The 60,948-nt window shown below is 57.7% G+C and overlaps 1 protein-coding gene across 6 annotated transcripts; it reads left to right on the top strand.

Moving 5' to 3' along the window:
- The first annotated feature begins 945 nt into the window (after positions 1-945).
- PLXNA1 (plexin A1) lies at positions 946-51,990 on the top strand. 6 transcript variants are annotated; one of them, XM_036419931.2, is made up of 32 exons: positions 948-1,181; positions 6,614-7,871; positions 9,762-9,944; positions 20,715-20,855; positions 21,284-21,384; positions 21,666-21,789; positions 21,898-22,051; positions 22,377-22,476; positions 23,851-23,965; positions 25,417-25,617; positions 27,255-27,351; positions 27,421-27,614; positions 27,725-27,876; positions 27,959-28,079; positions 28,417-28,553; positions 29,715-29,882; positions 30,461-30,554; positions 30,757-30,996; positions 31,084-31,227; positions 31,544-31,778; positions 34,287-34,429; positions 35,809-36,065; positions 36,410-36,476; positions 42,703-42,849; positions 42,962-43,121; positions 43,953-44,056; positions 44,527-44,623; positions 44,976-45,166; positions 45,285-45,454; positions 46,608-46,820; positions 46,900-47,050; positions 48,749-51,990. In XM_036419931.2, the coding sequence occupies exons 2-32, from the start codon at positions 6,636-6,638 to the stop codon at positions 48,842-48,844; spliced, it is 5,733 nt and encodes a 1,910-aa protein (XP_036275824.1). In that variant the 5' UTR covers positions 948-1,181; positions 6,614-6,635; the 3' UTR covers positions 48,845-51,990. The 6 variants fall into 6 exon arrangements, 5 of the variants coding, with proteins under 5 accessions (XP_036275829.1, XP_036275827.1, XP_036275824.1 ...); XM_036419933.2 differs by having other exon boundaries at positions 953-1,049; XM_036419932.2 differs by lacking the exon at positions 948-1,181 and adding an exon at positions 3,577-4,075.
- Positions 51,991-60,948: the final 8,958 nt, after the last annotated feature.

Below are 60,948 nucleotides of genomic sequence, written 5' to 3'. Positions count from 1 at the left end.
GGGAGAGGGATGAGGTGCAAGGGACCCTGTGGCCAATCAAAGTCCTTGCCCCAAAGGGGCTGTAGCTGCTTTCTGTGGAGATGACAGCGAGATTCTCACCAAGCATGAGCACGGAGGTAGTCTGCTGCTGTCATCCACCAGCTCGCCTTCCCACCGTGAAGCTCTCGGGCCCTATGGGTTCTGTTAGATTCACTCCTGCGCCTCTCCTCGCCTTTCCCTAGGCATTGTGCTAGGAGGCCTCCCCAGGACCCACATTTGGGCGGTTTTCAGAACGTGCAGGCCGCAGGGTGAGCCTAGTCATCGGCTAATGCAGCCTGCCCCCATGCTGGGCAGCCCGCGGGAGGGGAAGCGGAGGGAGGGGGGGAGAGGTGCGGTCCGGGATAGCCCGGATTCCTGTCTGTTCCCCCAAGCCCCACCTCAGGACCCTGGCACTAAACTTTCCTCCAGGGTCGCCACCCCATCAGTGAATGCGCAGCTGGGAGGGGTGGGCGGGTCTTGTGGACCGGCCGACTGAGGGCTCCGTTTTGCTCACGGGAGAGAGAATCCATCCCACCTAAGAGGTGCGATCGCGGAGGCCCAGAGCCAGGACACATGGAGCCTCATGACCCTGGACAGGGCTCTTTCCCTCCTCTGGCCTTGGTTTACCCTTCCGGAAACGAAGGCTGTGCTCCCACCCCAGTCCCACGGAAGCCGGGCCCTGTCCCCGGAGAGGCGGACTCGGGACAGCCCACACCCGGGAGCTAGCCGGGACGTCCTGCGCGGCGGCCCCCGCACGGAGCCATTTAAGGCCAGCAGCTGCATCGCCGGGAGAAAGCGCGCAGTGGGCCCGGGAGGGCGCGCGGCGCGGGGCAGAGCGCCCCCTGGAGGCCGCGCGTGGCCCCGCCCCCGTGCCGGCCCCGCCCCCGCCAGCCCCGTCCCGGCCTCGGGCCGCGCAGGCGCATCGCGCGGCGCTCCGCGGGCGGCGAGATCGAGGCTGGTCTGCAGCCGCGCGGCGCTCGGCGCCCCATTCATGCTGGGCAGCGGCGGCGCGGCCACGCAGCGGAGCCGGGGTGCGGCGGCGGCGGCGGCCTGGGGCTGGGCGGCCTGCGCGGCTGGGGCGGCCCCGCGGAGGGGCAGGCGGCGGCGGCGCGGGCGGCGGGGCGCGGCGATGGCCCGTGGCGGGGCGTGCCCCGGGGCAGCTGGTGAGTAGGAGCGCAACTTTCCCCTCGGCGCGGGGGGCGCGGGGTCTCGGCCGGGGCTCCCCGGGTGGGAGACGCCCTCGGGCCGCGGCGGCGGCGGCCTCCGCTGGGCAGCGGCGTGCGCCCGGGCGGGCGGGCGGGCGGGCAGGGGGTGTGCGTGGGGAACTGCGGCGCGCGCGTCCGCGTGTCCCTGCGGCTGCGGCCCGCCGCCCGCGTGTGTCCGGGCGCGGCCGCGGCGCCGGCGCTGGGCGCGTCGGGTCCCCGCTGGCCCGGAGTCGGACCCGGCCCAAGGCCTCGCGCCGCTGGCCTCTCCCCCGGCCGGGCCCGGCCCGCGGGGCTCTGGGAGGCAGCGCTGTGTGCGGGCGGGCGCCGGGGCTGGGGCCGTGCCGCCCTCTCCTCAAAGGCAGGAAAGAAAGTTTGCGGCGGCCCCGCGGGGAGGGCCCTTGTGGGTGCCCAGGCCGCGCCCGGGGCTGGACCGCGGTCGGTCGGACCTCGGGCCGCCGGCAGGGCCGGGCCGGGCCGGGCTAGGCAGGCCCCGGCAGGGCCGCGGGAGCCGGAGGAGGGCGTGCGGGGCTGCGCCCCCAGTTGGCCCTCAGGGCCCCGGGGTGGAAGCTGGAACCGTTTCCTCTGGACCCACGACCCCCCCACCCCTCTCCCCGTTGCTCTCCCTGGCCTGGGGCGCCGGGAGATGGGTGCTATGTCCGTCCGCCCAAGGCCCGCAGGCAGGGCCGCGCACCCCGGCTGGGAGGGGGCAGCCGCCCCGCTGGCTCGGGCCTCCTAGGACTCCCCCTCTCGGGGCCTCTCCAGGGTCAGCCCGCTTCCCTCGGAGGCTTCCGATCGCTTCCTGAAGGGTCCGGGCCTGGCCAGAGAGCACCGTGGCTGGGGCAGCGTGGCCGATCGCCGGCTGCCTCTGGGAAGGGGAGCGGGGCTCCAGGGAGTCCCCTGCCTGCCTGCTGTGAGATCCGAAGTGCAGCCGGGGAAGGGGGCTGAGAGGGGCTCCAGTGACTGCTTAGAGCCCCGAGGAGCTGCCATTCCTCTTTTGTGGGGTGCTGGGGCCACGCCCCTTGAAAGAAAGGGGTGTGTGTGTGTTGGGGGTGATGTGGACAATGCCTTTGCTCCCTGAGCCTTAGCTCGGGCACCTTCTCCTGCGTGCTGGGGCCGGTTTTCTGGGTCTGCGCAGGAAAAGGGGGCAGGGCTCAGCCTTTGCTCCTCGCCCCTGTGGAGCACCCTCAGTACCCTCGGCCCCCTGTGGGTTTTGGGGTGTGCAGGAGAGACCAGGTGTTGCACCAGGCAGCCAAGACTCTGCCCAGTCCCAAGGCTAGAGGCAGCCCATTCTGCTTCAGGGCCAGGCTGCAATGCTAGTCAGCCAGGGAGGGAGGCACAGAGAGGCTCAGCAAGGGCATTTCAGGCAGGTGACGGCATGGACAGAGGTTTCACAAGCCCCTGTGTGTGGAGGTGTGTGCTTGGGAGCGGCGGACAAGTGAGATGCCGTGGACAAAGCAGATAACCCTTCTCTGGCCTCCTGTGGCCCCGAGGTCATTGCCTCTGCGTTTGGGTCTGCCAGGAGGAGAGGGTACCACCCCCAGGGGAGGCCAAGTGGTGGGCACTTTTTCTGAGAAGCAGGACTCCAGTGCCCTGTCCAGATCGCTGTAGGTCTTGGCTCCTGAGGGCTGGTCTGTTGGGAGAGCAGGGCATCTCGGGACCACCTCCTGGGGTCCCTGTTAGGGGAGGTGGGGTGGCAGGCAGCTCTTTGTCCTGGTTGGTAATGGTGAACCACCGGGTAAGATGGCAGTATCGTCTCAGTCCCCTCCCTGCTCCAAACTGTCCAAGCCCCAGAAGGACCAAAGCCAGGGATGTGGGGCTGGGGCTCTCCCGCTGTGAAGAAGGTTCTGAGTGAGTGAGGGTCTTTGTTTCTCAGGGTGAGGAAGAGTGGTGGAGGGGAGAGGGACAGGGGGCATTGCTCTCTGTTGCATAGCTGAGCCTGTCCTGCCCAGGAGTGGAGCATGCTGTGCCAGGCCTGCCTGCTTCTGTCCTGGCCTCACTCTCCCTTGCTCACCCCCAGTTGGCACACCCTATACCAGTTCAGCATCTTCCTCCCGTCTGGCGCTGACTGGGCCCCAGGAAACTGCATCCATTCCCGCTGCCCCCTCCAGGAGGATCCACCCCAGGCCTTTGCTCTTGCTGTCCAACACCCAGGACACCTCCTCCCCGACCAGCTCCCCCTGTGCCTGGTCCTAGAGCCCGTGAATAGGCTCCACGGGGAGCTTCCCTAGGCCACAGTGGCTGGTTCTGCTCCCTCCCAGCAGCAGGGCACAGCACCTGTGGTGCTCCCTTCCCCTGGCCTAGCATGGTCCTCCCCAGCACCCAGGCAGCTTCGGAATGAATGCTTTTTTTTTTTTTTTTTTTTTTTTCCCCCTGGGCAGACCAGAGGTATGTGGGAGTCCCAGCAAGTCTGCTGGCTATCCAGATCTCTGTAGGAGCGTGGGAATCCATCCCTGTCCTGCCTGGACTAGCTGGGTGACCTTGGTCTAGCTGAGCCCTGGACACGCTATCTCTAAGATAGGAGAAGTGACCCAGACATGTTTGCTGGCTCTTATATGAGATGGTGGTCATGAGGGACCCAGCCCTGGGTCCTGGATCCCCTTTTCCTGGCTGGCAGCCCCATCCCATTGGCCTGTGCCTTCTCTTCCCTTCTGGGCGGTCTCTGTTGTGGGAGAAGAGGGGGATGAGCCCATGGGGTGTGGGCCCAGGGTTTGGATGGTGGCTTCTTCAGCTGAGTCTCTCCTGTTTAATATAAAAAGTAGGGCCCGTAATTGCATTAAGATGTGTATAATTATCCCGGAGGAGGGGAGAGCCCAGCCCCTGGTAATTGCAGGTCTGCTTTGAACTGATAAACGGTGAGTGATTCATGTTTTCTTTGGAGTTCACATGCACTCAGCTTTTAGCCCAGGCCTCGCTGCCACTGTGAGAAACTCCTCTCCGGTCTGCCTTGGGCTTCTGAGCTGGGGGCAGGGTGCAGAGAGATGGGGACTCCTCTCCTGGCTGCCAGCAGAGGTCCCTGGTGACTGTAGTTCTTGGGGCTATGTCTGGGCAGAGATCCTCAAGGAGAGGCAGCTGACATCCTGCTAGGAGGGTCCTGCAAGGCAGCACAGCCTGGTTTTCTTGCTAGTGGGATCCTAGCTAATGCCTCTCACTTCCTGAGCCTCAGGTTCCCTGTGGGCATTCACTGGGCAGAGGATATGAGGTGAGGGAGCCAGTCCTGCTCTGTCCAGGACCTATTCATTCATTCATTCATTCATTCATAAGTATTGGCTTCTGGGGTCAGCTTTGGGGATACCGTGGCAAATCACAGAGCTAGGCCTTGCTCACAGGGAACTGTCATTCTAGTTGGGAGAGTGTCTAGGAACAGTAAGTAACAAAGCCATTAGCAAGCCTTGTGCTGCAAGTTCAAACTGGGTGATTGGTTGTGAGGAAGCAGTTGCTTCCTTTAGCTAGCAGGTTAGGGGAGGCAGCTGAAACAGCAGGCGTGTGGGAGCAGGGGAGGGGACAGCAAGTCTAAGGGCCCAGGGGAAGGCAGACACGGAGGTCTCTGGGCCTTGTCTGGCCTTCAGCTGCCCTGTGCCCAGCTCCCAACATGGTCTTGACAGAGGGTCCTTTGGGCCTCAGCTTCCCAATCTGTAACATGGGGCTGTCAGCCTATGTTAGAGGCATCCTCTGGGAGCAAAGGATGTATGCAGCTCTCGCCAGCACCTGCCTGCAATTGGTGATCAGCATCTCTGCCTTCATTCTCCAGATGGGAGTTGGGTGAGAGGTCCCAGCACATCTGGCCGAGCCAGGGTGGGGCCCTTGCTGGCACGGAGAGGGTGTTCTGCTGGTGGCACCTTGTGGGGGTTTCCTGACCTTCCCCTTCTACCCCTGAGAAAGAAACTGTTGTCATTCCCAGTTTACAAATGGAAAAATGGGGCTGCATGGTTACAGCCACAGAGTCTGGACTTATACTAGCACCTACTGTAAACTTCTGGGCTGGGGGAAGATGAGGCTTTTCCAGAGGAAGGGGGGGTGCCATAGCAGAATTGGGGACGGGGCTGGTGACCTTAAATGTGGTTCAGAAACGGCCTGGGCCCCTCTGCTCATGTCCACCTACAGCCCAGTCTCCGGCGGAGCAGAGGGGCCACGTGCGATGGTCCTCCATGTGGGAGAGGGTGGGCAGGTTAGGGGAGGCTTAGGGGGGGGTGTGACCTGGGGATGGAGGTGAGGATCATGGTCTGCCTGGGCCTGTTATGAGAGTGGGTGGTGCTGGGAGCTGATGAGGTAGGGGAGGAGAGGTGGGTGGAGGTGAGCCTATGGCTGGCCGGGCTGGGGTCTGGGTTGGGGTAGAAAGGCTGAAGGTTGGGGGGAGAGAGCCACTGCTGAGAGGTAAGGTTCAGGGAGCCTCTGTTCTCTCTTATCTTTGAAGGAATTTCTCTTTACTTGGAGTTGGGTTAAGGGTTTTGAAGGGGAGCTAAGAGGCAGTTCACTAGGTCACCTAGGAAGGGTTAGGTGGGGGGCACCTGGGAAGGAGGGTTAGGTGGGGGGCACCTGGGAAGGGTTAGGTGGAGGGCATCTAGGAAGGGTTAGGTGAGGGCATCTGGGAAGGGTTAGGTGGGGGGCACCTGGGAAGAGTTAGGTGGGGGGGCACCTAGGAAGGGTTAGGTGGGGGCATCTAGAAGGGTTAGGTGGGGGGCACCTGTTGGCTGGGGGTGCGGATGGTAGATGAGAGGTGCACACAGCTTGGTTTCTGGATCAATCTTCAGAGTACAGGGGCTTGAGGTCCAGTAAGGGTCTGGCCCCAGAGCCAGGGTGACCCAGGTTGCCCTCTGCCCTCACTGAGAATTCTGCATGTATGTCCTTGTCTGCTGTGGGGTAGTGCCTGCAAGTAGGATTGTCCAGGGCCTGCCAGGGAGCACTTGTCCCCGGAGCCTTGACTAGAGGCTGTCACCCACCCTGGGAGCTTGGAGTTTGGGGGACCTGCCCCTAGGACATGGGGAGGCTCTGAGTCAGGAGGTGATGGCTCCCAGTCTAGACCCCCAAACCCTTCTCACCTGCCTCCTGGTTCCTGGGTCCACTTTCTTCCACCTGCTGGCAGTGGCAGGCCTAGGCATTCATGGTGCATGTCTGTAGCCAGACAGGAGTCCTGTGCTATATGTTGGGTCACAGGCTTGGTCTTGATGACTCCTGGTGCTCCCCTTGCATTTTCAGGGTTTTAGGCCAGGAAGGTGACCTCTCTGCACCTCTGGCTTCTCCAGGGTTAGATCGCGCCTGTGGAGATGGAGGATGGGATGCCCCAGCCTAGACAGGCACACCAGAGAGCACAGCAGCTGGTGTGTGGGCGTGTCTGCCCTGTAGAGGTAAGGTCTTACCCACACTCACACCTTCTCTCGCTGTTCTCCCCGCAGGGCTGAGGCTCCTGGCCCCGTGATGCACATCCCTGCAGGACTGGAGCACCGAGGCCTGAGGCCCAGGCCTGCCATGCCACTGCTACGTCTGAGCCCGCGGGTGCTCCTGATGCTCTTGCTGCTGCTGGGGGTCATTCGGGCCGTGGCGGGCGCCACTAGGGCTGGCGGGGGCCGTCAGCCTGTCTTCCGGACCTTCTCGGCCAGCGACTGGGGCCTCACCCACCTGGTGGTCCACGAGCAGACCGGCGAGGTGTACGTGGGCGCGGTGAACCGCATCTACAAGCTGTCGGGGAACCTGACGCTGCTGCGGGCCCACGTGACAGGACCCGTGGAGGACAACGAGAAGTGCTACCCACCGCCCAGCGTGCAGTCATGCCCGCACGGCCTGGGCAGCACCAACAACGTCAACAAGCTGCTGCTTTTGGACTATGCTGCGAACCGCCTGCTAGCCTGTGGCAGCGCCTCCCAGGGCATCTGCCAGTTCCTGCGGCTGGACGACCTCTTCAAGCTGGGCGAACCGCACCACCGCAAGGAGCACTACCTGTCGAGCGTGCGTGAGGCGGGCAGCATGGCGGGTGTGCTCATTGCCGGGCCGCCGGGCCAGGCCCAGGCCAAGCTGTTTGTGGGCACGCCCATCGACGGCAAGTCCGAGTACTTCCCCACGCTGTCCAGCCGCCGGCTCATGGCCAACGAGGAGGACGCGGACATGTTCAGCTTTGTGTACCAGGATGAGTTCGTGTCGTCGCAGCTCAAGATCCCTTCAGACACGCTGTCCAAGTTCCCGGCCTTCGACATCTACTACGTGTACAGCTTCCGCAGTGAGCAGTTTGTGTACTACCTCACGCTGCAGCTGGACACACAGCTGACCTCGCCCGATGCCGCCGGCGAGCACTTCTTCACTTCCAAGATCGTGCGGCTGTGTGTGGATGACCCAAAGTTCTACTCGTACGTCGAGTTCCCCATCGGCTGCGAGCAGGCGGGGGTGGAGTACCGCCTGGTGCAGGACGCGTACCTGAGCCGGCCTGGCAGCGCCCTGGCTCGCCAGCTAGGCCTGGCTGACAACGAGGATGTGCTGTTCACCGTGTTTGCTCAGGGCCAGAAGAACCGCGTGAAGCCGCCCAAGGAGTCGGTGCTGTGCCTGTTCACGCTCAGGGCCATCAAGGAGAAGATCAAGGAGCGCATCCAGTCTTGCTACCGTGGTGAGGGCAAGCTCTCTCTGCCCTGGCTGCTCAACAAGGAGCTGGGCTGCATCAACTCGGTGAGTGGGCACACTCTGCCCCCTTAGGGTGGCCGCTCCCGCCCTGCCAGCCTCACAAACTGGACAGCCTTGGCTCCGTGGTGCGACCCCATTCTCCTCTGAATAGCAATGTGCCACTTGCCCTGTGCCAGGTGCTGCCGCTTGCTCATTGTTTCCCAGAGGGTAGTGGTCGGCCTCAGAGCTTGCTTGCAGCTCTAGGCTGTCCTCTTTTAGGAGGGGGGTGTGTGTGTGTGGGGGGGGGTGGCGGGGGGCACAGGACATGTCCTTCAGTCCACAAGTCCCTGTTGAACAGAGTACTGACTAGTGCCTGGCACTGTTCTGGGTGCTTGCTGGCCCCTTCTAGTCTCTCTTTTACAGATGAGATCTGTGAGGCTCAGGATTTGAAGCACCAGACAGCATATCCCCTCATAGTACCCTGTCAAGAGCTCTGCTCACCCTTGCCCTGGGTGCCTGGCCATGTGGGATTTGATGACACCAGCACTGACATTGGGGCCGCCTGAGCACATGAAGACTGGGAGCTCAGTAGCTGGCAGCCACAGCTCCTGTCTCTAGGTCCTGACGGGGCCGGCCTGGGACCAGCTGCTTTTGGGGGGCATCTCGTGTGCCCAGGTCGTAGCAACAACTTACTTTTCCAGAGGAAGACACCAGGCTTAGAGCGGAACTTGTTCAGGGTTGCAAGTGAAAGAGCCGGGAATTCACCCAGTTTGGGGACTTCCACAGCCAGGCCTCAGCCCCACTGTTGCTGCCTGGGATTTGCTGGGTGGCCCAGAGAAAGCCTAGCCCCACTCTGGCCTCAGTTTTCCCATATCTGTAATGGGAGTGGCACTTGTTTGTCTCTAGGGCAGGTGGGATGGTGAGGGCCCCCTTCTCATGTCCAGGGCAGTGGGGTCCTCGTGACAGGGCCACCCTCCACATCAAGGCTCTGGGTACACTAGGCAGATGCATCATTCATTCTCCTCTTGGCCTTTCAAGGAAGGCACTCTGTCTCCATTGTACAGATGGAGAAACAGACTTGGAGGGGCAGTGCCTGCTGAGGTCACACTGTGATTTTCATTCCTTGTGCCCATGGCCAGGTCCGCCCCTTTCCTGGGCATTGCTCCCACTTCCTCACATCCCCTCCACGACCCCAGCCCAGTCCTGACCTTGCCTCTCCTCCTGCCCATCTCCTTCTAGCTCCCAGCCCTGGTGGCCCTCTCCCCCTACAAACCTCAGACTCTGAGCCTGCTACCAGGGGACCAGCTATCCCCTTTTGTCCACCTAGAACCTGCCTCCTTCACTCTGCCCTCCTCCCTCTTGCCTTGGAACAGCTCACACATTCCCTGTCCTCTGGTCTTCTCTGTAATTTCACACTCAGTCACCTCCTCAGCTGGGCCCCTCCCCTTGCCTTTTGAGTTGACCCTTGTCTCCTCTCTTGAATAAAACCCTACAAGACAGTATCTGGTCCACAGTCCCCTCCAAGGCTGCCCCCTGTCTCTGTGTGGCTATCACTGGGGTAGTGGGCCTGGTTCCTGGTTGACTATTCCCTGACCTTCCCCGAGCTACCTCCTCCTCCATGCCTCCTGATCCAGCATGGGTGTGGGTCCTGTGCGTAGTAGTAAGGTCTTACCCACAGGAGGATGGTGGGATGTGAGAAATGAGTCTAGCTCTGGGCCTGCTGGGCTTCAAGGAGCCTTGGTTTCTCCATCTGTCGAATTGGTTCCCACTCTCAGATCTGTGTGGGGGTGCCCTGGGCCACATCGCTTCTGTATGGCCGTGTGCTTGCCTAGGAGGACCCTCCGTGAGTCCCTTCAGTTAGTAGAGCTGGCTGGTCCTGGCTTTGAGGCCCCACTGAGAGAGAAGGTGTTTGGGGCAAACTGAGCAACCTAAAGACTCACCTCTCTTCTTCCACAGCCCCTACAGATTGACGATGACTTCTGTGGGCAGGACTTCAACCAGCCACTGGGAGGCACGGTCACTATAGAGGGCACACCCCTGTTTGTGGACAAGGAGGATGGCCTGACCGCCGTGGCTGCCTATGACTACCGGGGCCACACCGTGGTATTCACTGGCACTCGAAGTGGCCGCATTCGAAAGGTCAGGCCTGGGAGTGGAGGTGGGGTGGGATAATGGGGAGGATGGAGCTGGGGGGAGGAGACAGCATTGCTCTGTGACCTGGAGGCCAGATCCAATGTATGAAGCGGTGGGGGTGCCGCCCCTGTGTTAGGCTGACAACCATGGGGACTCAGACAAGGGGTTAAGTATGGGCCAGGGTGCCTCAGTGGGCTCCTGCCTGCCTTCCCTTGCTCCTCCTGTGGGTCAGTGTTGCATTTGATACTGTAAAGGCTTTGGCTGGACGGATCAGGGATTTTGAGAGGCCTAGCCATCCCACCATCCTCCTGGGGCCTGAGATGCTGGCCCTGCTTGCTGGGATAACTTGGGAAGTCTGTGTGTATGGGTGGTGGGGGCAGGCACATCTTCCTGGGCCCCCTCCCCTCCTGGGGATCCAGTGTCTGCTGAGGTCACCCGGTGCTGTGTGGGAGCCCCACTCCCCCACCCTTTAAGGAGGCAGGAAGGCCAAGGGCAGGGTAAGGCCTTCCTGCCATTGGCTAGGTGAGTGGAGTGTGGTGGCTCACTGCAGAGTGACAGGGACCAGCTCCAGGACCATCCCCTGGGCTTCTCAGGACGAGAATGGCGGTACTGTGGGGCAGGGCCTGTCTGGTGTTTCTAGGTTTCCTCTTTAACAGCAAGTGTTGGGCTGAGCTGAGCTGTTATGGACCTGGGCTGGGAGGGCTTCCTTAGGCTGACTTGTTGGGACCCCGATAGGGCTGGCCTGCTGTGGAGGAAGTTACCAGGGCATGTAGGATGGGGTGCCTGGGAGCCCAGAGGGGCGGAGTCTGGCGAATGAAATAATAGCTGTCCCGTGGCCTCCTGCTGACACAGCTCCCTGCTGTGCACATGGCTGGGGGCTGGGCTTGCCCATGCTCTCAGCTCCCATGTGGGGTATGGAGGAGAGGTCTCCCCAGGTCTGCATGGTGGGAATCATGTTCCATTCCTCACAGACTCTGTGACCTCAGAGAAGGGACACCCCCACCCCAGCTTTGGGCTGCTGACTGAAGACCACCCTGGGGTGCTGAGGGTCTCTGCTCACAGTGACTGTGAGGCTAAGTGCCTGCCCAACTAGCGAGTGGGGGGCCAGTGCAGACCCTGCCACCTTCTGTGTAAGCCCCTGTGTCCTCGTGTTGAGGGTACTGCCTGTAGCCTGAGTGAGGGGCCCTTAGCCTTCCCAGGGGTGAGGCCCCCACTCAGCATTCACTCCTTCCTGCCCCAGGGAGGGCACACAGGCCTAGGGGAGCAGGGGAGAGGGCCATCAGAGCTTCTGTGGGGTGTGTTGCACAGGTTGTGCCAGGAAGGGGCCAGAGAACCTCCCCCTGAGGTGGGTGCATGGATGCTGGGAGAGTCCCTTGGAGACATTCCACATGGTGTCCCAGAGCCTGTTACCCAGCAGGAAGGCAGGCTCCCAGGGCTGGGAATGCTTCTCTCAGTCTTTTGATGGCTGGTGGCTGGCAGGCAGCTGGCTGAGGTGCTGTCTATGCCCACAGACCACCCTGCAAGTCTGGGAGAACAGGTTGGTCCAACCCTATTCTGCCCGCCACCCTCCCTCCCCCCCAATACATATACTCCTCACTCTCTGTGCCCCAGGGCCTCTTCTGGGTGGGATCTGGGTGGGAGCTTTTGAGTCCATTTAGTCCTGTTCTCCTGCCTCTCTGGCCACTCCCACAGAGGAGAAACTGAGACCCAGCATGTGGACTGTGGAGTTGGACTTGGGCCCGTTAATGAGAAGGGGCTTAATTGGGCATTGGGAAGCCACAGCCAGAAGTCCCCTTCTTCCTTTCCTGCCCCCCCCACCACTCCCCTATACCTGTTTCCCAGAGCCCCAGGGGTACTGGCTCTTCACCCATGGACTCATCAGCTGGGCACCACACACTGCCCAGGAATGGACAGTGCCCTTTCTGTATGTGGGGTCAGTCATGTCCAGACTGTCTGCCCAGTGGTGACAGTCTGCATGTTTGGGGATCCTATTGCATTGATTTTGAGGCTCTCAGAAGTGTGCCCCTGCCTCACTCCTAGACTTACTACCTGCTCCCCTTCCATCCCAATATACCTGCCCCAGGAGAGGGCGACTCAGTAGGCTGTTGCATTGCTGTCCCAGTCTTGTACAAATGGCTGAGCGTGGTGTGCTCTCGGCTCTCCCCCTCACCAGCTGTGTGACCTGGAGCTGGGCAGCCCAGCTCCTCTGAGCCATGGTTTCCTGGGTGCAGCCTGAGGACGAGGAGAGCATGTGCAGGCCGGCCAAGAGCATGGTGTGCTCCCACTCTCACTTGGGACATGCAGTGAGTGCCCGTGTGCTGGCGTCTCAGAGTCCTCACAGCAACCCTATCATCCTGTTGACAGATGAGGAAACTGAGGCATGTAGGTGGAAGTTGCGGGCATCCAGGGTTATTGGTTCCAGGGTCCCAGCTGTGACTTCAGCCTCTCTACCTTTTGTATGGGTCCCTGGAGGACAGAAAATGGGGGCCCCTACTTTAGTGATCCTGTCCTGCTCTGAGTGAGCCTAAGGTGGCCCCTCTCCCAGGGACATCTCTTCTCTCCACCCCTCTCCCCTTCCTTGCTCCTGCCCTGAGCCGCCAGCCTCCAGGGCTCTTTCCACAGTCCATGGCATCAGCTTAGGACCAGGCTGAGCTCCAGCTCCTGTGGCCCAGCCTTCCTCTGTCTGCCCCAGCCTCATAGAAACTGGCTCAGATCCCACCCCAGGGCACACCTACAGGTGAAGGACAGGAGCATAGGGTGGTGGGCTAGGGAGAAAGAGTGCCCCCCTTTGCTCCTCACCTCGGGTTCCAGTCCCACTCTGAGACCTCCCCTGTGTTCCCATGCTGAGCCTCTAGCCTTGACCCACGGCAAGGAATGCCTGCTCCCTGGCACATGCCTCCTGGGCTAGGGGCCAGCAAGCATCAGCAGAATTCACTCTCCTGCCTCAGCCCATGGGGGTGGCTATGGTCCAAGGGCTAGGGCCGAGGCAGGGAGGGCTATCAGATGCCTTCTGTTTAGCCCAGCTCAGTGCTGTGCCACCTTCCTGCCCAGCTGCCCAGCTACCCAGCCACCTCTCCTCTAGGCCTTAGTGAGGGCTGGGCCCTTCCTGCCCTGGAGGTGGGACCTCAGGCCTTGGCCCTACTGTGTGAGTGCAGTGGGCACTGCCTTACTGCCCTCTGTTCTCACCTCATGCTGGGGCCTGGGGTCCCCACCCGCTGCTAACTCAGGGGCAGCACATTCTATGCTGGACACACCTCTGCCTTCCCCAGCCCTGGTCCTTCTTGGGCTCTTTTTAAAATTTTAATCCTCACCTAAGGATACGTTTTTATTTATTTTAGAAAGAGGAAGGGAGAGGGGAAGAGAAACATCGATTGGTTGCCTTCCATGCATGCCCCAACTGGGGATTGAACCCAAAACCTAGGTATATACCCTGGCTGGGAATTAAATTAGCAACCTTTTGGTACATGGGATGATGCTCCAGCCAACTGAGCCACCTGGTCAGGGCCTTCCTGGGTTTTAAGAAGCGACTGGAAAGCTCCAGGGATGTGGTTGGCACCTAGGATAGATTCTTACAAATGTTGTATAAAATTGTAGCTGATTAATTTGATACCTGCAAACTTCAGCTGGTCAAGGCTTACTGGGATGCCCCCTAGCTCCCCTCCTTTTCTCTGGAGGCCCTGCCTGCCACCTGCTACCCCCATTTAGGCAGCCTCCCCTCCTGGGCTGACATGCCCCCAAAGCCCCAGCCCTGCATATAGCCCCTCCCACCTTCACCCCTCCTGTGGCCTCTGGGGACCTCCTTGGCCTTGTAGGAGTTCCCAAGGTAGATCCTGGTTTGAGTTCTTCATAGTCACCTCAGTACCTGCACCCTGCCCCCTCCCCGGCCTGGTGGCCTTTTCTGACTCTCCCTTTCTGCCAAGCCCTGTGGGCCTGGTGAGGGGTGCCCTGGGGCCAGCCCTGCACAGGCCCTATCAAGACTTGGGTGAGGAATTCAGTTCTACCCTCAGTGCAGCCTTGCCCACTCTGGTGGCTGTGGGCCCTATCTTCCCAAATCTGTATTTTGTGTGAGATCTCTTGATGGTTAAGTTTTGGCAACTAATACACGTTTTTAGAAAGTGCCATAGATCAACTCAAGAGTGCTGTGAGCCACAGTTTGTAGCTGGGGGATATGGGCCATGGCATTGTGGGCACCAGGGTACTATGGGTAAGCCTTGGAGTGGGGCCCAAGTGACGGCTGTCCAGGTGGGCGCTATGGCTGCTCCTGTCCAGAGTGAAGCCCCCTTCTCTCAGGTTCTGTTTCCTTCTCTCCACACTGGGCAGGCCCTGCCTCCCCTGGCTGTTGGGTGGCCCATGGGCATGTTGATATTCTTTCCTCGGTGGTGATCCCTGTATGAAGGAGAGACCGAGGGCTGTGGCTGTAACACTCATCCCCCAGAGCCTGGGCCAGGCTGGCTGGGCTGCCATTCCTATGCATATAGCCTCACATCTGGAGCTGCCTGTTCTCACCTTGCCCTCGGGCATCACTGCTTTGCCTGTGGTTACTGCTCTGGGTCTAGACTGCTGGGGGCAAAGACACCTCTTACTGGGCTTGGAGAGCTGGGACAGGGACACCTCTTACCCTCCCAAGGCTTTCACATCTCTAAAACTTCCCCGTAAATTCCTTTCTCCATTCCCCTGGCCCCAACCCTCCGAGAGGATTCTGAAATTCAGAGAGTCAGAAATCCTGAAAGTCAAGTGGCGCATTCAAGATCTACGTGGAGTGATGGGTAGCAAGTTCCTGCTGCTGGGGTGGCCAGTATGGATCTCTTCTCAGAATCTTTGTGCAGGTCCTCCCTGCCCTGGGCTGCGAACCTGTTTGGTGCATCCATCAGGAACCCCTGTTCCCCAAAGCCCAGGTCTGTGCAGGAGGCAGTTTGGGGAGCTTTGTGAGGTTGGGAGCAGGGGTGAACAGGGATGCTGGCCCCCAGAGAGATGTTGGGCAGGACCAGGCCCCAGCGCTGTTTGTGAGACTCGACCTTGCTGTGTGGATAGCCAGAGCGGCTCTGTGTTGTGGTAGCGGCATGTGCTCCGCACATATGTACATGATGTTCTACTGTGAGGGCGTGGTGGTGTGTTCCTCGTGGGTCTATGACAGAGTGCTGTTTCACAAGTTTCTGTGACTGCAGAGCCGTGTTTCTGTTAGGCTTCTCCCTGGGAGTTGGGCTGCCAGATCTGCTGTGGTTTTTACATCCTGAACCTCCAGGTGTTTTTCAAGACTAGGTGGGGATGTGTGGCAGAGCCTGTGAGGGTGGTTGGTCAGCATGCACTCATTCTCATGCCAGTTTACTGGTCCTGGTGGTGGTCATTCACCTGGGGATTGCTGGCAGGGAGTGGATCGGTCCTGGTTGCCAGCTTCCTTGTCTTAGCTGTTGTGCCTGTGGGCCCCACAGGTGTGCTGCCTCTGTCCACCAAGGACAGTAGTCACTAGAATCTTTGGGTGGCATCTCATTGTGCCCCGTGTCCAGATACCTGTGTGCTCTGTGGATGTGTGCGTGTGACCATCTCTTTGTGGCTCCCCTGGTGCAGCTGGCCACGGTGTGCTGAGCCAGAAGGGCACAAGGACCTCTCGTCCATCCTATGGGTCTGTCTGATGCCATCCCAGCTCCTTGTCCCAGAGCCCATGCCACACGAGCATTGCTTCTGCTTCCCATCAGGTGGTGGCCAGTGGAGTTGCCCACAGATGTGCATGGAGGGTGCTATATGGCCCAACACTCCAGGCCCTCCTCTTGGTGGGGTCTGGCTAATCAAGCCTCAGTCCTGGCAGGGGCACCTAGGTACCTTTGATAAGTATGACTCTTGCAGATGCTGGCTAGCATTGGCCTCCCTGTGCTCATTCCTTAGCATGTCCAAGGCCTGCCTGGGGGCAGCGTCATGATGGCTCAAGGTTACTGCCCACAATGTGCAGTCTCCCCCCACCCTCCCACCCATGGTAGACTGGGCCCTGCCCTCCAGGACATGTCCTCTTGGGGGTCAGAGTGTGGGATCCCTGGCAGCACAGGGAGATGGGTACAGAGGCTGGAATAGTCCAGGTGGTTGGGAGCCTGCTAGGAGGGGTGTTTGGAGGGAGATAACAGCATGGCCAAAACTCAGGGTGCCTTAGTGCATGCTGCGAACTGAGGGGCCTGAGGAAAAAGAGGTGTCAGGTGATGCCTCAGGCAACTCTTATTCTATATGTGGTAGCCAATTCACTGGTGATCCTGCAGTGATCAGCGTCGAGGGGGCAGGAAGATAACCCTCAGGATTCTGAGATGTTGGAGTGCTGGCCTAGGTGGAGGCAGGTAACCAGAGGATTGTGCTGGCTACAAGAAAGTGGAAAGGGCTTGTGTCTACTTGCTTGTGCTGGGGACCCAGCAGGTGGGGTAGGGTGGGTAATATGGATAAATGGGAGGGTGGGCAACAAATGCCTTTGGAGTTTGAGATGACCTTGGGCCAGTCACTGCTGCCTGCCACAGCATCCTTGGTTGCACCAGGTGTTAAATTTCAGGCTGCAGGTGGGCACCCTGGCCACATCCCAGCTGAGGACAGTCCCAGATAGAAGGCTGTGTTATCTGCACTGCCTCCTGGCCTAGCTTTGTGCAGCCTCCACAGCAGCTGCAGATTCTCTGGAAGAGCTTTGCACCTCCGCCCTATGGCAGGGTTGAGCCTTAGGAGCCCAGTCTCCAGGCAGCTTCCAGCCGCCTGGCCTCCCCAACTTTTGGAACCTTAACCTTTTCTCTTAACCCTGTTAGAGGTGGTTGTCTGCTGGCAGGTGAGATTGAGGGTCATGGAGGACCACTGCTTGTGTTGATTGGTCCCTGTTCCTCTCCGTCTGTGAATTGGGAGGTGGGAAAGATAAGATTCCTGGGATTCTCTCCCACATACACTCCTGCCAGGTGTGTCTGGCCCATTTACAGCCATCGGGTCTCTTTCAAATCATGTTTTAATTATTCAGTTACTGCCAAGAGGAAATTGCTAGTCGCTTTTCCAGTATCAAATTCTTCCTAGTCTTTCTGAGAATGTTCCCAGGAAGGAGCCTGGAACCTTACCCCAACCAGAGGAGGAGGGAATCCCATGACAGCACATGAGGGGGAAGAATGGTCCAAGAGCTTGTGTCTATCAGGACCGTAGCCATTTGGCCCTGATCGGGAAGGAGAGGGAAGACAAGCTCTGCTTCTTGAGGAATCATCCAGGAGAGCGTGACAGAGGCTCCCCCTCCTTGCACAGCCCCGCCTCCGGCCACCCTGCCTCCCAGGGGGCTGGGAACAGGCTTGGCAGCTGCATCTCAGGAGGAGGAGGATGCCTGTGAGGTCCCAGCCCTGTGTGCTGGCTGCGTCCCCTGTCTTCTGATTTCCTCCCACTCATGGTCCTGTTCTTCTACCCCCAACCCCCATCTGGAGACCAGGAATCAGCTGAGTCAGTGCACCCTCACTTCACAGACATAAGGGCTGCATCTTGGGGTGGGCATAGCAGAGAACTCTCTTCCTTCTTTTGGACTAAGCTGGGCAGTCCCCTGCCTCCGGGCAGCTAGGGCGCGTGCCGATCTTGGCAAGCAGCCTGAGCAGCCCAGAAATCCACCCAGTGCCCCCGCCTGCCCTCAGCCTGGAGAATGGGCCCTTTGTTGGTTTCAGGCTGGACAGACAGCTGACCTGGTCGGGCTGTCAGCTGCCTGCCTGCAGCAGTTGGCCAGGGCCATGCAGTGATAAGTGCAGGGGAAGCCAACTGGGCCAGCCTGTGTCTGGGGCCTCCAGGGCCAGGGGCCACCCGCCTGCCCCTAGCTGCCTCCCCTTGGCCCTGGACAGGGCTCCATCTGCAGGGACCTGAGAGTGAAAAGGTGAACCTGTTCCCTGGCCCATCTGAGGGGAGGGCAGATGATGTCCCAATGGTGTTGGTATTAGGTGCTCAGCCCATGATCAGTGCCTTGCCTGGCCCTGGCTACAAGAGGTGTCTGGGATAGCCCTTTGCCTCAGTTCAGAATCCAGGGGACTCCCCAGTTCAGAGGGACAGGGAAGACTGAGGGGGAAGTGGACAGGCTGGGAAGCTCAGGCAGAGGCTGGAGCTATGCCCCTCTGAGACAGAGCTGTGGGTGGGTGGGTAGGTGGGTAACTGAGCCAGGTGCAGCCTGGGATGTGCTCAGGGAAGCTGGACAGCGCTGCTAAAGCCATCTGGGTAGGTAGATGGAGGGCTCCTTTCTCAGCAAGGGCGGGGAAGGGCACCAAGGCAGAGGGACCTCTATGGCAGAGCTGGATTTGGGCTCTGAGTTTTTCGTGGTGGGAGATAGAAGGGAGGGCGGTCGCAGCCAGTCCTGGGCGTTCTGGTGGTCTCTCGGGAAAGGTTTGCCAAGCACAGAGGTAACAGCTGGAGGTAGGGGGGAAATGCCAGGGGACTCCGGAAGTCCAAGCTCTCGCAGGCCCAGCTGTCCCAGGGTGGGCCACCTCCAAGTAGGTGGCCCTAGAGTGGACAGCTGTGGGTGTGGGTGTGGTGTTGGCATGTGCACTGCTGGTGGCATGTTCCCCGATGTCCTGCCAGAGGTCTGGCCCTTGCCTGCCCTGCATGCGCATTCTCCCTGGAATGCACTCCTGGTGGCACACTGCACCTATCCTCCCACTTTTGGGGCAGACGCTGTGTCGGGCAGGTGGACAGACAGATGATGTGTTTGCTCCGTCGCAGCTGTTGGGTGCCACCTGTCAGAGTTGGCATGCTGCCGGCCCAGGGGCGGGGGCATTCCAGAACCCATGCCTGGCCTGCCTCCCCTCTCCCACCTTCTCCAGGACCCCTCGGAGGAGGCCCAGCTCGCCCCCTACCATGACTCAGAGCTCATGTGCCCCCCTGGATGTGACAGCCATGCCACAGCCCACACCCTCATCCCTGAGAGGGAAGGTGGGGTTCAAGGGTATCCCCTGTCAATGACCAGGGGGCAGGTGTTTCCCAGTGAGAGACTTGACTGGGGTATTGGAGGGAGAGGCCGTAAGCTTGGCACCGAGAGATGGGGTCGGGCTTGGACTTCTGAGTGCTGCTAGAGGCATCTTCAGGGATGGGGGCAGGGGAGTGCCAGGCCTTGGGGAGAAATCCAGAGTCCTGATTCTAGTCACTTGGACAGCTCAGGGTCTCCACTGGGGCCCTGTCTTGCCCTCCTGTATTGCTCCCTGGCTGCTGTCCAGGCTGGCTCTGTCTGGCTGCTAAGGTTTGGTGATTGTCATGGGGCCTACCTTTTGGCCCCGTTTGGCACACTGGCTTGTCCCTCACTTAATCCTCAGAAAAGCTTTGGTTGTCATTCCCCTTTGACAGGGAGGGAAACTGAGGCTGAGAGAGGTTCACCACCCTACCAGGGTCACACATAGGGTGGTATCTGATCCAGGGCTTTGGCCCAAGCAGTGTGTGTCCAGAGACAGGACTCGGCTTCTTGGGCCCTCTGATGTCTCTTCTGGGCCCAGCCAGCTCAAAGAGCTGTGAGTAGTGTCTGCCTGCAGGCCACCCACCCAAACAGGGCAGGAGGCTTGTGGGAGTAGGCTGGATGTAGGTTAGGGTCCTGTCTAGTGTCCACAAATGGGGGCTCTGAGGATGAAGGTCCCCTCACTTGGTATCTTCCTCCCAGAAGCCGGGCTGGAGCCTTTTGGGCAGTTACAGACCCACCCAGGTTCATCACCCCCTGCCCAGCACTGGGCCCTGCTCTTCCTGGTCTGGTTTGACTTAAGCCTGCCTGCTTGGCTGGGAGGCTGCTGAGAAGAGGGGGGTGGCTCCGGGCTCTCAGGAATGCGGCCTTCCCAGTCTCTCACAGCCAGCAGCCTCTGGCCCGGAGACACAGCGCCACACCCTGGCTGGCTACCCTTGCCCAGCCCCTGTCGAAGCTTTTCTCTGCCCCGAAGTCCACCCCAGTCAGTCAGGCCCACCCTGTTCCATCAGTGTGGAGGTGCAAACAGGGACTGAGCCGCGGCCCCAGCCCTGCGCCTGAGGTGGAGGTGGAGAGGTGGGCCCTGGTACAGCCAAAGCTGGGAGGGGCCTGCGCAGAGCCAGAAGCCCTGTGCCCTGGGAGCCTGCCCAGACCAGCTGAGCTGGGCTGACGCTGCCCCATGAGCCCCATCTCTGGAAGGCCCCCGGGGTGTCTCTGTTAATTAAATACATTTGTTTGGTAAAAGCAACTAAAAATACTTGTAGTATTGCAAGCTGCAGAGAAGAGTCGGCTAATTAATGCCTGGTTTGTTTGGTATCTGAAATACAGCTTCCTCTGAGGGTGAGCCCCAACGCCAGGATGCCCTGGGGCACAGCCCCTCACACTCAAGCAGTCTCCTCACCCTGGAGGCTTCAGGGGTCTCACTTCTTAGCCTTCTCAGCTGTACGGGACCTCCCATGCTCCCTGCAGGCCCTCTTTTCCTCCCTCCCAAATAGCCTCTCCTCCGGGAGGTCCAGTCTGTCCCAGGGAAGATGGTGTGTTTTCAGGGGTTACCTGCCACCTTTGCATTGGATATGGATGTGCAGCTCCGTGCTAAGTGAGGGGTGAGGGCTGTGGTTCTCTCCAATCCCCAAAGACCTCCACCCTGGGCTGTGGTCTCTGTTGACTGAAGAAGAGTCTAGGCTGGGACAGCTCACCGGTATTTAAAATGTCCTGCGCATACCGCTTGGGTTGAGGTGGGGCCTCAGCCTTGTTCTTGTAGGGCTTTGGGGGATGGCTAGGGGAGGGACTTGGGACCCCCACTTTATGTGGGTGTAGGACTGGGGCACAAAGACATCGGCACAGCTTCTCTCAGGCCTTCAATGCCACAGATCCTGGTGGACCTGGCCAACCCTGGCAGCCGGCCGGCCCTGGCCTACGAGAATGTGGTGGCCCAAGAAGGTAGCCCCATCCTTCGTGACCTGGTCCTCAGCCCTGACCGCCAGTACCTCTACGCCATGACGGAAAAGCAGGTGGGTGCTACACTGATGGATGCATGTGGGTGGCGTATCCTAGGGGCTGTGCATGGCCCCCAAGAGGGGCAGGTGGGGGGCAACTTCCTCTGTGCTTAAGATGTGGGTCAACAAGCCATGGATCCCCTGGATCCTCAGAGTCCAGACAGATGGGAGAGTAACTCTGGCTGGAGCAGTCGGTTCTCTGGATGACTCACCTGTTCCACTTGCTCACTCTCTGGCCATCACCATCCTTGGCTCTCAGGAGAGAGGGCTAACTCAGCCAAGGCTGTGTCCCCCAGAATAGTCCTAGCTGGAGGAACTCCCAAGATGGGGGTGTCCTGGATTATGGGGTCAGAGGGGCACCTGGTAGTTCTGAGGAGGTGAAGCTGGTAAGTGGTCCCTGGGGTGGACCTGATGGAGCCTGACACAGAGTCCCCTCCTGCCAGGTGACACGAGTGCCTGTGGAGAGCTGTGTGCAGTATACATCATGTGAGCTGTGCCTGGGCTCCCGGGATCCCCACTGCGGCTGGTGTGTCCTGCATAGCATGTGAGTCTGGATGGAGTAGGGTAGGCAGGAGGGCCCTGGGAGGGCCCCAGATGGCCTTGCTGTGCAGCTCAGGTGGTCACAGCTCACCTCCGAGCTCCTCTGGGTCTTCATGGGTTTAGCAGTTTCCTGTGACCAGCTGAGTGACAGCCAGTCCAGCCACATCCCAGTCAAGACGGGGTGCGGTGAAGCTGGTGGGCTTCCCCAAGTACAGGCGTCGGCTCTGCTGAGCATGGGCTATGTGCTGGGTTGCTCCTTGGGCTAAGCCCAGCCTCTACCTGTAGCTGCTCCCGTCGGGATGCCTGTGAGCGGGCGGATGAGCCTCAGCGCTTTGCTTCAGACCTGCTGCAGTGCGTGCAGCTGACTGTGCAGCCTCGCAATGTCTCCGTCACCATGTCCCAAGTCCCGGTGAGTGTGGCCACCCGGCATGGGCCGAGCGATGGGGGTGGGGGAGGGTGGGGGGAGGAGAGGTGATAGGACTCCATTCACCCACACCTCCTGCCCTGGGTGCCCTAGCTGGTGCTGCAGGCCTGGAATGTGCCTGACCTCTCCGCCGGTGTCAACTGCTCCTTCGAGGACTTCACTGAGTCTGAGAGCATTCTGGAGGACGGCCGTATCCACTGCCACTCGCCGTCCTCGGGGGAGGTGGCGCCCATCACTCAGGGCCAGGGTAAGTGCACCGCAGCTGGGTCTGGGCAGCGTTCGAAGGGGTCTCCTGCTGGGGAGGTGGACTGTTGTTGAGGAGGGAGAAAAGGTGTTGCATGGTGACCAAGGAGAATGGCAAGGTAAAGATGCCAAAAGGAGCAGCATATAGATAAGAGACAGGTGCAGATACAGGGACCCACCTGGCATGCTCAGGTGTCCATCAGGCCGAGGGGCTGAGGTGCAGCCAGGGGCTGTGCGCTTGGTGGTTGGGATGGTCTGTGGTGAGATGTCCTGTGCGGGGGTTGCCTACATGGGTGGTCCTGGTGATCTGAACATGTGCTGCACTACAGGAGACCAGCGGGTGGTGAAGCTCTACCTGAAGTCTAAGGAGACGGGCAAGAAGTTTGCATCTGTGGACTTCGTCTTCTACAACTGCAGTGTCCACCAGTCGTGAGTGTTTTGAGCCTTGTGCACGGGCAGGACGTGGTGCAGTGGTCAGGGTGGGAGGCGAGTTCTGCTGTGAGAGCACCCCCTGGGCGGAGGGGCCAGATGGACCTGAGGCAGGGGCAGCAGTCAGAGCAGGCGGGTGGTGACCTGCACTGGTTCACACTTGGAGAGTCTTAGCCTTGGTATGAGGAATGGCCTGTGGGCACCAAAGCAGGCAGGGAGCTGCGGAGCGGGGGGAGGAGGCAGCTAGGCCGTCAAGATGGGCAATGGTGTGCCATGGGACAGGCTCTTCAGTACCTGCTGTTCTGGGACAGGTAGCAGTCCAGGTCCTCTCTACCTCATGTGGCCCCTGATGTGGGATGGGGGATGGAGAGGCTGAGGCACAGAGAACCAGAATAAAAGCTGGTGCTGGCTTGGTGTTATCTACTGCCTTTCTTAACTGTGAGTAGCAGGAAGAATGGAAGCAGCTGAGGACCTACTGTTTGTCTTGCCATGGGCCGGCACCCTGGGCATAGAGGGGTGCTCTCGGCCCCATCCGTGACCTGGAGGATGCCTGGCCTTGGGAGGGCCAATATGGGGGTGGGGACGGTTGGCTTCAGCCTCAGCTGTGCCTGCCTTTGTTGATGTGGCTTGGATGTTGTTAGTACCAGGGTATGACCTCTCTGTTCTGGGCGGCCGGGATCCTTGGGCAGGGGACTGCTCTCCAGAACTGGAGGGGATTGAGGGTCTCAGGAGAAGCCCAGCGGCTGCAGGTTGGTAGGTTCTCAGAGAGCCAGTGGTGTTTGCCTGGGGGTGGTAGTCAAGGGGGCCACGGAGGCGGAAGAGACGAGGTATGGGTCATACACTGTGGAGGTGGAGCACTGAAAGGGCCCTGTCCAGGCTCTGGGGACGTTTCAGAATGAATGGGACAAGCTCTTGCCAGGCAGAGCCTTCAGGGTGGTGGATATCTTCCATAGCTCTATCCACCAAAATTTAAATCTAAGTTAAGACAAGACAGAATTGAAAATGTACTTAGTGTCACTAACACATTTCAAGTGGTAATGGTCATGTATGTCCTAGTGTGGACGGTGCAGACTTTAAATGTGTCTGTCATCAGGAAGGCTCTGTAGGCTGGTTCTCGGGTGGACTGTCAGGTTATTGAGGGTCTGAGGGAAGAGCAGTGAAGGAGAGAGGGAGCACCAGGCAGTTCAGTGGGTAAAACCAGCTGACAGGGAAGGTCTCTCTGAACAGGTGGAGGATCAGCCAGTGCAAAAGCCCTGGGGTGGCCCCAGGATCAACCACAGGAGGAACAGCAGGGAGATGCTGTGGTGTGGCCCTGTATGGCAGCTGGTGGAGGCAGGTGATCCCTGGCCTCATTGTCCCACTCCCTCCTTGCAGCTGCCTGTCGTGTGTCAATGGCTCCTTCCCCTGCCACTGGTGCAAATACCGCCACGTGTGCACACACAATGCTGCCGACTGCGCCTTTCTGGAGGGCCGCGTCAATGTGTCTGAGGTAAGGCTTTCTGCTAGGAACGCTGGGTCTGGCTTCTCCAGGAATGGGAGGGGTGGCCAGCATAGGGCAGTCATGTGCCTTCTGTCCTGGTGGCCTCCTTACCAGGAGGGACTTTCCCTGGTCCCGGTGTCCCTGGAAGTGGAATGGAAGGGCAGACTCCTAAAGTCTTACTTACTGTGTATAGGCAGAAGAGTTCTAGGTCAGGTGACTGAAAATCTAACTTGAATCGTATAAACAGTTGTGGCTCCTCACTCACTTCGTAGATTTGAGCCGGCTTGCAGACCCAGAGTCCCCTGAATGGGCAGAGATGGGTCCCCGTAAGGAAGAGCTCTGGTCCACATTACGTATCTTTCTCCCAGCTCAGCTTGGCCTCAGGCCTCTGGTGGTGTCTGAAAGGAATGTCAGAATCCTTTCGATGGCTGAGGTGCGAAGGCCCGGCCAGAGAGACGAGCTGGGGATCTCAGGGCCTACACTCTGAGACTGACAATGGCTGAGATAGTGTCCACAGAGTGAGGTGTGAGGCGGGGGAACAGTGAGAACAGGTCTGGTGGCCAGGACGAGCCAGGGCTGCTGGGGGGGTCCAGCAGGGACAGACAAGGTCTAGGGAGGCAGCAGGAAGATCCCTGGGCCTGGTGGCTGGGCTGGGAACCCCTACAAATTGCAAGGAAAGTGCTGGCATAAGTGAGGGCCCCTGAGCGCAGGGTTGGTGGCCCTTGGTACGCGTCACCATCATCTGCCTCTCCCTAGTGGAGATGGGGTCACCCTGTAGACCCAGGGGAAGTGGTCAGCCTGCCTGGCTCTGCTCCCCCAGTGTCACAGGCCCCCAAAACCTCTGCAGAGCCAGGCCTGGGCCCACACTCCGCTGGGAGATACTGCAGGCCTTGGGGATTGCGGCCTGTTTTCAGCATCTCTATTTAAAGCCCAGCTCAGTGGCATGCCCCTGGGTCTTTCTCCTCCTGTGGCTGCTGCCAGAGTGCTGCAAGGGAGCTGGGCTATTGCATCAGTTATTGTTGCCAAAATGCTGGCCCTGGGGGCCCCGGCTGTTTTTCTGCCTGACTATTTTTACATGCTTTCTGGGCCCCCGGCAGAGCTTACAGCCCCAGCGCGCACTCTTGGCTGCTTCTGTCTCAAGGGCTTTTTCAGCTGTGGACCAGATGGGACCTCTTGGTTGCTGAATGGTGGGGTCCTAGAACATTAGACAGAGCACACTGAGGCCAGAGGTAGGAGGGCCTGCCCCAGTGCACAGAGTACAGCCACACAGCCTGGCAAGTGTAGAACCCAGGCTTCCTGCCTCTGGAGCAGCTGGCAGTCTTCCAGTGTATAAAGTGGGCACAGTGGTGCTTGCCCAAGAGAAGCACGGGCTCTGCACATAGATTACAGTCTGGGACACAGTGGAGTACACCCTGCTCACTGGCCCCCTCTACGCTCAGCTGAAGCCTTGTCACCCCCAGGACTGCCCGCAGATCCTGCCCTCCACTCAGATCTACGTGCCAGTGGGCGTGGTGAAGCCCATCACCCTCACTGCCCGGAACCTGCCGCAGCCACAGTCAGGCCAGCGTGGGTACGAGTGCCTCTTTCACATCCCGGGAAGCCCGGCCCGTGTCAACGCTCTGCGCTTCAACAGCTCCAGCCTGCAATGCCAGAACTCCTCGGTAAGGCCGGTGGAGCTGGCCGGGGGCTTGGGGAACCCCTTCTGCTGGCCTGGGCTGGCCACACTCACAGCCTTAGGATCTGCTTTCTGCTCCCGAGCAAAAGGATAGGGCACAGTCAGGTGTTCTGCGAGCTCCCAAGGGTCTGCCATGCCTGGGTGTGCGGGTGGGGCATTGCCAAGAGCCACCCAGATGTTTGGGGGGAGCACATCTCAGAAGTGGAAATGGGCAACTTAGATGTGGCAAGATATGCAGACAGGGCTTTGCCTGGGGTCTTGGGAACGCGGGTGAGGAGGCCAGGTTGGGGGTGTGGAAACTCCCACATGCTGTTATTACCCAATGCTTCCAGAGGGCCAGGGGCAGGGGGATTTGTGCCCAAGTACTCAGCTCCTTTTATATCTCCTGTGGCCAGACACAGGAACCGCTCATAGCGGCCCCGTGCGTCCGCACACTAGGAGGCAGGTGTTGCCCCAGTGCCAAGCAGCAGCCACATTGGGAGCCTTGAATCTAATAGGATGATATTTCCAAAGCTTGTTACCAAGTTTAGTGAGTTTAGTAACTGTGATCTCTGTAGACTCAAACCCTTTCCTTGTGGATTGGGGGAGTGGGGGTCCCGAGCGGCCTCTTCCAGCTCTTTCTGTGACTGCTGGCAGGCCTCAGTCTTCCCACCTGTTCAGGCAGAATGTAGTCAGGAGAGGAGGGGTTTCCTGCAGCGGCCAAGGCCTTGTTGGCTTCTGAGTTCTCTGCCAGGCCTGCGCTTGGCCCCCGCCCTGTAGAATCCCAGGGGAAGGGCCCCTTGCCAGTGGTGGCAGAGCCTTCCCCAACCTCTCCTTTTCGTAGCAGGGTGCACTGGGGGTCATAACGGGCTCCTGGGGGCAGGTCAGCCAGCTGGCTGTCCTGTCCTTTCAGTTCTCTCGCTCCCTTACTGTATCACTGACTCTGCCAGCCACACCTTCCACCGGCATCTCTGTGGCTCCCTGGCCTAGCCTTGTCCACCTTCTCCTTCCTCTCCATCTAAGGCCGTCTGTGTGTATGTCTCTCTCTGTTTCTGTCTCTTCACCATCCCCAAACCTCTGTCACCTCTTTCCCTGCACGCCTCCCCTCTGCCTCTGCTCTCACCAGGCCCACATTTATCTTTTCTGTCACCATTTTTAAAGGGGACAGGAGTATCAGGGAATGTGATAGGATCCAGCTAAATTCCTGCAGATAAAATGATGATGGATTGCTCTGGGATGGAGTGGAGGGCCTCAACTGCAGACAGTGGGGCACGGCGGGGAGTGCTGGGCCTGAGCTCCCGGGAGGGGAGGGCCAAGCCTCACCTGGCAGTGCTTTTTACCAGCCTTTGCCCACGGCATGGGGGCACACAACTTGTACCTCAATTCACAGAGCATCCCTGACAGGCATCCTAGGGGTCCAGCTAGGAAGTCCTGGTGGGGGAGGTAGGGAGGTCATCCTGGAGGATACACCTCATATGCTGCAGGGTCAGAGGTTTGCCTGGAGAGCAGAGACCAGGGCCCCTGGCAAGGAAGACCTGGAGTTAGGGGCTTGGAGGGAGAGCTGGAGGGGTACACAGGAGGGGTACACAAGCCTTGACCTGCCTTTCGGCGTTTTGGCCTGACTGCACTGCATACTGTCCGCAGTACTCCTACGAGGGCAATGACATCAGCGACCTGCCTGTGAACCTGTCGGTGGTGTGGAACGGCAACTTCATCATCGATAACCCTCAGAACATTCAGGGTGAGCCTGTGGGGAGGCACGGGGGGTGGGGTCGTGGCTTGGCCCAGCTGACTGTGTTTCCCCCTACAGCCCACCTCTACAAGTGCCCGGCCCTGCGGGAGAGCTGTGGCCTCTGCCTCAAAGCTGACCCTCGCTTCGAGTGCGGCTGGTGCGTGGCTGAGCGCCGCTGCTCCCTGCGTCCCCACTGCCCCGCTGACGTGCCTGCTGCCTGGATGCATGCCCGCCATGGCAGCAGCCGTTGCACCGACCCCAAGATCCACAAAGTAGGTGCACCTCTTGGGCCACCGAGGGGAATGGGGTCTCTGACTGCCTCGCTGCCTCCCTGCGCAGCTCCTCATGGCCCTTGCTGGCCTCCCACCCTGTCTCCCCACAGCTGTCACCAGAGACAGGCCCACGGCAGGGAGGCACCAGGCTCACAATCACGGGTGAGAACCTGGGCCTGCGCTTCGAGGACGTGCGGCTGGGCGTGCGAGTGGGCAAGGTGCTGTGCAGCCCCGTGGAGAGCGAGTACATCAGCGCCGAGCAGTGAGTGCAGCCCGGGCCGGCTGGGGGGGCCCCGATGCCCAGCTGGACGCTGCAGCCTGCTGAGGCCTCTGGTGCCCCACAGGATTGTCTGCGAGATCGGCAATGCCAGCACGGTGCGGGCCCACGACGCCCTGGTGGAGGTGTGCGTGCGGGATTGTTCCCCCCAGTTCCGGGCCCTGTCGCCTAAACGCTTCACCTTCGTGGTAAGCCCCACCCCACTCAGCCTGGAACCCTTTCTTCCACGAGGCCTCAGGGCTGTGAGGCCTGTCTCTGCATGGCCTGGCTTGACCCAAAGGCTATTTCAGGTGCCTTGTCCTCCTGTGGGCCCCTGCATGCAGCAACACCTCTGCTCCTAGTCGCCATCTCCCCTCCTCATCTCTGGGTCTGACTCCAGATGCCTTTGTAGACTTTGGGCCCTGCCTATGGGCTTCGTCTGAGAGTCCATGAGCGCAGGGCCGGGCAAGGCTGGAGATGCAAGCAAGCCTCTGGGCCAGGGGCTAGGCCTTTCCTGGAGCTCTAGCAAGTTCCTTCTTCCCACAGACTCCAACCTTCTACCGCGTGAGTCCTGCCCGGGGACCTCTTTCGGGGGGCACCTGGATTGGCATCGAGGGCAGCCACCTCAATGCAGGCAGTGATGTGGCCGTGTCTGTTGGCGGCCGGCCCTGCTCCTTCTCCTGGTAAGGGGGTGTGGATGGGGTTAGGGCTAGGGGGTAGGTATGGCGCACCTTCCCCTCGTGGTGGTTGGTTCAGATGGCTGCATGTCCCCTCCTGTTGCCTGGGAGACAAGGGGAACCTGGAGAGCCTGGCCAGGGTGATCACTATGGAAACTAGTGGTAAGAAGGTTACCATGGAGACAGGCTACCTCAGAATGGGAAGGGCAGGTAGGCAGGGCTGACCGGTGGGCAGGGCCTGGGCTCGGGGGGCAGGCACAGCCACCCTGTCCTGGGATTGAGGGATCCCTTGGGAACATTAATAAGTATTTTTTAAAATTTTTAAGAGAAAAAATGCTAACAAAAGCCCTGAGGCTTGAAATAGATAATTTTAGATTAGGGATGATAATGGAGCGGCCCTTTAAATATTTTCCTGTGGTAATTACCCGTTATCAGACTAATTATTGGTGTTTGCAGTCTTGCTGCACTCGCAGGCCTGGTTGCTGCGGGCCTCCCAGCTGTGCTGAAAGAGCTGCGGAGAGGGGGACCCAGGTGCAGGTAGCGACTGGCCGGCTGCCCAGTGGGGTGACCCAGTTCCCCCATCCCAGCCAGCTCGTTTTGCCTACGCACTCCAGGCCCAGGCTTAGCCCCCGTTTCACATCGGGAGGCGTGTGCATCACTCATGTAGCAAGAGTTGGCACTGAGTTGGCACTCTAGTTCTCCTGGCAGCAGAAGCCACAGGCTGAGTCGAGGCAGTGCCACAGCAGGTGGGAAGGTCAGGGTTCCACCGTCTCTGTCTCGCCAGCCATCCCTGGGCCTCCTTGAGTTCCCTTAACACTCAGCAGCCTGCTTGTGGTGACTGCCCAGGCATGGGCATGGCTGGGTCACCTGGGGAACGAGTCAGGATTGCCCCTTAGCTGGTGGGCCGGTCAGATAGGGCCTCGAATACCAAGTGGGGCAATTTGGAAGGAGAGGGCCAGGATGGGGTCCAAGATGGGCAGATAGGCGCCTGACCCCTTGGAGGGGCTCATGGGAAAGCGGCTGTAACAGTCCTCAGGTCCTGGTGGGCCCCGTTTTACAACTGGGCTGTAAGGCCTGGGGAGTAACTTGCCCACCTGCCTGTTTTTGATGGAACCTGGGAGGTGAGCTGTAGCACCCACATCCTCACTGTCCCATGGGCCCCTCCAGGAGGAGTTCCCGGGAGATCCGGTGTCAGACACCCCCCGGGCAGAGCCCTGGCAGCGCCCCCATTGTCATCAACATCAACCGTGCTCAGCTTACCAACCCCGAGGTGAAGTACAACTACACCGAGGACCCCACCATCCTGAAGATTGATCCCGAGTGGAGCATCAACAGGTGGGGCTGCCCCCGCCTGCCCTGAGCCCCAGGGGTCCCCCCTGTCCCCTGGGATGCTGTGAGGACGGAGCTCATGCACTGGGTTCTCCTCTTCCTCTTCCTTGTGTGGTCCTGCCACCAAGTGTTTTGTTTGGAGGGACCAGTTGAATTTCTGGTGGTTTCCTTACGGTGGTGGTGCCTCGTGCAGAGCTGGGCAGGGTGTGGCCACACCCTTCCTGTGCTGCCCGGGTCTGTCTCTGTGGATGGGAGTAGAAATAACAAAGTTTAAGACTTTGGTCACTCCCCTGCTCTCGATGCAGCAACCTGGAAAATTGTGTTACACAAAAATTTCTCTAAACTCTGATGTTTCACTCTAAAAAAAAGAACAAGAATGAAGATGTTCCAGCCACAGCTGTCAGGATAATAGATCCCTGCCCGCAGATGTGGTTGATTTAATCTGAGTTCTGGTGCTGAAAGATTGTAACCTGCTTGTGTCTTCTGGGAAGCTGGGTGGTGTGTCTGGACCCACCTGTCTGTGCAGGGCTGGGATGGAGAGCTTCACCCATGACCCCTCATTCCCTCACCCCCTCATCTTCTAGTGGAGGGACCCTCCTAACAGTTACAGGCACCAACCTGGCCACTGTCCGAGAACCCCGCATCCGGGCCAAGTACGGAGGCGTCGAAAGGGAGAACGTGAGTTCTTGCCCCTCCCTGTACCCCTCCCCCTACTGTGCAGCCCAAGCTGCCTTGGCAGTTGCTGTGCTTGGAGACCCCGGGGAAAGAAGCCATCCCTGGCCTCTGGGTGTGCCTGTGCGGCGGCAGCTCCTTGGCCCTGCTGGGGCCGGGCTCCATGTGCAGAGCAGCTGGCCCAATGTCCTCGCACCTGTGTCCCCAGAACTGCCTGGTGTACAACGACACCACCATGGTGTGCCTGGCCCCATCGGTGGACAACCCTTCCCGCAGCCCGGCCGAGCAGGGGGAGCGGCCTCAAGAGCTGGGCTTCGTCATGGATGACGTGCGTGCCCTGCTTGTGCTCAACTCCTCCTCCTTCCTCTACTTTCCCGACCCCGTGCTGGAGCCACTTAGCCCCACGGGCCTCCTGGAGCTGAAGCCCGGCTCCCCACTCATCCTCAAGGTGGGCCTCACTCAGCGGGCAGGAGTGGGGGTACAGGTGAGGCAAGGGCCACTGGGGCTCTAGCTCATCCGCACCCTCCACCCCCAGGGCCGAAATCTCTTACCACCTGCACCTGGCAACTCAAGGCTCAACTACACGGTGCTCATCGGCTCCACGCCCTGCATCCTCACAGTGTCGGAGACGCAGCTCCTCTGCGAGTCACCCAACCTCACGGGGCAGCACAAGGTCACGGTATGTCCATAGCCCGGTGACCTGTGCCTCAGCCCTGGCTCTGGTCTACTGGGTCCTTCCTGTCTTTGACCTGCTGACCTAGTCCCACCTATGACAACCCCAACTCTGTGACAGAGCCCAGCTCCAGGCAAGCCCTAACTTGGCCCTCATCCAATCCATGTACTCCAGGTGGCCTGGTACTTACCCTGGGTCCCCAGCGTCCCCATCCCCACTGAGCAGTCCAGGCCAGAGGCAGATGCTGTGGGGATCTTGAGTGTGTGGGCCCAGGAGCTATGAGTGGGCATGTCACCTGAACAGTTTGTACCCTCCCCTACAGGTTCGGGCTGGTGGCTTCGAGTTCTCCCCGGGCATGCTGCAGATGTACTCAGACAGCCTGCTGACCCTGCCCGCCATCGTGGGTATCGGCGGGGGTGGGGGCCTCCTGCTGCTTGTCATCGTGGCGGTGCTCATTGCCTACAAGCGCAAATCTCGCGATGCTGACCGCACCCTCAAGCGGCTGCAGCTCCAGATGGACAACCTGGAGTCCCGTGTGGCCCTCGAATGCAAGGAAGGTCTGTTGGAGCTATGGACAGAGAAACATGAGGGGTTCCAGGGACATAGGGCATGCTGGGGTGCTGCTATCTCTGAACCAGGGACTGTCTACCTGCCAACTTCACTACTCAGTTTGCAACATTCTTGATGGCCTCCCTGTGCTTGGCTTGTTCCCAGTGAGGCGCCTGCCTGCCTTACTGGGAACAGCCAAGCACAGGGAGACCATCACTGGGGCCTGGGGCCTTGGGGCCTTAGGCCCTTGGGGCAGGTATGGCTTCTGTGGGATGCTGCTTGCAACGCAGACTCTAGCCATCTGAGCCCATCTTGGCTGTAGAACACTGGACAGACACATAATCGTGGGTGTCGCAGTTCCTTATCTGTAGGATGGGCATAGTGCCAGTGCCCACTTCACTGGGCACTGTGAGTGTCCAGGTGGCCTGTGCAGAGCCTGCAGGGCAGTGCTGCATGCATGCTCATGCTAGTGTGGTAGCTCCATGCCTGTGACCAAGCATCGAGCTGAGTGGGGCCTTTTCCTTACCCCTCAGCACATGCAGACCCTGGCCTGGTGGCCTTTAGTCCTTGAGGAGCCCTTTCTCAGGGAGTCAGGCTATAGTCCTCTGGCATGGGCATGTGTATGTCGACCCTGGAGTGTGAATGGCAGAAATCAGGGCAAGTGCAGAGTACGCTGGCTTCCGGAATGTATGCCTGTCAGGAATCCCTTCGTCTTGGGGCTCCTCGCTCTCGGTGGTGACAAGATGGCCATAGTGGGTGAGCTTAGCTTCCCTGCTGTGCCCAACTCCAGCCAATTCCTGATGTTACACCTGGTCACATGCTCCCCAAGCCTGTGACCCTGAAGCCCCTGATGGAAAGTGGGTGGACCCCAAGGGCAGGTGAGGGTGGTCCACAGAATGGGGTGGGTTCTGGAGGTAGAGGCTATAGATGTCGGAATTGGGTGAGCAGTGGGCTAGCGGGTCAGCAAGCTGTAACTTCCTGATATTTCACAGGAAGGCCAGGGTGCCCAAGGTGCCATGGCTCATCCCTGGCAGAGTTGAGGGCAACGCTGCTGGCTGTGTGGGTGGGACTGAGTACTGGCAGCAGGGAAGTGGGGGCTGGGGCTATAGGCGATGGGCTGCACAGTGGTCACTTGAGGGTTAGGTTCAGCTACCATGATGGCCGGCTTCCCTGGCTGGGTATGAGATGGTGCCTCAGGGCTAGGGCCCCAGCAACAGGCCAGCCCCTACCTACTCTGTGCATGTCTCTGAGCAACATCTAAAGGGTCTGGGGCTGTTATGAAGGGTGACAGCAGCACTGGTGATAATCACCAGTTATTGAATGTTTGTGAGGTGCTAGGCACAACCATAGCATATTGCTGATATTGACTAGTGAATGCTCACAATTCTAAAAGGCGGACACTAGCAGTGTTCTAATTTTGAATGAAGAAAAGGAGCTAAGTGGTAGGATGGGCCTAAGGGCCTTGGGGTCATAATGAGCCTGTCATCAGGTTGATAACTTGAAAGGGACCAAGGTATCCCTTTGCTAAGTACCCTGCCAGTCCTGGGAGCCTCCTCACTCCCCGACAAACCCGCCTGCCACTGATGGGACATAAGCAGGTGTGCAGGGACCAGAGCAGAGTTCTGCAGGCGGGAACCTCTACAGCTGCAAGGATGGCTGCCCACTGAGACGGGTGTGCATGAAGCCTTGATCTGCCAGCGTGTGTAGGTGCAACAGCTGGCGGGCTTTCCCGGGCAGCCAAGTAGAGATAACCAGACGCCCGGGCCTGAGGAGATGAAGGCCCAGCTCTCAGTTAAACTTGCCAGCTGTTGCCCAGAGCCCGCCAGGCATTCCTCTGTCTCCTGATCAGATAGCTCATTCCTAGGGCTGCTGCAGGGTCAATGCCTCACACCTCTGGGATATTTCCGTCAGGGTCTGCACCTGCCTGCCTGGTTCCCGAGAGAGGCTGAGCTGTCTGGGGTGGGTGGGCAGTGTAGCAGCCTGCAGGCCTGAGCTGTGCATTTGGTGATTGTCAGTGTGGAGGTCTGGGGGGCTTGCACAGCCCTTGCTTCTTGGCACCTCTGCTGCCCACCATCTCCCTCATCTGGACACGCCCCTTCTCTTTTCAGGCGGCTGAGTCCAGGGGAGCCAGGGTGGGTGCCTTCTCAGGTGGCAAAGAGCTGACACCCATTATTAATCCACCCCTACATGCCAATGCGCGGTATGAGGGGTGAATGCCTGTCTTAGCAAAACGTTCCCTAGTATTGCTGCATGTTGGGAGCTCCATGTACCCCTCAGAGCCTGGGCCTTGTCCAATACCTTCTCTGCTCTCATCTTGGCTAATCCTGTGATGACTCAGAGAAATAAAGGGATTTTATTCCTGTGTTAGGACTAGGGAAACTGAGGCATGGGCAGTAGTTTCCTAAGGTCACCCCACCAGTGAGCAGCAGAGCCAGGGTGTAAGCCTGGTCCTGAGTGGGGGTTCGGGAGCCTGGAGGCCAGTGGGGCACCTGCCTTGATTCCTGGTCTGGCCATAGCCTTTGCAGAGCTGCAGACGGATATCCACGAGCTGACCAATGACCTGGATGGTGCTGGCATCCCCTTCCTCGACTACAGGACATATGCCATGCGGGTGCTCTTCCCCGGCATTGAGGACCACCCTGTGCTCAAGGAGATGGAGGTGGGCTGCTGGTCGGGGCTCATCCCACATCCATCTGGGGGAGGAGGGGCTCCTGGGGTGCTGGTGGGCAGCTAGAGGGTCCTGATGGATGGCTTGAACCTGCAGTAAGGGAGCTGGGAAGCAAGGAGGAAGGTCAGGAAGGAGTCTGGGGTGGGAGAGTCACAACCCAGCAAACCCCGCCAGTGACTGGGCTCCTTGGGGCCGCCTTCGTTTTGTGGAGCCCTTTAGTCCATCTCATACACCCTACAGCTCATCCTGGTCTGTCTCCTGGGTGGTTCTGAATGCCAGGCTTCACTGGGCAGGAGCCCAGCCCATGTATGCTGGGAGGTGTGAGTGCCCAGCTGAAATTCTTGTGGCTGTTTGGGGCAGGAGCACGTGACCAAGGGAGCATGGAGGCCATCAGAGCTGGGCCTTTCTCTGAAGATGTCAGAGTCCTGGCTGTTGGCACAATACACCTTTCGGGGTCTCCATGGCAGGCCAGGAGCCCAGTTCCCAGCTGGGAATAGTCAGGCCCTGAAAATGAGCTCTGTCTGTTCTCTAGCCGAGGGCATCCCTTCTCTGCACACCTCACATGTTGGGGCCTGCTCACCTGTGCGGTTCCATTGGTGGGATGTTTCCTCTTAGACTGAACTTGAAAGATTTCCTGTCACTCTGGCTTGGGCCCAGGCGTTCCCTGGGATTGCTGCCTGCTGGGAGCTCCGTGTCCTTTGTCAGGTCTCTCTCCTCATGTTGCTCTCTGCTGTGCTAGTCCAGCTGCTTTCATAGCTGTGACTGTGTGTTCTTCTTGGGACCTGCCATCTGTCTGCCTGGGCTGGGAACCAGGTGTTACTGGGGGCCTCTGGCACAGCCCAGTAGCGAGGAACCTCCTGCCTGACAAGCCTTGGTACAGATAAGAGAGCGAGCCATGCCTGCATCCCACCTCTTTATCCCACTTCCATGCCGTGTGGCCCTAATAAGCTTCTTCCCCTGCTGGACTTCAGGCATCTTCCATGAAGTTTCTGGGTTGATGGTTGTGGCAAGAGCAGAGTGAAAACATGGATGTGCAGATGGGGTGTTGGGTTGGGCTCCCTCCAGCCTGCTAGATAGAGGCAGGAACAGGCCCCCATTCTACACCCCTCACTAACGCTGGTATGCCTGGGTCTCAGCCTGGGTGGGTGTCTCCGGCAGCTGCCAGGCTACGTCCATTCTGCTGAGGGCTGGACACTGTCAGAGTGTCACCTGCCTCTGAGGCCTGCTCTGTGGCCTCACCCTGCCCTCTGGCACTGTCCTGCCCATAAGGCCTCTTCCCTCTCTGCCCCCCTGCCCATGCCCCCCACTTCACCCCCCCGGACAGGCCTGGGTACCCTGCTGTGGGTCTGAGCAGGCCCCTGTCCTTCCAGGTACAGGCCAATGTGGAGAAATCACTGACACTGTTTGGGCAGCTGCTGACCAAGAAGCACTTCCTGCTAACCTTTATCCGCACGCTGGAGGCCCAGCGCAGCTTCTCCATGCGCGACCGTGGGAATGTGGCCTCGCTTATCATGACGGCTCTGCAGGGTGAGATGGAGTATGCCACGGGCGTGCTCAAGCAGCTGCTGTCTGACCTCATTGAGAAGAACCTCGAGAGCAAGAATCACCCCAAGCTGCTGTTGCGGCGGTGAGCCCACCCCTCCCACCTGCAGACACCAAGGCCCGCTGGGTGCTTGGCCTGGGGCGTCACTGTAGCGGTTTTAGGGGAAGCCCTGGCTTCCTCTGACCAGAGATTGGTAGTGGAGACCAGGTGTTGGGTGTGGGTCTCCACTCTAGGACCATCAGTGCCGGGCCTGAGTCATGCTCAGAGGCCTCCTCTGGGGCTGAGGGCTGGGGTCTCCACCGCAGCTTTCCAGCCGTGAGTGCCTTTAGTGCTATAGGAAGGGGTGAGGGTGAGGGTGAGGGTGAGGATGGGCATATGTGTGGGCCTGGCAGTGGGAGTTATGTCACCCTGCCTCTGTCTGTCTCCAGGACTGAGTCAGTAGCAGAGAAGATGCTGACCAACTGGTTCACCTTCCTTTTGTACAAATTCCTCAAGGTAGGTGGGCTGGGGAGGAGAGAACAAGAGGGTCTGGGGACAGATGAATGGGTGTGAGGGAAAGAGGTCAGAGATGCAGTCTCAGCCCAGAGTGGCTCAGAGTGGACTCACGCAGGACATGCACCCATTGGCCCATCTCCTGTCTCTGTGAGGCTGTGCAGGCCTCACCCAGTCACTGAGGCAGGAATGGCCACCCCAGCTCTGAGGCAAGCTGTCTTGGGCCCCAGCCCGTGTGCAGCTGAGCTGGAGTTTGAATACAGGCCCAGGTTTCTGCGCTGTACCCATGGCTTGGAGCTAAGGATGAGGGGGGACGACCTGGCAGGGGAGTCCGTGTGTCCAGTACCCAGCACTGGGCCAGCCTGAGGAGACACCTGGGGCCTCCTGATGGCTCCCGTTGTGGGGAGAAGTTGCACAGACAAGCCCCTGTTCAGGGTTGGGAGAGCCCCCACCCCTGGAAGACAGGCCCTGACCTGTGCTGACCTCAGAAGGGGTGGAGGCAGAGGGCACAAACCCGACCGGACCTCCAAGAAGTGGCCCCACCTTCGAGCCCTCAGCACCCACAGCTTCCTGGTAACAGCACCCACTCAACCGCTCTGCCTTCAACCCTCTGCGCCGGCCCCACTGGCCCACTTCCTGTAGCCTGACCCTCCACCAGGCATCACACAGCTCACACCCGGTCCAGGCCTCAGGCTGGATTTCTCAGCTGTGGAGACTCAGGAGCAGACAGGCCGATGAAGCTAAGGCAGCTCGGACCGGGTGTGAGCTGTGTGATGCCTGGTGGAGGGTCAGGCTACAGGAAGTGGGCCAGTGGGGCCGGCGCAGAGGGTTGAAGGCAGAGCGGTTGAGTGGGTGCAGAAGGGGTGGAGGCAGAGGGCAGCCCCAGGCCAGATATGGGTCCAGGTGGATCCCGTGTGGGCTGCACATAGAGAGTGGGAGATCGCTCAGACCCAGGCATCTGCTTTCCCTTGAAATCTGAAGGCTTGGCAGACACACTCAGGAGGAGGGGACAGAGGGTCCCAGACCAGGCCCAGGCTGTATGTTCATTCGTGCTTCCGCTCATTTCTCTGACCTCTGTAGGCGCTCTGCGGACAGCCAGCATAATGGGCAGTGGAGCCTAGTGACCTGAATATCCCCGTGATTGCTTCTTAGCCAAGGACCTGTTTCCTGTGTCCTTACTGAATTGGGGACACCCAAGGGGGCTTTCAGCCCTTCACTCAGAATGCTGTTGGGCCCAGAGCAGAGTCCTGCCTGGCTGGGGAGAGAGGGTAAATAGGAATCAGGACATATGAAAAGGGGCAGATGTCAAGGGTTGGGTGAGGTTTGAGGAAGGGAAGGAGTTGCTTAGCAAGGCAGAGGGAGTAACAGCTCTGAGGTGGGGGTGAAGTATTGTGTGGACAGGGAAGACAGGCTGGACAGGGCTCTCTGGGAAAATCTAGGCCTGTGGAGAGTGCCCAGCAAATGCTGGGGTTCTTGTTATGCTGAGCTGGGAGCCAGTAATGAAAAGTTGTGCATTTCCTGTAAAATTTGGTGAGACGGTGATGTATTTTTACACGCTCATTGAATTGCACTCTGGAATCAGGAGAAGCAAAGTTTAGAGGACATGAGCCATTAGGTCCGAGCTGCCTTAGCTTCATCGGCCTGTCTGCTCCTGAGTCTCCACAGCTGAGAAATCCAGCCTGAGGCCTGGACCGGGTGTGAGCTGTGTGATGCCTGGTGGAGGGTCAGGCTACAGGAAGTGGGCCAGTGGGGCCGGCACAGAGGGTTGAAGGCAGAGCGGTTGAGTGGGTGCTGTTACCAGGAAGCTGTGGGTGCTGTGGGCTCGAAGGTGGGGCCACTTCTTGGAGGTCCGGTCGGGTTGGTATCAGGTATCAGGTAGAGGGAGACGAGGCCAGGCTTGGCTAAGGGAGTGGCAGCAAGGCAGTGTTGGAAACTACAGGCCACGTTGGCCCACCCTTCCAGGGTTCCATTGAAGAAGCTGAGCAGGGCCAAGGTGTGCTTCCATCTGCTCCTCTGCTCACAAACCATGTTTGCCCCTCACGAAGGATGTGTGAGGTGCTGGGCAGGAGGCACTGGCCCAGAGTCATGTGGATCTGCAGGAGGGGTACCCGACACTGGCTTAGGCTCCTCCCGCCTACATTAGCTGGCCACTGACTTTGTGCCACAACTGTTTGAGGGGGGGGGTGTTTAATGTATACGGTCACTCCTCTGTGACTGCAGGTTCTATATCCGTGGATTCAACCAACCACAGATAAAAAAATTTTCAGGAAAAAAGACGTTACATTGTCACTGACGTGTTACCATGTAGTTAGGCCTATGACGGTTGTATCTACTCTGGACTAGGTACTGACTTTTTTCTTGCCATTGTTCCCTAAACAGTACAGTATAAAACTATTTCCACAGCGTTGATGTTGAATTAGGTACTATAAGTAATCCGGAGGTTATTTAAAGTAAGTGGAGGATGTCTGTAGATTATTTGCAGATACTGTGCCACTTTATATAAGGGACTTGAGTGTCTGTGGGGTTTGCTATGGGGGGGTCCTGGAACCAGTCACCGTGAGTCCTGAGGGAGGAGTGCACTTTGTTATTTTGTTTTTTCAGTTTTAGCAAGAAACAATTGACATATACCAATGTGTAAGTTTAAGCATGCAACATAAGGGTTTGATTTACATATATTGGGAAATGATTATCACAAAGGTAAGATTAGTTAACATCTCCATCTCATATAAATAAATAAAAAATTCTCATGATAACAGCTTTTTTCTTCATTGGTCCATACTTCGACTTGCTAGACTTTTTTTTTTAGAACAATTTTAGTTTCACAGCGAAATCAGGCAGAAGTTACAGAGATTTTCCATATATCGCGTGCCCTCGTTTAGCCTCCCCATTATTGCATCCTCCACCGGAGTGATGCGTTGGTTACTATCGAAGAACCTAAGTTGAAATAACATCCCCCAAAGTCCATCGTTCATGTGAGGGTTCCCCCAGGTGCTGCGCGTTTGGGTTTGGACAAATGGCAGTGACTTGTACCCACCATTGCATATTAGTAGTTCACTGCCCTGAAGATGCTTATGCTCCACCTGTTCACTGGGCAGCCACTGATAATTTCCTGCCTCCAGTTTTGCCTTTTCCAGAATGTCCTGTAGTTGGAATCATACAGTTTGTAGCCTTTTCAGACTCCTCTTTCATATAGTAAAATGCACTTGAGGTTCCTCCATGTCTTCCCATGGCTTGAAAGTGCATTTCTTTTTAGTGTGCCCTAAATTGTTTTTAAACACCCCAAATCCCTGTCATTCTTTGCTGTCTTTAAGAAACAAAAAATGAATTAGGAAAGTAACCCCTGTTCATTTTAGCATACCTAAACAGCAGAGTGAGTAAAGTGCTGAGCCGTCCTCCCAGACTGAGGGTGACCACCATCAGTGTTTTGATGTGTGTCCTCCATGCTGGTTTCTGAACTGTGAAGCAAATATCTATAAATAGCATGTATAAGAAGAAACCCTAGTGTTATACCTTTCCTTCACTACAGGTTCTTTCCGTTCTAGGGCTGTGCATTTCACACTGCACTGTACTTCCCTCCTCAGGCAGAGGTGTGGTGGCCACCTTTGCAGGTGGTTTTCCTTCTTGTGAACAGTTGTGTAATGTTCTCAGTGTGAGTGTTGCACTGCTGGAGGTGGTGGGAGAGCTTGCATTTTCCTCTCCATGGCCTGCACTGCGGCCAGCGTGCTGATCCAATGGTCGTTGCTCGCTGTGTTAATGCTTACGTGGATATCCAGAACGATGATTGTAAGTGATCAGGCATGTTCATTTTTTATTGGAATATATGCTGCCAAGTTGTTTGCAAAGAAGGGTTGCACCGATTTAGTGTTTGAGAATCTTACCCAGGCTTTGGATAATACCTACTTTATCAGCTTTTCCCCCCCTCATCTTTGCCAGCTTGTTGCTTTAATTACTGTTTCTCTAATAACTTGGGCATCTTTTTGTTTGATTGGTCACTTTTATTTTTTAATGTCTCTTTTTTTTAGTCCTTAATTGCTTTTTTAGGGTTATTTCTTCTAGTAGTTTATACAGGGTTTAAAAAAAAAATACAAAGTTTCCATGTTGTATAGCTCCTGTGTTGTTCATATAAATGATTTTTGTGTACTATGTGAGGGAGGTTCACACTTGATTCCCCCTCCCCCCTCTGAAGTGGAGAAACACTTGTCCTAACATCATTTATAGAATAGACTATATTTGTATTATCTTTGTACTTGAAAATTCATTGGTAGTTTTTGCATGTTCAGAGCTGGGGCTGGGAGGCATTTGAGACATCCTTTTCCCTCACTTTATAGGAAACTGAGGCCCAAGAAGGGTAGGACTAGATGGGCCCTTGAGTTCTGGCCTTCCTGTCTCCTGGCCTTAGATCTTCCAGCCCGACTTTGCCCCATCTGAGCAGGTTTTGCACGAGTGGTTGGAGCCAGCACTGGGGAGCCTGCTGGCTGGACCAGAAATAGATAGCCCGCTCGACCTGCACCCTCTGCACATTTGGCATTTGAGGGCTAGGCACTTTAGAAAGATGTGGATCTAGGTTAGAATCCTGGCTTCCCCATATTCACTGTGTAACCCTGTGCCAGTTACCTTTTCCTTCTGACTTTTAGAAATACCCCTTTCTCCCGCGCTGTGCAAGCAGGGGAGCCTTTGAGCGGGTGCTTGGTCTGTCCCCCAGCCATTCTCTCCAGATGGGTCTTGCAAGAAGAGGCAGCTATTAATGGCAGGGCATCCTAATGTGCACCCATTCTTGCCGCCTTCCTAGCTGACTTAATGAAGTCAAGTTTGCAAATGAAACGTAATTTCAGAGATAGACATGTTGGGAGTCTAGGGCTGTTTCTTTAATGATTGCAGATGCTGACAAGGTGCCCAGAGCGCCTGGTTATGGGGCAGAGCTGCTGCTTGTGGTGACGGAGTGGGTGGGGTAGGCCAGTGTGCTGCCTTCTTGGAGCACATTCCTAAACTCCATCCTCTGGGCGCCAAGGCAATACCAGAGCCTGTGCCCACACTCGGGCCTTACCTGTACAAGGGGCACAGCAAGTCAGGCCCTTTGAGGTGTGGCTCGTGTAGTCAGGGCCAGCCTAGGACAGACAGGACTGGTGAGCTCTGATGTCGACTGTCTTCACTTTGCTGTAAGGACATGAGCCCCTTCCTTCGACATCTCTTTTCACTCATGGCATTTGTTGTCCAGCAATGTCCGGAGCCCCAGGCATACCCAGGCTCCATGCTAGGCGTTAGGATGTGATGTGGGTGAGCCGGCTGTGCTCTGGCCCTCAGGCAGCTTCCATTCCAGCTGGGAGAGGGCCTCACAGAGAGCAACAGAAGCTGGAGGTTGTGGCAGGGCCCTGATGGTGATGAGGGCCAGCAGCTTTGGCCTGGGGAGCTGTTCTGAGAAGGCAGGTTGGGTGGAGTCCAGAAGGGCCAGTGACGACCTGAGGAGAGATTGCTGGCTGTAGGGACAGCAGTGCCAAGGCCTTGAGGGGGGAACTAGGTGTTTGGAAGAGCAGGAGACAGCTTTCGTGGCTGCTGTGTGGTAGCTGGGGGCAGTGGTCAGGGTGGGAGCAGAGCAGACCTTCACAGAATGCCCAGAGGCCACCCCACAGCACCGTGGCTCTGGCTTCGTGCCCTCAGTGCTGGTGAACTGCCCTGTGTCGGTGCATCCGCACCTCGCGAGTAACGGAGCTGGGCAGCCCTCTCCCTGCAGTGGCAGGGTCCCAGCCAGGAACGCCCTGGCAGCCAGCAAATCAAGGTCATGCCTAGTGATCTGTGGCACAGGGTCTGCCCACGTTGTGGTCCATGGGGGTCCAGAATGCAGTGTTGGCACTTCAGGCTCCAGTAAGTGGGCTGCTAGGGCATTGGCTAGGGACTGGGGCAGTGGACCCGCTGAGGCCTGAGCTTTAGTGTTCTTTGGCATGAAGCCCACGTGGCCACATCACATTTTCTCATGTACTCGTGACACTCTGCTAAGGTCGCGTTGGGGTTTCACGTTAGCATTCAGAGGGGCAGCGTGTCTGTCTAACTTACTCTCTTGCCGTCTTTGTTGGGCTCTGGAACCAGGGTTCTGCGTGCCTTCTTAGAAGAATTTGACAATGTTGCTGATTTCCCCTTGTGGGGACGGTGCAGAGGCACTGGGGGCAGGTGGGCAGGGGCGGAAGCCCCTGGGGTCCTGGCTGCAGCCTGACCCCCCACTTGCCTGCTGCCGCAGGAGTGCGCAGGGGAGCCTCTGTTTATGCTGTACTGCGCCATCAAGCAGCAGATGGAGAAGGGCCCCATCGACGCTATCACGGGTGAGGCGCGCTACTCCCTGAGTGAGGACAAGCTGATCCGGCAGCAGATCGACTACAAGATGCTGGTGAGCGTAGGCCCAGCGTCCTGCCCTGCCCTGCCCGCCCCCCACCCATGCTCTCCCATCGGCCTCCTTCCTGAGAGGTGAGTGCTGATGGTGCACCCCTCCTTGCCCCCAGACCCTGAACTGTGTGAACCCTGAGAACGAGAACGCACCTGAGGTGCCGGTGAAGGGACTGAACTGCGACACAGTGACGCAGGTCAAGGAGAAGCTGCTGGACGCCGTGTACAAGGGTGTGCCGTACTCGCAGCGGCCCAAGACTGGGGACATGGACCTGGGTGAGTGAGGGCGGGGCTCCGTGCTGTCGGGCAGTGTGGCCATGCCGAGGTTCTGAGCAATGGGCCTGCCAGGGTGGCCTCCCAGGTGCAAGGAGAGGGCCAGGGCCAGGGGCTGGGTTTAAGGGCTGGAGAAGTCCAAGCAAGGCCTCTTGTCCCAGGCCAGGCCCTGGCTGCTGGTGGAGGGTGCTGGAGGCCGTGGAGGGGTGTTGAGGGCTTGAGGGAAGGGATGTATTCCAACGGCTCTGGATGTGGGCAGGGCAGGGTGGAGGCAGGCGGGGTTGAGGATGGAATCAGGGAGTACACTTAGAGGGCCACCCTGTCCAGGTAAGAGTCAGGGAGTGGGGTTCCCACTTACTGGAGGAGGAGGGTGGGCCATCGGAGCTGGGGCAGGGAGCTGGGGCAGGGAGTGGCACTGGCTCATGAGCTGGGCATGTAGGGGAACCCACGGAGCTGAGCAGGGTGGCAGAGGAGGAGCAGCAGGCCTGGGAATGGGGAGTCTCCCCGTGGATGTGGCTGGAGAGGTGGGGGCACCAACATGGAGGCCTTCAATGCCAGGCTGAGGAGTTGGAAGAGCTTCCTAGAACTCAAAGGCAGGTGTTACGTGGGGGTTGGCTGCCTGGGGCAGGACAGCTGCCGCTGGGGGCATATGCTTCCTGCTCTGAGCCAGGCTGCGAGCTGCTAGGAAGGAGGGAGGGAAGGAGGGAGGGAGGGAGGAGGCTCTGCACTAAGTGCCCTGGGACACCGATGCTCCTGGGCTGAGAGGGAGACCACGGAAAGGGGCAAATGAGGCACCTGCCCGTGGCCCTGCACTCACCGTTTTCCTCCCTTCAGAGTGGCGCCAGGGCCGCATGGCGCGAATCATCCTGCAGGATGAGGATGTCACCACCAAGATTGACAATGACTGGAAGAGGCTGAATACTCTGGCTCATTATCAGGTGACCCTGCACCTCCCACCCTCTGGTATGGCTCAGCCTCTCCTCAGGCTCCAGGGCAGAGTGGAAGCTGGTGTCCGGCCCCTGGTTGTGCATGGGTGGCAGATGTTGGCACAAACAGGGACATGGTCACATGTATTGCCTTCCCAGACCCACGACTGGCCCATCTGAGGCGTACCAAAGGTTGGGTTTCTCTCTCTCTGCTATGGTCAGGCCCTCTGCATGTGGCCCTTCGCCACTCACCCGTCTGAGGGGCGTCCACTGCTTCCTGTGCTCTGGGACTGGGCGTGGCCTCTGCTCCAGCTCAGAGGAGCCCTTTGCGGTGGGAAAGGGCCAGTGCTGGGTGCCTGGGCCTGCCCCTGACTGAGGCTCAGAGTGTGAGGTGCATGGCCTCCAGCACAGCCCTGAAGGATTGGAGGTGTCACCACAGCTCCCAGCGGTGGGTCATGAGCCTCCCGGCCTTCTGCCCACAGGTGACGGATGGGTCCTCGGTGGCTCTGGTGCCCAAACAGACATCTGCCTACAACATCTCCAACTCGTCCACCTTCACTAAATCCCTGAGCAGATACGGTGAGAGGTCGGGTTGGGCAGCACGACTGGCCTGGATAGCATGCCTACCCTGGGCCCCTCTGCAGCAGGGCCGTGCAAAGGTTGGGAGGGCCACACCACGGCCTGTCACTTGGACACAGCCTTTCCCTCGGTTTGGAGGCTTCACCTTTTCCCTATAGCACATACCCACACACAGCATGTCATCCTCTGTCCCTCACAACCCAGGGGGCGGGGGCTGAGGACCCTGGTTTCGGAAGTGGAAACTGAGGCTCAGACAGAGGGGCTTCCAGCCCGAGGCTGCCCAGCCAGGGCCAGGGCAGGGTGTGGGTGCTGGATGCAGTGGGCCTGCCAGCTGACTGCGTGGTGCCCGCAGAGAGCATGCTCCGCACAGCCAGCAGCCCCGACAGCCTGCGCTCACGCACACCCATGATCACACCCGACCTGGAGAGCGGCACCAAGCTGTGGCACCTGGTGAAGAACCACGACCACCTGGACCAGCGGGAGGGTGACCGTGGCAGCAAGATGGTCTCAGAGATCTACCTGACGCGGTTGCTGGCCACCAAGGTAGGCCTGGATGGGCAGGCGGTGGGGACGCGGGCGCGGCACAGCCAGCTGCAGGCCGCCGGGGAGCTGAGGGGCCGCCGGTGGTGCCCTGGAGCTCTGTGCCTTTGCCTGCCTGCAGGGCACGCTGCAGAAGTTCGTGGACGACCTGTTTGAGACCATCTTCAGCACAGCACACCGGGGCTCGGCCCTGCCGCTGGCCATCAAGTACATGTTCGACTTCCTGGACGAGCAGGCTGATCAGCACCAGATACACGACTCAGACGTGCGCCACACCTGGAAGAGCAACTGGTACCTTTGGAGCGGGATTGGCAGTTGGGCGGGTGGGGCACAGCCAGGGAGGCAAGGGCTGAGCAGCTGCAAAGAGGCCTGTCCTCTGGGTACCCTGTTCTGATGGGTGAGGGGAGAGGCTGCCTGGGTTTGCTCTCGCCCTGCTATGGTCAGACCCTCGTCATGTGGGCCTTCCCAGTTCACCCATCTGAAGGCCATCCACTGCCCCCCGAGCTCTGGGACTGGGCATGGCCTCTGCTTCCGCTCGGAGGAGCCCCTTTGCTCTGGAACCTGCATGTGTGCACACATGGCTCTGTGCAAGGGAGTGAGTGTGGGCTTTGTGAGAAATGAAGTTGGTGGACCAGGCCTGTGCCAGCCATTGGCAGTGACGAGGACAACAGTGGTAGTGACAGCAAACACTTGGGGACTCTCATCCCTTCAGGTAGTCAGCACTCCATCCCCAGCACCCACCCCTCAGTCTGGCTTTTGTCTCCCTGAGCCTGAGCATGTGCCCCGCAGCATCGGGCCCATTTCAGAGAAGCTCCTGGGCCTCTGCCCCCACCCCCCACCTACTCCATCCCTGGTAGCCTTTCCCTCCCAGCACTCTGGTCTCCACATGCTTCTGCTCCCCAAACCTGGATGCACCCTGGGCCTCGGGCTTGGCCTGTGCTGCCTATGGGCCTTCGAGGGGTTCCATGGGCACCATGGAAGGAGCATCGTCTGGTCTGCACCATCCAGGAGCATTCTCTGCAGTGACGGAATGTTCTAGATCCAGAGTGGTGGTTTTGTGTCCCCATGTGGCTACAGAGCATTTGATGTGTGATTTCTGCAGCTGAGTTTCTGAATTTTTAACTTTGTCTATTTCAATTTAAACAGCCACAAGTAGCACAGTTGATGGCTGTTTTAGGGGTGGCATTTTGGGCAGAGGTCAGATGGCTGGAATGTGTCCCCTGGAGCCATTCTTGGGCAGAAGCATGTGTGAGTGCATGTGTAATCCTGTGGCCATGTGGAGGACTCTCCTCCCGTAGTGTGGGTGGCAGGAGACAGCTCTCACTTCCTGAGAATCCTTTCTAGGCCTCAGTTTCCCCATCTGCATGGAAATCCGTGGTCACTGAGAGGCAGAGCCAGGTCGGCTGGGAGGGGTACTGACCATGCATCTGACCTGCCCACGCAGCCTGCCCCTGCGCTTCTGGGTGAACGTGATCAAGAACCCCCAGTTCGTGTTCGACATCCACAAGAGCAGCATCACGGACGCCTGCCTGTCGGTGGTGGCCCAGACCTTCATGGACTCCTGCTCCACCTCTGAGCATAAGCTGGGCAAGGATTCGCCTTCCAACAAACTGCTCTACGCCAAGGACATCCCCAACTATAAGAGCTGGGTGGAGAGGTGCGGCGAGTGTGCAGGGGGTGGGTGGTAGCCGGGGGCTGGGACCCAGCTCACCTGCCAGCCTGCCATCTGCCTGCAGGTACTATGCTGATATTGCCAAGATGCCTGCCATCAGCGACCAGGACATGAGTGCATACTTGGCCGAGCAGTCGCGACTACACCTGAGCCAGTTCAACAGCATGAGCGCCTTGCATGAGATCTACTCCTACATCACCAAGTATAAGGATGAGGTGAGCACACCAGGCCTTGCCAAGTTGGGCTCCCTCCCCAGGGCCCTTCTGTCAACCACATCCAGTGCCTGCCTCTGATCTGCTTGCCCATTTGCCACCTCACGTGCTGAGGCAGGGATACAGCGCTGTTTGATCGCCCATCAGGCCTGGCAGGGTCTGCTGGGCTGCAGCAGGCCAGGGAGCATGCTCTGGGCACGGGGGCTTGGGAGGAGCAGGGGAGAAGATTGCAGTGGCTTCTGACGTGGAGAACTTGGGTTGGTGAATGACTGTTCTCTAAGGGCCCATTACAATAAGCATGCCAAACTCGCAGCAGGTGGGCCGCATGCCTCCTTAAATAAAAGGCACGTAGGCTGCGAGTTTGACCTGCTCGCGTTACAAGGTGGATGAGCTGGGCAGCATCTCCAGAGCCTTCCTCCTCTAGCATTTTCTGCTGACCTGGAGCGAGCCTGCAGCAGGTCTCCTTGTCATCCGCTTCACAGAGCTGGGCTTCCTGAGGAAGGGCTGACTAGTGGCCTGAACTGGTGGGGCACACAGGGCCGGAGAGGCAGAATGGACATGGCTATCGCTAAGGCCCTGAGGCCAGAGTGGGCCTGGCTACAGGGCCATGGAGGCAGGAGGCTGAGAGGAGGAGGGGGAGCGGTAGGCCAGGCTGAGGCAAGGGGTGTGCAGGCCTTGGGGAACTTGGGCTTTCCTGTGAGAGGCCGTCAGGCTTTGGAGACAGAGCTGTGACCTGTCGGGTGCCCAGGGGGAGGGCAAGTCAGGGACCATGTAAGGGCTGGGCCATGGGTGGGAGGGATCAGGACTTGTTGATCAGACTGGCTATGGGGTGTGACTCCAGACTCAAGATGGAATGAACTACAGGAGGTGGCAAAGTCCAAGGAATCCACCTTGGATTTTTATTTAAGTTTGAGGTGGAGCTGGGACTTGGGAGAGACTTGGGTTCCAGAGTTAGCATGTGGGGGTCGGCAGCCGCAGGATGGCCCTAGAAATGAGTCCAGAGCAGAAAGAGGACGGGCTGAGACGCAGAGCTGGGGCTAGGTATTCGGAGGTAAGGTTGGGCAAATGTCCTGGGGCTGAGAAGGATAAGCAACAGATCCTGGGGGACCTGGAGACGCTGCCTGGGGGTTGGGGACTAAAGCCTGCCCTCCTCAGGCTCATGAGGGAGAGAAAGAAGCTGGAGGTTCTCTGCGGAGCTGCACCGTAAGGGGCCAGAGGAACAGGTGGTGGAAGGCGCTGTGCTGTTAGGCTGAGGCACCAGCGGGAACCAGGAGCCTGGGCTTAGGGTGCTCCTGCTTCCTGGGGACTAGACGCACAGGCAGAGTTGCCTTGCTGGGAGGGCCTCCCGGGGGTGGCGGCATGGCCGTGTCCCCAGTGGCCAGGCGGGGAACTGCACCAAGGGGGCATGAAGGGCTGGCTGTGACCAGAGCCGTTGGGGCTGGTGTGTTGTGGGTCGAGTGTAGGCATAGTGACCAGAGGGCAGGGGGACTCAGTCTTCGTACCAGTGACTTGGAGGTCCGGGTTCGAAAGCCCGGTTCCTCAGCTCGGTGGAAGGGACGGAATCGGGTATCTGCTGCAGAGTCCCGCAGCCCCAGCCGTGCCGCTTGCTCAGGGAGTGCAGTCCTCCAGGCTTCTGTGAGGTGGTCCCATGTGAGCCCAGCGAGCCCGCCAGGCTCCCTGACACCCTGCCTGCCCCTGCAGATCCTGATGGCCCTGGAGAAGGACGAGCAGGCTCGCCGGCAGCGGCTCCGGAGCAAGCTGGAGCAGGTGGTGGACACGATGGCCCTGAGCAGCTGAGCCACCACCACACTGCCCAGCGGGAGATCAGTGAGAGGGAAGCCTCCAACGACAGCCAGAGCTGGGAGGCCCCCGGAGACAGCCTTCCCCCGCGTGTGCCGAGCGCCCGTGTGCTCGGGGCAGGCGTGCGGGCCAGCGTCCTCCCCGCCTCTCCCCCCTGGCTGGGGGTCCTGGTTCGTACTGATGTGCGTGAGACGGTGCCTGCAGCACCCTCTGTGCCCAGAGCCGCTGGCCACAGGGCAGGGGATTCCAGTTGCAGCTGGAGACCTTGGAGACGCCGGAGACTGTTGAAGACCTGGAGAGTAAGGCTGGGCCCTCTGGGAGGAGGGATGCCCGTCTGGTTGTCTCCTCGAAGCCAGGCTGGCGGGGCCAGAAGGGCCAGGAAGAGGGGCTGGAGGGGGTCAGCCTTCTCGGCTTCCCTGGCAGAGTATAAGGGCTGAGGCCTGTCCGGCAGCCTGGGGAGGCTGAATGCCCGGCCTGGCCCAGGTGAGCCGAAGTCGGTCTGGACTGTTGCCACCCGCCTGCCACCCTCACGCTTACTGCTGCACCGCACCACCATCCTCCAATTCACCGCGTGCTCTGCGGTGGAGGCAGGAGCACCTCGCCCGGAGAGGCCCGGCTCCCTCCTGTGGAGGGGCTGCAGGAAGGCAGCGCTCCCCGCTCCCAGGTGAATCCAGAAGGACTCGGCGACTCCCCGTGTCCTCAGGGCTGTGCCTCTGGGGGCCACTGGGGTCTGGAGCTCCAGTCATGAGCACACATTCCCATTATTTATTCCTTCACCGCATCTGCTCTGGGCAAGCTCTCCAGCATGGAGCTCCTGGGAGCAGCCCGACTGTCCGATTCCCTCCCTGCATCTGTCTCCCCCTCTCCACTTCCACCTCCAGCGGCTTCCGCCTGGCATCTCGGCAGCATGCTGGCCCCTCACACGCAATGGGACGTCTGGGGCTACTTGTTCTGTAGGGGAACAAAGCAATCCTGCCGCACTCTGCTGGCGCGGCCAGGAACATGGCAGGGTCCTGGGTCATACTGGCCTGGCTGGGAGCAGGACACAGTGACCAGAGGGCCTGGGGGTTGGCTCTGTCCACCCTGCCTTCAATGAGCAAGAGGGAACAAATTTTTAACTAAAACAAAACCTGTACATTAGTATATATATGTGTGTGTGTATATATATATATATGTATATATATATATGTGGCTCTAGCCTCAGTCTCCAGCCCCAGTGGGGTCCTGTATAGCTGACTGGAGGAGGAGAAATTTTACAAACAATTTAGAATAAGAAAATTAAGGCAGTGGGAAAGCAATACCAAATGGTCGTGAAGCAAGTGGCCAGATTCCCTGAGTGGAACACTCCAGGCCTCCACCCCTCGACCTGTGGTTTGTCCTGTTTTTTTGTTTGTTTGTTTGTTTTGATGTATAAAGGAGAGAACTTCTCTCTTGGCGCCCCACCCCCACCCCCACCCCCAGCTTCCAGGGCGAGGGGCTGTGAGTTCCTGCATGACTGTGCTAGCGTTAAGTCTGACTTGATCTTTTTAAAACTGCAAGTGTTGAATACTAGAGATGTTAGACACTTTTTAAAATGTTTTTTAATTAGTCACTTGTGAAAGCAGACAAGCGGCCCCCTCTCCAAGTTCACTTTTTTGACGGTACTAAAGATTCCCAAGGACTTTACAGGACAGCTAACTGTGGCCAGCGTCACCTGGAGGACCCCGCTCAGCTGCATGGGCCAGGCTGCACACCTTGGAGATGGGCCCAGGGCGGCCGCTTGCGTGGGGAAGCAGCGGGGAACCCGAGAACCTGACTGGCACCGGGGAAAACGGTTCCCCTCGCCCGCTCCGCAGGTGATGAGCAGGCTCGGGCTCGCTCAGGCAGTCGCTCTGACACTGCGCGGGCTCGTCCCTGGGCCGGCGGGGGGCAGAGCCGAGGCCTGTCGGAGACTGAGCTTGCTTTTTGGTGGCCGCTGCTCCGGCCTGGATTCTAGTCCCAGGTGCACCTGCTCCTCTCATGCCGCCTGGCTGTGCCTGGGTGTGGACCTCGTTTCCTCCAAAGTCTTCCCTGGATGCTGGCTTCCAGTGGAAGCCCTGTTCTTCCAGTCCCCTGCTCGGCCCTCCTCAGAATCCAGTTCCAACCCTGCGTCCTGAGGCCTCCCCGCCTGCAGACAGCCCACGCTCACCTCCCGAGGCTGCTCCTGGGGAGGGGGGAAGAGGGGAGGCCCACTGAATAGCGCACACCTGTCAGGCGCAAGCACTTTAGCAATATCTGTTTACATGTGAGCTGATCGAGCTGATTCTAAGCCTGCTGTCTGCTCAGAGCAGCAGGTCCCGCCCCTCCCTCCCCGCCAGAGCTTGGAGTTAGGTTCTGAGTCTTTTGTCAGTGGCTCTCAGTCCTCCAACCTCTAGCTTCCCAGGCGCTGGGCCCAGGTACTGCACCACAGCCTCCCAAGCATTGTCCTGCCGGGGGCTCTGACCCTGAGCTCTGGCACTGGCCTGGGGGGGCGGGGGGGGCCTGGCAGGAGCCTAGAGGTGGAGTGCCCCTGTGCAGGCCCAGCCCCAGGGAGTCTGGGCTGCAGCACTAAGTGCTGTGCAGGGACACCGTCCCCCCCAGGCGCTGCTGCTATGGCCTGTCCTGCCTCCGGCTGTCCCTTCCGGCCTTCCCCACTCTTGTCTCAGGAGTGCCCGGGGACGGCTCATGCCTTGGTCTGGGAGCCCGGCCTCTCAATATACCTCGAGCTTGCCCTGCACTCCCTGACCCAGGGCGGAGCAGCCAGGGTCACCCCAAGACGGAGGGCCCTGGGTGTTCCCCACTCCCTGGTCTGACCTTGCTGAGAGCCTCCGCCCTGGTTCTCCCAGTTCTGGATGTGATGGCTCATGTTGGTGCTACACACGCTAGAATAGATATATTTACAGAGAGATATTTTTAAGACGAAGCCCACAATTAGCTGTCCTTACCGCCACAGGGCCCCCACCCAAAAGGAGCAATCCCTCGGCGCCTGAGCCTCCCCTGCCATGGCCTCTCCCAGGAGCAGTGTGGCTGCAGGGGCGCTCGGCCCACAGATTGTGTAAATACACGGTCATTTCCTATTTTACTGTTCTTCAGATTTAGTACTTGTAAATACAAACATTAAGGAGAGATTAAACATTTTTGCTAAAGCTCATGGCTCTGGGCTTTTCTTGCTGAGAGGGGTGTGGGGGTGGCATGTGCCAAGCACTGCAAGCACATCCTTGCTCAGAAGTGTCAGTTGTGCCAGGACTAGTGGCCACAGGAGCCAATTGGCCTTCAGGGTTTCAGCCGCCCCCCGGGTGTACTGCCCAGGCTGGGACTGCATTGCTCCCGTGGCGAAGAACCTGCAGGCCTTGGAGGCCCTTGGAAACCTTCGGAGCCTGTTGTCCCGGGGGCCCTGCAGTGTGCTTTTTTCAGAGGCTCCCAGGGGCTACTGTGCAGCAGGGCTGTGCACTAAGAAGTGGCTCAGAGAAGTGGTTCCCTGGGGGCCTTTTAAAATGCAGGCTCTGGTACAGAGGGCCTGGGGCAGTCCGCATGCCTGTGGCCAGCAAGCTCGGGGACCTGAGGCCATAGTTCTGGACTCCACCTTGAACAGCAAGGGGCTAACACTGCATGCCCTGCCTTCTCTGCCAGGAGCTCTGTTTGCAGCCTGGCAGCAGAGAGAGCCCGTTTGGGGATGTTGGCCTTTCCCAGCACAAACCCTGTTCCATCCCGTGGGAATGATGGCCTAGGTCTCCGATGGTGAAGATGTTGTGCGGCCTTCGCTGACTGTGGTCCTGTTTTCTCTGTGGCCCAACAGGGATGGCCCTTCCTGCCCAGGGAGTCAGATGTGATCGTTTGGGATGAAGCAAGCCGGGGTCTGGAGGACACACGTGTGATGTGTCCCCAACAGTCATATCTGGTTCTGCTGTGTACCTGCTTGATCTTTAGGCTGTCACTAGACAGTGACAATGACAGAGGCTGATTGCTCACTTGTAGTTCAGCCACTGTCCAAGCTTGGCCAGTGAGTCAACTGGTTTGGACCTCACAGTGACCGTGAGGTAGGGGCTATTATCCCCAACGTATAGACAGGATGCTGAGGGCACACAGGTGTTGCCCAAGGCTGCCCCGTGGTAAGGGGCGGCCAGACGGAAAGCAGGTCCCAGAGATCAGGAGGGAGGTTCCCAGGGCACCCTGGCAGCACTCCCGCCTGCCTTCCCACAGTGGCTCCCTCCGTGAGCTCTGACAGCAGGCCGTGCGTCCTAATGCCTCCTGCTCCAAACGGGGCCCGCCCTGACAGCCGGCCCTGGCATCACGCTCAACGCCAGGCTCAATCACTAAAAAGAAATCAGTATAATCACCATGAAATTGCATCAGAAGCAAATTTAGCAAATGCGGTCCAGTCTGGGGTGTGACGTGGCCTGTTCCCGTGGCTCAGTCCCCTCCAGCTTTCTGGTACAATCAGCCCTGCCTCAATTACCCTCGTTAGGCTGCCAGGGCCCCAGCCCACCAGCCGGAAAGCCGGCGATCATCTCAGCTGCAATCAGCGCACACCGCGCAGCGATCAAGTGTAATTATGCAGCTGGCACAGCGCGGGAAGGAGGCAGGCGCCTTCTGATTGCCGACCCCGGGGCTCACCGAGGGAATTCAAACCATCAGCTATTAATACGGGGGCTGTCTGCCTATGCAGGGCATGTGGATGGGGGTGTCGGGTGGCAGAGGGTGAGGCTAGCCCGCGATCCAGCACCTTCCACTGCATTGTGATGAGACGGCCGACGGCATCAAATAGTAGGCCAGACTGAATGAACACCAAGGTAACTGCATCTGGGTCACAGGCGTGAAGAAATCGAAATCTCATGTGAGGGCAGCCAGGGGGGCAGGGGAGGCCGCTGGGGAGGGCAGTGGTGTGGAGACCTGAGGGACGAGGGGGGCCGGCCGTGGTGGTCAGAAGAGCGCTCCCTGAGCCGAATGAACGGGCCTGCCTGAGCAGTGGGGCGAGGAGGCAGGTGGCACTGTGTGAGGAGAGGCAGCAGCTGTCCGGACCCAGGAAGGGTCCAGGGGCCTCCAGCCTGAACAGCAGTAGACGGGCTGTTCTGAGCTGCTTGGGAAGCAAGGAGGTGGGCTCTGTTAGCATTTGGAGGCCATGGGACTAGGGGGCCAGAGACCATTTGGGAGACTCCCTGCGACCTTGGCCCCAACGTACCCCTTTGAGGCCTTCCTGGAGCCCTGAAAGCCCATCAGATGGTGCTATTCTGTGGGAACATGTGGACTTTCTGAAAACAGAGCTGTGTGACTTGTTCTGATCCACCATTGGATTGGCAGTGGCAGTGGCTTGAGTCATACCTGGGCTGGGCATGTATCTGGGTTTCAGGTTCACTACCCACCCCCAGTCAGGGCAACTGTCAATGTGTCTCTTTCACATTGATGCTTCCCTCCCTCCCTCTCTCCCTCCCTCCCTTTCTGGAAAAAGTATCCTCATGTGAAATTAAAAAATAAATAAACATGCCGAGATCGGTTTGGCTCAGTGGATAGAGCATCGGGCCTGCGGACTGAAAGGTCCCGGGTTCGATTCCGGTCAAGGGTATGTACCTTGGTTGCGGACACATCCCCAGTAGGGGGTGTGCAAGAGGCAGCTGATCGATGTCTCTCTCTCATCAATGTTTCTAACTATCTCTCTTCCTCTCTGTAAAAAATCAATAAAATATATCTTTAATAAATAAATAAGTAAATATAAATAAATAAATAAAAAATAAATAAGCAGTTAAGATGTTCAATTTTACATTATGTGTGTATCACCACCTTTTACAATAATAATAAATTAAAGCGTCTGAGCTGTGTTGTGTGGACAAGAGGGCCACAGGATATTCTGCAGCAGGAGCACTCGGCTCTTCCCTTCGGCCTTGGTGGTCTCATCCACACCATGGCTGCAAGGACTTGGCGACCCCACACCTCTGGCTGCCGTCCTCGCCTGGTCCCACCTCCCAGCCTGAAGCCCCAGCTCCCATAGGAAGATCCCTTGGGCATCCCCACCCTGACCAGGCACACGCTGATGTAGGAGTTGGAAGCTGTGACCCGGCCCCAGGTGGTCCTGTGTGTTCCCGCTCCTGCTTGGGGCTCCCCCGGGTGAAATGTCCTCAAGCCCAGCTTTTAAAAACACCTCTCTCTTCAGGAGACTGTTTTTTATGAATAATGACATTTTTTTTCTTTATTTAACCACCTTGTCATTGCACTAATAAAATTAATATTTGCATATTAGATGTTGCCTCAAAACTGCATTTTCACAGATGGGCTTGTGTGATGAGGACCTAGGAGCTGTTTTAAAAAGCGTTTCTTCCCCTGGCTGCGTTGGCTCAGTGGCTAGAGAGCGCTGGCCTACGGACTGAAGGGTCCCAGGTTCAATTCCAGTCAAGGGCACATGCCCCAATTGTGGGCTCGATCCCCAGTAGGGGGCGTGCAGGGGGCAGCCAATTAATGATTCTCATCATTGATGTTTCTCTCTCTTCCTCTCTTAAGTCAATTTAAAAATATATTTTTTAAAAGCATTTCTTGTGTTCGGGACGGACACAGTGTGTGACGTGCTCCTTGGCCCAGGGGCTGGAGTCCTGGCTCCAGACGCTTGGCTGGACTCAGGCTCCATGTCCAGGGATCAGGCCCTTGCCCCAGGGGCACCGGCCAGGACCAGCCATGGCCATGCCCTCCTGTCACACCCTTGGGTGGCCCACCACATAGGCAGGCCCCTGGCCTCACCTCTTTCGCTTCCTGGGCCACTGGGGGTCCTCCCAGCGGCCTGGAACTCTCCTCCCAATACACTCTCTCCTTTCTAACCTGAAGAAATTATTTGAAAGGGAAACTTTCTGGCACTATCCTAAGTGGATGGCCAGTATCGCTTGCCATAAATAGGCGATTGAAAAAAATAGTGCAGTAGGAGTAAAAGTAAGATAAAGTTTTAGCAACAAGGGGTTCAACACATAAAGCCCTTCTGTCTATTAAGTTACCAAGTGCCAGTCAGGACCCAGACGCAGCCCCACTGTGTGTTCAGCTGAGCCTGCACCCTCTGCTTTCGGTTCCCTCGCTGGCAGCCAGCCCTAGCAGGAGGCTGGGTTGGGAGGAGGGAAGGGCCCTGCAATCAATCCCCCTCCCCCCTCCACTCTCCTCCCCTCATCCCCACCCCAGCACTGTCTGGCAGCCCAGCTCCTCTGAGCCAGCAATGCCGTTTCTGTCAGCTGCTCCTTCCTCGGGGTGGCCATGGCTTCTGCCCTCTGCCTCTCCCTGCTGTGAAGTTCCCTCTGGGGCTGCTGCCTGGGAGAGTCCCCAGTTTCAGTGAAGGTCAGGTCTGTCCTGCCTAAAATACTCACTCACCAGCGGGTGGCAGCCCACATATTTCAAAGGCCTGGCATCAGTGGACCTGCAGGGTGGTCCCGCCCCAGGGTGAGTCCCTGCTCCTGCCCTGTGGGTCTGAGTTGCACCTTTCCTCCCTTATTTTCATTGGCTTCCAGCCACCTCCAGGGCCGCCCCCAGGGCCCTCTCCGAGCCACCAGCGGTGCCCCCTCCCCATGAGTGTGTGAGCAGGGCAGCATCTGTCTCCCTGCGGGCCTGGTCTCTCTGGCAACAGCCCCACACAGGTGTGCGGCATTCCTGTCATTCTTTGTATGTTTGCATGGCCTGAAAGGACAGGAGGAGGGTGCAGCAACCGTTTCAGTCCAAGAAAGAGAACGAGAGAGGCCTCATTTCTCCTGCTGGAACGATTTAAAAGTAATTTTCAAGATACAAATGTATCTTTAAGCCAGCAGTCTGCAAGAGGGGCAAGGGGCATTCCTGGCTGGGAAACCTGGGTCTTGTGCTTAGTACTGTGTGATGGGGCAAGCCTTGATCTCTTCCTCATCCTCAGTTTCTTCATCTGTAATATGGAAGAACAACTCTACCAGCCTGTCAGGGTTGACGGTAGAATTGTATGATAACCTTCGTGTGAAAAAAAAAAAAAAGAGTAACGGGAAGTATGTTTGAGGAGCGTGCAGGTGCGTTTCCCTGCCTGTAAATCCTAATACTGGTACCCTGGAGGGTGAATGACGATCCGGAGCGAAGGAACTCTCCCATCACTTCTGGCCAAAGCGGCCACTTCCTCTGTGAGCCAATGGACAGGAGCAAAGGCTGTTTTTTTTTGTTTGCTTGTTTTTAATATATTTTATTGATTTTTTTTACAGAGAGGAAGAGACAGTTGGAGAGAGACAGTTAGAAACATTGATGAGAGAGACACATCAATCATTTGCCTCCTGCACACCCCCCACTGGGGATGTGCTTGCAACCAAGGTACATGCCCTTGACCGGAATCAAACCCGGGACCTTTCAGTCCCCAGGCGGATGCTCTATCCACTGAGCCAAACCTGTTTTGGTGCAAAGGGGGGTATCTAAACCTCAAGAGCCAGAAGCAGTTTTAAGATGCAGAGACCACTCAGGAGCCCCTGCCACCATGGGCAGGCTTGGGGTCCAGAAAGTCTAAAGACAGGAGAGGAAACTACTGGGGGGAGGGAGCGTGAGCAGCAGGCGTGTCCCCAAGCCCAGGTGTTCAGTAAGGGACCGAGGCTGGGGCAGAGGGGCAGGGGGCAGGGCTGTTGTCCGAACAACGCCAGGGAGAAGCGTTCACCGTGGCCCATGCTGATGGTTCTGCAGGGCTCAAGCTGCCGGCTGCACGGTGTGGCCTGCGTGGTGAGATGCTCTCTCCTGGCCCCCCAGACTGACAGAGGAAGGGACCTCCACTTTCCTAGCGGCAGGAAGCCTGCTGAGTTTCCCCCTAGACCCCAGTGTCATCTTGGGAAGAAGGAAGAAAAGGGAGGAAGAGCCATGTTAGGAAGTTGAGTTGTGACTGAGACACAACATTTTTATTTTTATTTTTTTACAACAGAAACTGTGTTAAAACAAAATAAATATTACATAGCACGAGACTGAGATATTTCTTAAAGTGTAAGGTTTGGTTCCCATTTCCCAGTGGGGCTGAAGCTTAGGAGCAAGATCAGATGAATTACAGACAATGGAGAGGCTGCATGACCACAAACACCAGAGCGGAGCTGTGTGCATTTTCAGCCCCAGAGACTGCGCTGGGCCGGGGCCGGGGGAGGTCTGGGGAACTGCTCCTCCTCCCCACGCTGGGCAGCGGGCCCCGCCCCCGCTGACACCTAACCCCAATCAGAGCATCCCTCCCTCCCTCCCTCCCTCCCTCCCTCCCTCCCGTCAGGCTCGGCAGGTCACCTGAAACTGTTGAAAAGAGAGAATGCTCCTTTACTGATGAGCTTGTAAACCAATAGCGACGCTTTAGAAGCCACTTTAGAAGCCTGCCCAGGAGTGCAGCCAGATCACAGGAATGTGGAGCCCAGGGGTGATAAAGAGAGGAAAAAAGAGGCAGGAATGAGAGAGAGAAATAAAGAGAGAGTTGGGGAGAAGGGAGAAGTCCTAGGGGAGAGGAAGATGCAGCTGTCCCTAAAGACAAGCTCTCTTCTGGCTTTTAATTGCATTAGACCAGTGGACGGCAAACTCATTAGTCCACAGAGCCAAATATCAACAGGACAACGATTGGAATTTCTTTTGAGAGCTAAAATTTTTAAACTTAAATTTCTTCTAATGCCACTTCTTCAAAATGAACTCGCCCAGGCTGTGTGGTATTTTGTGGAAGAGCCACACTCAGTGGGCCAAAGAGCCGCATGTGACTCGAGAGCCGCAGTTTGCTAACCACGGCATTAGACAAACCAATTCCTTCTTCCCCTGACTTTGCTCAAATCAATCTGCCATGTGCAGCTTCAAGGATGCAGACCTGCTCTGTTCAGTGAGATGGCCACTGTCTACTGAGAGCTTTGAATGTGGCCATTTAGAACTCAGAGGTGCTGAGAGTGTAAAATACACATCTGAAAAAGAAGAAAACACACACACACAAAATAAAATACACATCAGATGAAAAATATCTCATTACAGTTACTTATACTGATTACATGTTGAAATGATAATACAGTATATTGGATAGATAAGGTTAACTATGTCATTAAGTTTCATTTTACTTGTAACTTTTAAACATATGGCTATTAGAAAATATAGAATTGCATTTCTGGTTCATGTTATGTTTCTATTTGACAGAGCAGGACCAGACCAATCTTCTAGGAATAAAAGAATATGCTTTTTTATTGTGCACGCCTCTGTATGTGCGTGTGCGTTTGTGTGTGCGTGTGTGTGTGTGTGTGTGTGTGTCTGACTTAACACTAACTGCTTCTGAGGAGACTGCATTCTGCTAACCAGGGTTCTTGGTTTTCTGAGGATGTGGTGGATCCGGGCGTGGGAGTTTGGGTGGAACTGGGAAGAGAGAAAACGCTCTGCGCCTTGTGTTCTAACTGCTTCATGGAGCCGAGTGTGCGGTCAGTGTCTGTAGAGCATCCACATGGCTGTAAACCATCGCTGCACTCAGCCTTAGAACATTTTCATCACCCCGAAAGAAAACGCTTTCACCTTTCCTCCACTGTCCGCCGCCCCCCCCCCCCCCCTTAGTTCCTGGCCCCACTATCTACTCTCTATCTCCAGAGAGCCGCCTTTTCTGAGCATTTCATACACATGGAATCACACAAAAGTCTGCTTACTTTCCCTTCGCAAAGAGTTTTCAAGGTTCTTCCGTGTGTGGCATGATCAGCACTTCATTCCTTTTTTTATGCCTGAATAACATTCCATTGTGCTGTTAACCTGAAAATAAAAGGCCAAAATGAGAGACAACAAGCATTTATTTTGAGACAAAAAGAACAGCTATTTGGAAAGCAGTGATTTGGGCAGAAACCCAAATAGTGTTCAGATGAGACAAAGGCGATGGGTATTGATGAGGAAAGGAAGGGGATCAGTTGAAGGACATTTGAGTTGTTTTCTCTCGGACTGTTAGGCATGGCGCTGCTGTGAACAGTTGTGTATAGAAGTTTATGTGGATGTATGCGTCATTTCTCTGGAGGAGACACCTAGCAGTGCAGTTGCTGAGTCATATGGGAATTTTGTCTGGCAGCTGAAGGATCCACCAAACTGTTTTCCACAGCGACCGCACCATTTTCCATTCCCACTAGACAGGTCTGAAGGTTCCATTTTCTCCACATCCTTTTCAGGACTTACTGGTACCTGTCTTTTAGGTTATAGTCAGCCTGGTAGGTGTGAAGCAGTATCTCATTGTGTTTGTTTTTAATATATTTTATTGATTTTTTACAGAGAGGAAGAGAGAGGGATAGAGAGAAACATCGATGAGAGAGAATCATCGACCAGCTGCCTCTTACACACCCCCAGCAGAGCCTTTGTGCCCTATAGGGATGTGCCCGCAACCAAGGTACATGCCCGTGACTGGAATCGAACCTGGGACCCTTCAGTCCGCAGGCTGACGCTCTATCCACTGAGCCAAACCGGTTTGGGCTCACTGTGGTTTTGATTAGCATTTCCCTGATGATCAGTGAGGCTGAGCATCTTGTTATGAGCTTATTGGCTATATACATTCTTTTGAGAAACCTCTATTCAGACCCTTAGCCTGTTTTAAAATTGGTGATATGTCTTTTCATTATTAAATTATAAAAGTTCTCTGTATGTTCTAGATTCAAGTCCATTATCAAACATACAAGTTGGAAAAAAAAAATCTATGGGTTATCTTTTCACTTACTTGGTGTTGTCTTTCGAACGCTCAGCGTTTAGTCAAAGAATGAGAAGTCTGATGATAGGTTCAGGGGTGTGGGATGGAATCCAGGGGAGAGAAATTGGAGCTGGCAGGCAAGGCAGTGCTTGGGAAAGACAGAGATAAAGGAACTCTGAAATCACCAGGAATACAAAGTACAAGCTCCTTTGAATCTGTTAGCTGGTGATAAACTTGGCTTCATTTTTACATTTTAAAGACTCTAGTAAAATACACATAACAAACTTTACCTTCATAATCATGCTTAAGTATACAGTTCAGTGACATTTTGTACATCCCCACTGTTGTGCAACAATCGCCACCCTTCATCTCCAGAAATTTCTCCCCAAACCACAACTTTCCATTCTCCCCATTCTATCCCACCCCAGCCACTGCCACCCCCCACTCTACTTTCTGTCTCTATGAATTTGACTACTCTAGGGACCTCATATAAGTGGAATCA

The sequence above is a fragment of the Pipistrellus kuhlii genome, unplaced genomic scaffold, assembly GCF_014108245.1.
Source record: "Pipistrellus kuhlii isolate mPipKuh1 unplaced genomic scaffold, mPipKuh1.p scaffold_m20_p_6, whole genome shotgun sequence".
NCBI classification, from domain to species: domain Eukaryota; kingdom Metazoa; phylum Chordata; class Mammalia; order Chiroptera; family Vespertilionidae; genus Pipistrellus; species Pipistrellus kuhlii.
This window is presented reverse-complemented; position numbering and strand designations above follow the sequence as displayed.

Coding starts and splice junctions, on each gene's coding strand:
- PLXNA1 (XM_036419931.2), top strand. CDS start 6,636: ATGCACATCCCTGCAGGACTGGAGCACCGAGGCCTGAGGCCCAGGCCT. Junction 42,850..42,961: donor AGATCGACTACAAGATGCTG/GTGAGCGTAGGC, acceptor CCTTGCCCCCAG/ACCCTGAACTGTGTGAACCC. Junction 45,167..45,284: donor CGCGGTTGCTGGCCACCAAG/GTAGGCCTGGAT, acceptor GCCTGCCTGCAG/GGCACGCTGCAGAAGTTCGT.